This window comes from Onychostruthus taczanowskii, unplaced genomic scaffold (assembly GCF_017590055.1).
Source record: "Onychostruthus taczanowskii isolate IOZ18803 unplaced genomic scaffold, ASM1759005v1 scaffold17, whole genome shotgun sequence".
NCBI classification, from domain to species: Eukaryota; Metazoa; Chordata; class Aves; order Passeriformes; family Passeridae; genus Onychostruthus; species Onychostruthus taczanowskii.
The window spans coordinates 3,213,392-3,284,045 of NW_024498906.1; the positions used below are offsets into that span (position 1 = coordinate 3,213,392).

Below are 70,654 nucleotides of genomic sequence, written 5' to 3' on the forward strand. Positions count from 1 at the left end.
TTAATCTTAATAATCACAGAAACAACATATAAAAAGCTTGAAATATTTTAAATAAGGCAGAGGATAATTTCATTTAATTTCTTTAATCAAAAGATTTTCCAAATGTGTCCATTTAAAAGAAACATTTCCACTGCAAATACTTGAAAAATAAAATGCATTACATAGAATGATTTCAGGTTCTGACATTTTATTTCCATATCTGATTTATTTTATGGGAGTATTCTCTTCATTTTGCTTTATTCTATGAAGTTTTTAGAATGAATTAACTTTATTCCCAGATCAAACCACCTCCCTAATAAGTTCATTTATCCTTTTGGATGCAGCACTGAAGTAAGCACACCCAAGCCAGACACAAATGAAGATTGCTCTGAGTGGAACTCACTTATGTCCCTAAGGCAAACTTCTCACAGTTTGCAGGTTGATAAATCTGGAATCACAGACACTTCCTGGGAGGTAAGCTGTCTGAAAGTTGCATGGGACTTTGGTTTTTCAAAAGGACAAAAAGCAAAGCCACACAAGGAGCACAGTTTGATTCGTGAGAGAGAAACCCTTTCAGGAGCCTTCTTCCCCTGCAGGGGACCTGGGCTCTGTTCTCTGCACCAGCTGCCACAAGAAGGTCCCAGCCACTCATTAAAAATGTATTCTAGGTCCACAAAGTCATAGATTGGCTGAGTTTGGAAGGCAGATCATCCAGTCCTGACCTGTGCTCAGAGCAGAGTCAAAAAAAGACAGTTGCTCAGGGCTGTGTCCAATCAGGTTTTGAACATTTCCAAGGGGTTTTGCCTCAGGGCACTTTTTCCTTTATATTCAACAATAGAAGAACTGGTGCACTCTACAACCTGAATGAACAAAATTTGATAAAAGCAACCATCTCTCCCTAAAACTTCACATCTCTTATTAGACCAGAACGGTCTTTTCTACTACTGCTGCTACTGCTACCATAAAATTTCAATTTTCTTTTTTGGGCTTTAAGAGTAGGTTTTGTAGATTCTTCACAAGTAATTAAAATCTCCTGACTCTTACGTCTGCATATTTGAACAGATTGCCTCATATATTCTCTAAAACTACTATTAATCACATCTATTACCTGAAGATTTAAGCCTTCATTTGAGAGATCCATGTAGAGAGTAAGGAGGTACTTTTGGAGAGGAACATTTCTGAGCTACTATGGAAGCTACTTAATCAAGGCACCAAAGGAAGGATCTCCCCCAATACAGCTACACCAGTTCTCAGCAGGCAACAATCTCCCTTTAACATCTATAAAGCATTTCTTATTTAATAATACCAGCTAATTAAATAATCAGAGAAGCATATGTCTATGGAGAATCAGAGAAGTATATGCCTATGAAGACTGTTCAGTCCCAGGCACAAGTGTGAGAATGTGTTTTTTTCTTCTCATAAGTATTGAAGCTAATTTCTTCCTTAGCTCTTCATCTTGCTGCTCATTTGAATTTCTCAGAAGTATTCATTTTGACTCTAAGAAAAGCTGTGATTCAAATCCTTGCAGCTTTGCTGATGCTCAGATTAGATCTCCTCGTGGAGCAAAGTGTTCCCCAGGACAGCTCTGCTTAGCAGGATTCGGTATTTGTGTGAATCAATCCAGACCATTTCAGGGTCACTTTTAGCAAAGGAAAGCCTGCCTGTTAAGACCAGATAAGAGTGAGGTCATTGATTTATTTTTCCCTCATTATCTGGCAAGGTTTCAGTTGAAGCCTAAACTCATTATCTCTGTGGAAATACAAACACAACTTGGTCCCTTGAAGCAAGTTAATTTAGTTTGAAAACAGTTAGGGAGTTACCCTCTGAATTCAATTAGCTAATAACTCCTGATGGGTAAAGGTCACAGAAGAGCAAGGCACTGTGCTGGTTCAAGTTAAATGCAATTCTAGGTAATATCAGAGCAGCACTTTTCCCCTTCTTACTGAGTCATGGCTGCAGCTTCTGGCCATCACCAAATTCTCTGTCAATAAGAGAGACAAATTTATGCCAGAATGGATCACCTTCAGGGATGAGAACAGCAGCAGTACCTTTGAGCCACAGCTCCTTCAGTGTCTTCCCTTCATATTGGAAATAAATCAGCATGGGAAGATATTTCCCCTTTCAACCACACTGAATTAAGCCCCTCTACTCACCCATGTTAATCAAAATAATCTGTACATTAAAATCCAGATCCTTCTCTGCAGCAAGATGCAGGATTCACCTTCTATTCCCAGCTGTAGAGATGGTTCCTGTAAGGACTGATGCTGTAGGAGAGCCTGTGTTCCTGCTAAAGACATGACACTTGAGCATCACCCACAGACCACCAGCTGCAAGAGGCTGTTTCAGGCTGGGCTGGGAAAACATTTCCAGCTAAACATCCAAGTTAGAAAATAATACTATGATAGAAACCCTGACAGGCTTGATCACAGTATAATAACTGTTCGTATTACTACTATAACGGAGGGGAAGTGAATGGTGGAAGGGCGGCACATTTTAATTGTTCTCGCAAGGAAACACCGGGCTCTGAACTACCACAGGCAATCACCAGCTACTAGCAGTTCCCTCTTAGAGAAACAATTTTTCATTTTATAATGTGAAAGCAAATTTCTTGCCAGTATTACCTCAGGTCATTAGCTATATTGTAATTCTTGTGTTTTTCCAAACTGATTTCCCCCTTAATTTGATTTTGAGCAGCTGATTAAATTTACCCTCCTTGAAGAAACAGACATTCAATTTAACTCTAGTTCGACATTCTCCTGGTATCAAAATGCAGTTCTCATGGTCACACTTCTAGCTACAGAATAATTTTGTCACTGCTTTAAAGGGGCATTCTGTAACCAATGACAATATGATGGCTTCCTCCTGCACATCCATGTTATACACAAGCTCAGAAAGCAGAACAATAAACTGTACAATGCAAAAGGTACTCTTCAGACAACTAGAAATCGTTGAATTACAGGATGAAGGAAAATGCAGCACTGGTATTCATTTTACTTACTTATCCCACAAGGAACCAAATTCCATACCCAGAGGCACAGGTGCCTCTGGTTCATTACCGCAGTCCCCAGGGCTCTCACTTTCTCAGGCGGCTGGATCAATGAGACCTTCCAAACACGTTCTCTTTCAAGACTCCGAGTGGACACCCAGGATGGGTCTAAATCATTTAAGCAGGGATCAAACCTTGGGATCCTGAAGGTCTTTGAGCTATTTCATATGCAAAACATAAAAAAGTATTAAACAGAAACATTATGCAGAGGAATTCTACTGGATCAGATCAAAGGTCCACTTAGTCCAGTATTCCATAACTAATAGGAACCAGCAGCAGACACCAAGGCAAACAATTTTAAAAGGGGTAACCATGCAGTCCTTTTCTATACTCTCTCCTCCCCACATCCAGAGCCTGCCACACAAGCAGCTCCTCAGGCACAAATGTCATCTTCTCACCTATTAGTCCCTAATATATTTTCTTTTTCTGTTAATTTCTCTCATTGGTTTTGAGCCCATCTAACCTCTTGACACCCAGCAGATACTGTAAGACTGGGTCCACTTTAATCACACACCACAAGGACCAAATTTGCTGTTGTTTGCTTAAGCCACTACCCACTAATTCCATCTGATGTCCCTTGTTCTTGTTCTGAGAGAAACGCAAACAATCATTTGCTCCTTATTTTCTCCGTGCCACTCATGATTTTAAACACCGCTATCGCATGCCTTTCCACCTTCCCTTTCCCAGTCTAAAGAGTCTATCTAATCAATCTCAATTCAGAAGCTGTTCTTTCTTTGTGAAAACACTTGTCAGGTTTCTCTGTCCCCTTTGAACACTGGCATGCCTTTTCTTAGACGTGGAGACCAGCACAGCGCACAGCAATCAAGAGGTGAATAGACAGCAAAATAATTATTTTGTTTGCTGTGTCTTCCCTAGCAATTCCTGACAATCCATTTGCTTTTGAGCATTGCTCTGCCCTCAGCCAATGTTTCTTAGAATTACTGACAGCTAATTTGAGCTATGTTCCCTGAGTCACAATAGGTAGTTTAAAGCCCATTCAGCATCGTTCAGTCAGGTTTATTTTTTCCCATGTGCGTTATCTTGTGGTTATTGGCACCAAATGCAGGCTGCCATTCTACTGCAACGCCACTCACCACGTTTTTAAAAGTAGATTTTTATTTCTCCTACCCTGAATAACTCCATCAAAGAAGCATCCAGCACTATTTAGGACATTTTCCAGACCACTTATGAATATGCCAGACATCATAGAACTCAGTGCAGATCCCCCGTGGGATTCCACTTGTTATCTCCCATTGAAATACCTGACTGTTTATTCCTACTCCTCACATCATTCCCAGCAAGGAACTTTCCTTTCATCTTGCTACTGTTTTGCTTCTTTAGGATCTTCCGACTGAGGAGCTTATCAAAAGCTTTAGGAAAATCTGAGCACACTGTACCAACCGAATCACCCTAATCCACACTCATGTCAGTGCTGCAGACAAAGAGCAGTGGATTTCTCAGACACGATTTCTCTTGACAAAAGCCATATTGACATATTTCCAAAGTCCTTTTTAAACAGAGGTGACAAATTGCTATTTTCCCTTTCTGTGGTGCAGTGGATGTGTGGGGCAGAGGTGCAGGAGTTCCTGCTCCGCTACGGAAAGCTGGCTGAACCTGAGTGTGCAGCAGCTGCAATGACCAAAAGTCCCTCCAGCCCCAACCATGCAAACAAGGCCCTGCTTGCCCTTCTGAGCCATGCCAAGCACTGCTTCGTCCCCAGGGATTCCCCTTCAGTGCCCCTGCCTTTCTCCCCCACCTTCAGCCATCCCTGAAGAACATGACATGACAGAGCTATCTTTTAAGAAGGTTTAACTAAACTCTGAATTAAAATTCATGTGGGTTGCCCAGTGAGGAAAATTTTGAAGCCACAGAACTATACCGGTGCTTCCTTTTACAATCAGAGAGTAATCATCTTAGTGTTATGGCTACTCATGTAAAGCCTGAGGCATTAATTAAATTAATGTGACAGAGTTTCCCTAATAGCATCCAGCTATTTGACAACATATCTGGTAGTTATTTCAAGTTGTTGTGGTTATTCCAAATAAAATTTAACTATGCAAACACACTTGGTTTCTAATTTTACCTGATTTTATGTTAATAGGCTTATTCTTAGCCTATTCTTATCCCTTTTCAGATTTTTAATTTAATGCTTTGCAAAACATAAATGTGCACATTTCAGTGGCAACTTAGCTTTTCAGAATATATCACAAGTTCTTAGAGATGTATACATAAAATCAGTAAAAAATCCACCAGGATCTTAGGCACTGATTTGCATGTATGAGGTGCTATCTGTAAAAGAATTCAATCAGAAAATTCATTACAAAATGTGAGAAATGGCCCAGAACCTTCAGTCTAGTGTATGCTGAAATTTATGAAGTGGTGTTCAGGGAAAATTGTTTCCAGAAGGCATCGGATAAGATAGCAAAGATAAAAACTTCCAAATAAGGAACTGGAAAACAGACACACACAGTGATGCCCAAAATATGCCATTTTAATTCCAGGTACCAATGCTCTAGTTAACAGGTAGATCTGTTTCACTCATGTGAAGCAAAACCAGGGATTAAAAATGTTCCTGTCCCTGAAAACAGGTATTATAAAGTATATCAATTGTAATGGAGTATTCTCAACTGAGGAGGTGAAACTTTTCAGTAGAAGAGAAATACTTAATTTGAGTTTTTTCACTGCCACACTTCGCTGTCTGTGTGCATACCGCACATACACGGAGCATTGTGAAAACACAGGCCCTGAGTTTCTCAGTCTTTTTAATATTGAAAGATGAAGCAGCTAAGGTGGCACTACTTTCCTGCTGTGAAAATGTTTCCTTTCACATGAATTGTTTTTTTTTAGCTGGACCACTTAAATCCCTGGGGCTACAGTAAGTACCACTAGGCAGTAAATGGTATAATTTACTGCAAAATTTGTGTACAAAAAATCTCCCTCCACAGCATCCCACAAGCCAGAAGGACACACGCACAAGGAATATTTCACGACTTAGAACTCATAAAGAAAGGAAAATTCAGAAACTATAGATCCCAAACCCAACCACATTAGGACAATCACTGCACAGAAACTGAGCTTGAATGAACAGTTTCCAACTAATTAAAATGTAATAACCATAGCAATGTTTCCAGCTCTGCATGCTTCACTAAACATTTCATTTTTTCTACTAACTTTCATTTCATATATTTTAGCAATATTTGTGTCTCTTGATGCATTGCTGATGCTCAGATTCATTTCAGTTTTCCCAAGCCTTTATTCCACACTAATTTCCTCAGGTGCCTGAGTCAACCTTTCAGAGGCGATGTTCCTCCAAACCCAAGCCTGGTCCAGCGGTTTTGGGATATTTAACCAGGGCAGCAGCGTTCTCTGGGCCGAGTGGGAGCAGGGTAATGCCAGGCTCCTCCTGGTGATGCCTGTAACCTCTTCTCCAGCCAGGCTCTGAAAGCAGCCCTGACCCTGCTGCATCTCTCAGCAGCAGTGTTCTGCCGGGCAAGGGAGGGTGGAAGGAGCTGCTGGCCTCTCCCTCAGCCAGGAGAAGCCTGCAGGCATGGCAGGGCAGCTGCTCAGACCCCACACACTCTGCCCTTGCACAAACCTCGTGTAAGAGCCACAACCAATCTGACCCTTGGCAAAAGGCTCCTCCTCACTCTTCTGCTTTCAGCCACCCAAAGGCACAGTGGTTCAGGAACATCACAGTATTTGCTTGTTTGCCCAAAATCTTTTCTTCAAACGTCTCACAATTACGCTCTTCTGCTTTCAGCCACCCAAAGGCTGGGCACAGTGGTTCAGGAACATCACAGTATTTGCTTGTTTGCCCAAAATCTTTTCTTCAAACGTCTCACAATTACACGGAAGCTCATCTTTCATTTAAAACAAGGCCTCCATGGAAACCCAGACACGTGAATCCTACATGCACACCAGGAACCAGAGAGGTCCAAAGATCTCCAGCCCTCTTACTGCTGCTGCTTTCCATCTTCCAACCTCTCAGCATCTGGATTTAGCAACACTGCACAAAAGCTCAAGGCACAGGAGCCATTTCTTCCTTCCAGGCTTGGGGCTGTTATCTGGCTCACTGTGGGGAGTGAGGAAAGAGGGAGCATTTTGGCTGGTGTGCTGGGAAGCAATCACTGCTGCCCAGCAGAGCTCACACTCTTCCATTGTGGAAGCACTGCTGCCACCAACAGCAGGTTTCACACCACAAATGTTCAGGCAAAAATCAAAACCTTTACAGCTTCTGAAAAACAGACAGCCCCTGTAGCTCCAGAAGGACAGACTTCTGTTTTCTTTGAGTGGGTGCAGAAGGATTTAGTACATTTACTGACCACGCTATACCTTCTGTCATCTGGAGCCTTCTGCCTGCTCTTTATTTGCAATTTTTCAAAGAAAGTCCTCTGTGAGGAGTGACAGTCTGTCCCTCCCTCCACAGTAACAACCCTGCAGCAGCTCTCCTGCCTTTATCAGAAGCACCCAGGAGCAGCAAGACAGGAGCAGGAATGCACTGAAGCACAAAGTGGCTTGGGATTCTAATGAACTACTGACCCTTAACAAACAATTTGGTAAATATAAACAGTGGATGCTGTGTGACCTACTCAAGTATGTCCAGGCAGCAGGCACAGCAAGCAGGTGACTCTCAAGGTGCACTGCTGCTGCCTGGGGAGGAGCAGAGCACAAAGCTCATGGCCCAGCCAAGCCTTTCAGTATCAATGCCTATTGCCAAAACAGTTTCTAGACAGCCTTCTAGTAAGAAAATGGAACAAATGGGTAACAAAAATGAAATTAACAAGGAGATTATGTCAGGTATTTTTAATGAGGTATTTTTTAAATTAATTATTTCTTGCTAAACACTAAGAGGATCCAGTCTGTTGGTAATGTGGTTGCAGACTCACCAGGACAAAAAGCATCATGTCAGGCCTCAGAAATGGCAGCAAATGTTGCAAACAACCTTGAAGACTGCTTTCCTACAGGATCATCAGGAGATACAGAAATCTGACTTCTTTGGTTGGTTTTGGTTTTTTTGGTTTTTTTTAATGCTGCTTGTTTAATTTCCATTAAAAATACCATCTGGCAGAAAACTTATCTCAGAAATCAACACCCAGGTCTAAGAGAGGAACTCTGCTCCATGAACTATTCTGTGTTATCAGCTTTCTTAACTGGCAACCTCAGTTCACTCAATAGTTGCTCACAGCAACTATTTCAAAGCGTAGGCTTGAGCAATAATCCCTTGCAACAGCTATTTGTACAGAAGGTCACCTCATCATTTTATATATCTCAGCAACATTTACCATCTTCAAAATCTTAGAAAGTTTTAAAATGTTTTTTAAAACAGGGGGAATTATTCGGCAGCACCTCCCACACAGTGAATGACAGAGATGACACAAATTTTGACAAGACAGCTGCAGTTGTAGGGTGGTTCAGATATAGCCATCCCTGTGTCCAGGGACAGACTTTGGGTCATGCCTGGAGTGGCACAGGGAGCATTAACTGTGCTCATGCAGAAGTGTTATTTTATTTTCTGATTACATGATGGTGTGAACCAACCCATTCCCCTTTTCATCACTTTAGACTCCATACTGAGGAAAACAAACAATCAGAGTATACTGGTTCTCATTCTTGTCTTATGATTTAAGTGTGCAAGTTGCACACTGTGCTTTATTTTAGGCATCAAGAGCAGCAGAAAAAAAGAAAAGCAGCTGCACCCAAATGTAGCAAGTATCAGTATTTTCTAAATATATTTTGATTCTGTAATGGTGAATATGATTGTAGGGTATAATGCTCTTCACACAGAGCATTACTTCAAGTGTACTGCTTATAGTATCTTGAAATCCTTATGCTTTCACTTAAGAATTTGTAAACTTCCAAACTTGTCCAAACTTCTAAAAATGATGCCTTTTTTAAAAATAAGTAAACATATTTATATTTAAACATAATAAAACTAATATCTATATACCACAGGCTTTTTGTTCTTTAATCATGGGGAAAAAACAGCACTGGATTTCAAGTTTAGTTGTGGTTGATCAAATATTTACTCTTGCACAGAGGCATGGCTTCCCAAGGCTACTTGGAAAGTTGACAAATCAAAGAAGAGAAAGAGCTTTGACTCTAACAGGAGTTATTTTAGCATTAATGCAAAGTAATTTATAGTTCACTACACAACTTACATGCTAAATTAGACTATTGGATTTATCCGAAGGAGACTTAAGTTATATACCTATGGTCCAAGGAACACAAATATTGGGTTCATTTCACTTCCAATTACTATGAAATTTTGATTTGTAAGGAAATCTTTAGGTCCTTGCATTAGACCAAGCAGGCAAGCTGAAGTAGTTGAACCTCTGAAATATTTGCAAAATTGAACTGGAATAGGTAAGGATGACACCATAAAAAGGTAAAGTCGTCATTTATTTACAGCAATTCTAAATGGAGCACAGAGATTTCTGAAAGAGCAGAGAAGAACCAGGGCATGTGCACTCCACTCCAATTAAAGTAGAGATGATAGCTTCCTGGACTGCTTCCTAATCTCCCAGAAACTGTGCATAGCTAGCAAAAAAAGGAAGCAGAAACAAAATCAAGTATTGATTTCAGTACTCCATAGTGAGCAGGTTAAAACTCATTTTCTCTTACACATCTTCACCTCTTTCACCAGAACTTTAATGGGTTTTTTTTTTTATTTTTTCTTCCTTTCTGAGAGATTTCAGTAGCATCATCAGCATCTTCACTCTCAGAGTTTATTCAATAGAGCAAACTTTTTACTGAAAAATTATATAAGCTTGATTGCTGTAACAAGTTCACAGGAACTGGGATTGTTTGTGAGGACTGAATATAGATTTCAATTTGCATTTCCTACACCTGTGGACCTCGTATTTTAGAGAAGAAAATACCGTATCCCAGATTTCAGGGAATTTCAGACTCTTGGAGAATAGCAGTTTTGTCCATCGGTATAACAAGCATCGTACTGCCATCTAGTGAGCAATGTAAAAGCAACTGACACATCAAGGCGCATATATATTTCTCATTACAAGCCATTTTTCTCTTTCATAATTACAAATAGAAAAGAAAAGCAAATTTAGGTATGGAACTATATTTCTCATTACAAGACATTTTTCTTTCATAAGTACAAATAGAAAAGAAAAGCAAATTTAGGTATGGAACACTGCTAGAAAATAGATAATAAGAAAAGCTTTGCAAGATGAAAGTGAAGAGGCACAGGCACAGGCCAGCATAACAAGAGAAGTTGGGAGTTCTTTACGACCACGTTTCCCACCATCCTGGGAATGGAGCCTTCTCTCCTACATAGATCAAGGGATCACCCATGCTTCAGACAGTAGGGTCCATTTTTTGACAATAGCTAAATATTCAATTTTCCTTCACTGCCCAAATGCAAGGCATGTAGCACACCCATAAGCTGGAGTAAGGCTTTAGTGGCTACCCAAAGAAGAGGCATCCCCCAGGTGCCACCAATAAACATTAGCAACATCTGTTCCCATTCTGGTTTAAGAGAATAGGAAATTAGGTTGCCCCAGGGCTTCTCTCCATCCATGAGACTGTGGTTCAGGCACCTGCAAGGACAAAACGCAGCTTTGCTTTGTCTGAGCAGAGAGGTGCCAAATTTTCCACCTTTTCCCAAAGGCTGACTGAGCTCAAGGCTTGGACCAGAGTGCTCTAGGCTCAGTTCAGATCTGAGAAGGCAGAACCAAGGATGGGACAGAGAGGGCAGGAGCCTGAATCCCTGTGAATGTCACTGATGGGATCACTACCCTTGCCACAGTGGGGTTACTTCTCTGTGGGTGAAGGTCTGTCTTGGTCAGCACCACCAGACAAAGCCAGCAAGGTGATTCTGGCTAGCAAGCTCCAGGCTGTGGTGGCCTCAGGGCACAGCAGCAGCACACTGCCAATAGCAAGTCCAGACATCCAGCACTGGCTTCCCAGTGCAATTCCTCAACTGTCCTTCACAGTTCACTGACTTGCAGAGAACAGCATACGTCTAACAGGTGCTGTTCAGTACTGACTTTCTCTGTCCTCATCAGTACAGCTGGCCAAAAAATTGTGCTAGTGCACAGAGGTGTTTTGGGCACTTTCTTTGAATACAGTCTTGTTAAAGGAAGAAAAAATGAGACAGAGCATAAACACACTTGTAACCCACCCCCAGGTGACAGCCAGAGGAAAACTGATGAGGTCCTGCAAGGACCACATGATTTGTTAACTCAGGAAGGTGGTTTCACAATGTTTGTTTTTATTCACAAACTTGCAGATTCTGTCAGCACTTACAGAGGCAGAAGAAAGCTTGGAAAAGAGGTGCTTTAGAAACCATGCTCCCCCCTCACCCAGTGACTAGCAGCACCAACCACCCTTTGTTGCCATGCTCAGTCAAACACATCAGTACCCTGCTCTGCCCTGCTCCTATCCCACAGGCCCTGCAGGGCTTCTGACACCAATGACATAGGAAGCAGAGCTGGCTGGAGGAGAAGGAAATGAAGCAGAACTTTTCTATGGCAGGTGTGTTTGCAGAGGAAAAACATAAATTCATCTCTAAACACTAATGCATTCCCCAAAGGCAGGCTGCAGGAATAAACACATCTATGATGCTTCTATAGTACAAAGTGGCAGGTTTTACAAAGCGTATGTTTATGTTTACTCAGTCACACTGCTTCCACTAGCTGACAACACAAACAGCAGTCAGAAGTCAGCAGGATGCAGCTCTGTTAAAGCAAATGGCAGCACCCAACACTTCTCAGCTTGATACACTTTTTCTTCAAGGCCCCTTCACAGCCAGCACACACACAGCTGACCCCACCAGTCTGGCCTCAGCGAGAGCCAAAGAGAAGTCTTCTCTAACTGTTAATATTAATTATGGTCATTCTGTTCCAATCCCTCTCACACAAAGAAGTTTTCTACCCTCCTTTCTCCAGCAAAGTTTCCTATGCTATAGATTTTTTTTGTCATGCATGATGAGCAATGCAATATATTTGTTAAAATGTCCCTGTAAACCATGAGGAGGATAAAACCAACTGCTAGTTTCACCAGTACAATATTGAACATCTGCTCCATCTGGTCCAGGAAATGGTGATGGGTATCTTGCTACAATATATTACACTAATTTTTCCAAGATATTTTTATGTTTGGTTATTTAAATTGCAGTGAGGTATTTTATTACCACACAGAACTTCCATAACCACTTCTAAACTGCTTCAGTAACATAAATCATAAAACAAGTTATGTTTACATAACTTCAGTGCCACTGTGGCAATGACATCCTGCCACTATCAAGCCCTTTCCCAAAACTGAACGTTGCTCATGGGCCTGGACAGAGCATGACAGGAGGAACACTGCCTGAGTGCAGAGGGGGAAAGGAAGGATTTAAGAGATTTCCCTTTACACGTGCTGAGCCTTCCCAGCTTCAGAAGAGCTGTGTAACAGCATGAAGGTAGCAGTGTTTCTCTTATCACATTTTAACAGCATCACTTAATATCACCAATTCAAACACAACAATCAGCATTCAGTCAAGTATTTAATCACTGGGGAAAGAAAGACTGCTGCCCATCTTCTCCATTTAGACTCTGAAGAGTGATATATATTTGCATTTCATCATGGATTCCATTTATGAATTGTTTTCATTTTTTAATCGCTTGCGGAAATCTTGAGAGTATAGCATCAGCCAGAAAGTCTTTCTTGTTGCTCTTTTGAACTCTGTTCCATGACCATATATACTTAATCACATATAAACCTCAAATTAGTGCTATTAAACTAACATTATATTCTGCAGATAAAACCCATTTTTGTCCTTCAAAATTTTCTCCACCCACCAGAGGTCTGCTTTTTTTCTATTTTTACTGCATTGATTTTACTGGTTTTCTCTCACATTTAGAAATACATGGCAATATCTTTCAACTGTAGGATGTTAATATTATGCAAAGTCCGTATCTTGCAAATGCCCTTTTTTTTTTTCAACCTTACTGTATGTCTACCTTTCTAATCATGCCATTTCCTACAGCTCAAAACAGCAGCACAAAGAAAAGAGCAGGGCCAACCTCTGTGAACTCACAGAGCCCGTGAGTGCCACTTTTCTTATGAGCACTGAGATTGATGGAAGCTTGATATTAAATTCAGTTAGATCATGTAAGACAGTAATCTATCAACACATTTTAGCAAGCTTAAATGCAAAGCTCATCTGATTCTGATGATCTGAGATCAGTGGGAATACACAGATTCTTTAAGTGCTTTTTTCCACCACAGCCAGAGTGCTTAACATGAGCAAACGGGTTTTCTTCATCCTCCTTTTAATGACATGATCTTGATACGGGAGGGGTGTCATACTTAAACAGCAGCACTGAAAAGAACATGTTTTATTCTGCTTTCAACACTTGGGGAAGTATAAACAGAGAATGGCTACCACCAACTCCCTGTGAAAAAACCAGGACAAGGGGATCTCGTGTGCCATCAAGTCCATTTCCCCTTTAGGCAGACATTTAATACCATTTTTTCATAATCCCACACATGCTGATCAAGCCTGGTAAATATGCAGGTGTTTTGCTCCTGTACTCATGAGAGGGCTGTCCCAGAGCCTTACACTTCTGACCCTCAGTAATCTTCAATTCCTTCAATCCACTGCCTTCAGGTGGGCCCAAGAAGACATTACTGTGGCAGTAAGGATATGAGTGCCATGACCCTAACTTGTAAAACCTAGACTGGAACTTAAAGGCAAATACCACAAGAGATGGGAAGGAAAAGGAGACCTTTCTGGAGAGAAGTCCAAGCTTTGGGAGAAAGGAACACTAAATGCACAGGTTAAGTCCAAGCATGCCTGCAAGATCTTGTTTCTCCCACTCCTGTGAATTTAATTTTGTATCCTCCTAAAGAGAGAAATCTGTTACAGGAAACCACAAAAATATTAGGATTTTTTCAAGACACAACATATAATCATAGGTGCCTTGCTAATCCTTTTCTTTTTTTACTAAGCTTTTATTCTTTGAAAATGGCTCTCAGCATATTCTTTTGCCTCTGCTCTGTTCTGTATCATTTGAGGGGGAAAAAAAAAAAGAGAGAAATTGTACTGTCCATTCTGTGTCCTATGGCACAGGTACCACAGCATCCTGAAGCATTTATCACACATCATCTGCAGAAACAGGCTGCAGTGCAGATGTTCCTGACATCGTCAGTCTGGAGAACTTCTACTGGACCACCAGTTTTCCCAGAGGATGGCATCCACAGTGCTCAAAGCACAGAAGGTCAACACTTTTGATAAGGGACAGCTCCAGCTCTTTCACACCCTTATTTTTAAGGACCCTGGGTACAATTTAATTTATACACTTGACAGATGACCTGACCTGTCCCTGTCCAATAGGTATGCCTAGTTCAACCAGAAATTGTGCTGCAAAGCCTTACCAACTGCTTGTCAAAGCCTACTTACAATCTTCAAAATTTTGTTATTTAGTGGACTGTGGAATTACATTCTATCCATGTTTATCTGCGACATATGTGATCATTTTGTGATATGAACCACAATCCACTCAGCACTGAGAAAAATTACTGTCACAGACATATTTTGTGAAAAATCCTTTTGCCAGGATCTTTTCTCCTGAGAAGCTGGGAAGCTTCAGCTTCTCCATGTTTTGCTGCGTTGGAACATGATTTGGAGAATTGTTTACCCAGTATGTGAAATTGTTTTTACTTGATGACCAATGACAGCCACCTGTGTCAAGGCTGTGAGCAATCACAAGATTTTGTTATTCATTCCATTCCTTTCTTTTCCAGCTTTCTGATGGATCCTTTCTCTCTATTCTTTTTAGTATAGTTTTAGTATAGCATTTTAATATAATGTAATATCATATCATAATATAATAAATCAGCCTTCTGAAATACGGAGTCAAGATTCTCATCTCTTCCCTCGTCCTGGGACCCTTGAACACAACCATAAATGACCTCTCACAAGGCAAACTTGAACCAAGGCATCTGAGTCACAGAGATGATCACAGTGCTGGAGCATCTCCTCTGCAAATGTTGAGGTTGTTCAGCCTGGAGAAGAGAAACCTCCATGGAGACCTTGAGCAGCCTTCCAGTACCTAAAGGGGCTTTATAAGAAAGATGGGGACAGACCTTTTAGCAGGGCCTATTGTGAGAGGACGAGGAGCAATGGTTTCAAATTACAAAACACTGAACACAGGCTGACCAGAGGTGGATGCCCCAGTCCTGGAAACATTCAAGGTCAGGCTGGACAGGCTCTGAGCAACCTGATCTAGCTGAAAATGGCCCTGCCATTGGAGGGGTATTAGAACAGATTATCTTTAAAGGTCCCTTCCAACCCAAACCATTTCGTGTTTCTGTGAATTAAGGCACTTAGTTTCTGTCTAAGGACACTGTTACACAGTCACCACGTGCACTACATGGTGCCCATTCAGGAGCCGCTACCCAGCTGGACACAATGCAAGGTTTGGGGCCTGAGGCAATACTCCTTCTCTGCATTTCCTGAATTCACGAGGTCAGAATGCACAATCTGCATTTGGCACAGCTGGATATTGACCGCGAGCGCCGCCGTGCCCACAGAACCCACGCAGCCACAGATGAGAGATGATAGCAGATGGGGAGCCTCTCACAATCAGTTTCCTTCTGCGGTCACTCCCGATACGCGCGCTCTCTGCGCACACACGCGTTCTTTCCCCTCTCTCTACACACGTACTTCATTCCCCGTTCCTCCGAGGCCGGAGCACGGGTCCGCAGCCCGGCCAGCACTGCCCGCGCTCGGCGCCCGGCCCCACGGACGGGGCAGGGCCCGGGGCGGCTGTGCCGGGATGGGGCTCCTGTGCCCTTTTGGGGCTCCTGTGCCGGGAAGGGCCTCCTGCGCCGGTTTTGGGGTTCCTGTGCCGGTTTTGGGGTTCAGCATCCTTTCTAGAGTTGGCTGCGCAGAGGTCCGGGCTGGCACAGCCCCAGCCCCTCAGGCTCCCGCCCGCCCCCCTCAGCCCCAGCCCGGCCCGGCCAGGCCATGCGGCGGGAGGGAGTGCGGCCAAGCTCCTCCCCGCCGCCGCCGCCCCTCGCCGCGCCGCGGGGACGTGCAGTCGCTCGGCGGGACATGGAGGCGGGCGGCGCGGCCGGGGCCCGGCGCCCCGCGCTGCTGCTGCTCCTGCTGGCGGCGGCGCTGGGAGGCGAAGCGGAGGCGGAGGAGCCGCGCCCGGCGCGGCAGCGCGGGGACGAGCAGTGCCATTACTACGCGGGCGGGCAGGTGTACCCCGGGGAGGCGGCCCGGCTGCCCGTCTCCGACCACTCGCTGCACCTCAGCCAGGCCAAGAGTAGGTGCCGGGCGCGGCCGGGGCTGCGGGAGCGGCGGGGCCGGGGCGGGGATGTGCCCGCAGTGCGCCTCGGCGCCGCGGAGCGGGGCGGCGGCAGCGCCACGTCAGGCGAGCGCGGGGCTCCCGAGCCCTTCCCGTCCCCACGGCGGCTCTGCCTGCGGCCTCCGGGGCGGCCCCGGCAGGCGGGGAGAGGGAAGGAGCGGGAGGGCGGACCGGCTCCTTGCCGAGCTGCATTCGCATCGTGGTCACCGCCGCCGTCTCACCGGCGTCCAGCGAGGTCCGTGGTTCCAGAAATGGCGAACGAGTCCAAGGAAGCGCTTCAGGGGATCCACAGGAATGTTTTGTGCTCACACTGGATGAGAAACAATGAACGGGCCCCGTCGTGACCCGCCGCTGGCTTTGGCGCTGCTTTTGTGCCTGTGCTCCGGTGCGGTTTAAAAGCGTTACGGGACAGACGCGGGCACAAACACCGTGAAGCGCATCGCTGTGAGCTCTTCAGGGACATCTGCTCAAAGTCCCGTCCTGCAGGACACAGAGCACAGAGAGATCTCACAGATAGTATCTTCAGTTTGAAATCCTTTTCCTTTACTGAGCCAGGGTGTACGTTCGGTTTTAAACGTCTGCAAGCAGATGCTACCAAAAAAAAGCCCAAAAAAAGGAGAAGGAGCCAAGATATTTGTAACCGATGCCGTTTGGGTTTTTCTCCCTTTGCGGTTTAAGTTATTACAGATGTTTATAACTGCAAAAACAACTACCTTAATTTAGAAAGGGGTCAAGATATGCAGTGTTTCATTTAATATCTTTTTCTTCTCCCTCCTAATATGAAGGTCCTTGTTATACATCCTTGCTAACTGTATTCTGCAGCTGTGGGTTGTCCTAAGGAAAGGAGAGCCAAACAATTCAGGCACCGTCCAGATAATATTTAAGATTCCATATGTTTCTCTCAGAAGCTTTTCCCTAATTTGTTGGATATGTATGTCAATGTCCTTGACATGGCAAGTGTATTCAGACCACCTTTTAATTCCAGCATACCCTATCCTTTGTCTCAGAATTCATAGTTGTATGAAAATAGTACCTGACAGATTAATTTTTAGTATTTTAAATTCAAGGTTAATCCCTTCTGATAGGAATAGTAAATATATTTCATGCTTCTCAACTGCATATTTTTTAAAAACACAGCTGTCTTCAAGTTAAAATTTGCTTAGGAGTTGTAATTTAATAAACATATGTTGCATTTTTAGACATTTGTCTTTAACCATGTTGTGGCATATATTTTTTGTGGACCAGAATTCCAGACAGGTTTCCATGGCTAAAAAGTAGCAAAGTGAATTTGAACTATTTTGTGCTTCTGGCTCCCAACAGCTATTTTTAACAGAACAATGAGAGTACCTGAAGTATGAAAGAGCTTTCCCCTTCAGTCTAGCAGGTGCCTTGCTGGCAGTACACACAGGGTTTTTTCAGTCAGCCCAGATAAGGTTTGTGTGGCCTTGATTATCAGTGATCAGCAGCACTCATGTATGAGCACACGTTGGTCAAATTATTTACTTTATATGTGTACTAAAGCCTTCATTTCTTCATCATTCTGTACCTCCTGTTTAGAACTGGAAAGCAGTTTCATCTTGGACCTGTGCTGCAGGTTGTTTTTCAAGCAAAAGGAAGAACAGCTGTCCTTGGACAGCTTGGTTTGAACACAGGTGTTATACTCTGACTTCTAATTCAACATTCTTTGCATTTCAGTCTCCAAGCCAGCGCCTTACTGGGAGGGAACAGCAGTCATTAATGGAGAGTTTAAAGAGCTGAAGCTAACAGATTATGAAGGAAAATATCTTGTCTTCTTCTTTTATCCTCTTGACTTGTAAGTAAGAACACTGTAGGCATACCACTGAGTGCAGCTACAATTAGATTAATAATTAATTAAATTTTTTTTGAGGTCTTGTATTTTTTGTTTGGTAAGAATTTGGGAGAGAAGAAAGGAGTGACAGAAGAAAATATATTCTTTGCATTTGTTTTCTCATCATGCATTGGTAAAATTGCAACAGTCTTTGTCCTAGAACCGTGTCCACTAATTTGTGTCTCCACACAAAACAAACAACTTTGTAGTTACCCAGTTAGGCCATACTCTGTGTTCTGTTTCATGCTGTAAATCAGTGCTGCAAGTAGAAAGCATCCTTTCTAGAGTGTATATAGTATATCCAGGAGGTGGCATTTTCCCGTTAAACTCATCCCATAGCATCCTATGGGCACTTAGCATTGACATCCTTTATTTAGAATGCAGTAACTTCACTGGTTGAGTGAAAACATCTCTGCTTTTTAAAGGACAATCCCATTCTTTTCCACAAAATGAAGATAAGAGGACAGAGATGCATAACTGCTTTTAATATTATATCATCATTAGCTTTACTACTTTAGTTCTTCTGTAATAGAAAAAGTCGAAGACAAATTAGTTAAAAGTTGCAGATTTGCACAGTAACAACAAATTATAGTATGATCCTGTGGAAAAATTGGCTGATAGTGCTTAAATTCAGCCACATTTGTAAAGTCTAAAAAAAAGTAACAGTAAAAGCTCTGAATACAGATTGTAAAATAACTGTGGATTTATAGTCTTCAGAAATAATCCATTTGTAACTAAGCTGGAGTCTAGGGGTGGAGGATTTGTCAAGCAGCATTTTGGTTAAATACTTGAAAGAGCAATAAAAATAAGCAAAAGCTAAAATAATTTATGATAAATACACCATTTTTAGTTAGGCAGAGAATTTACTGGCTTTCTCATGAAATTTTGTCTTGTTATCTTGTCTTCAATCATCTAGTACATTTGTCTGTCCAACTGAGATAATTGCCTTCAGTGACCGAATTGAAGAATTCAGAGCAATAAATACTGAAGTAGTAGCATGTTCTGTGGACTCAAAATTCACTCACTTAGCATGGTATGTATCTTTCTCTTGTCTTTCACTAAACATTACTCATAGTTCCAACTTAGCAAAAGAACAGTAATCCCCATATTTTTAGCCTGTGGAGGTATATCATAGTGTGTGAGAGTGATGCTATTGACACAAATGTTTAAGGTAAATTTTAACCTTAGTATGTGAAAGTGCCTTTATTTTTTAAGCTTGTTTAATGTGTATTGCTTGCAATATGTCGTGTTTCAGTCCAAAAAGTACCACTAATACAAAAAGAAAATATTAATGAAAATATCAGTAAAAGCTTGACTTGTTCCAGGTCATGAGCACATTGGTATAAAGCAAATGCAACTGATAAGAAAAAGGTCATTGTTAACAGGTGTGGCCAAAACTGCAAAAGATGTACTGAACATTTTGTTCAAGCCACAAATACTGTTCATCTCCTTTGTGTGCAGAACAGAAAAAATGTCACTTGCACTAAATCCTTCTGTCCATACTGATGTAGTTTGTGATTTCTGACTTGTGTAGGGAATATAAATCTGTATGAGAAATACATCTATATTTCCTTTCCTTTGAAGGATTAATACTCCTCGTAAACAAGGAGGACTTGGACCAATGAAGATTCCCCTTCTTTCTGATCTGACACACCAGATTTCAAAGGATTATGGAGTGTATCTGGAAGATCAAGGACATACACTTAGGTATTTCACTGGGTTGCAGTTTGGTTGGGTTTTTTGCTGGGGTAATAGTTACTGCTTTATATTTAAAGAAGCATTTGAATTTTTTTCTTTTCGAGCAGCTTTTACTTGGGGATTCATGGCAAGTAGCAAATATTGAAGAACACCAAAAATGTAGTCATAATGAGTCAGAAGAGGGATCAAGGTTAATATCCTGTTTAACAGCAGGCTTCAGTAGATACCTAGGGCAGTGCAATGTGCAGGATTCCCCAGAATGCAGTTGCTCAGGGACCTCCCAAGTCCAGGTGGAGTCAAGACTAAGATTACCTGAAGAGATAGATTTGCCTAAAACTGAATAGTTTCTTTTGGGATTCCTGTAATGTCCTAGCATCTGCAGCATCCCCTGGCATGGCCTGTCAGAGCTTAGTTCTATGTTCTGCAAAGTATATTTTTTTGGTTTTAACCGGAGCTCAGCTCAAGTCCTCTGATACCCAGGTAAAGAATAGTAGGTTACTGGTGGTGAGTGTTACATGGTGTTTGCAAAGATCAAATTCCTCTCATCCAGCAGACATAAAATAGTGCATGAAAACACCACTATTATTAATTCTGTTTCCTAACACACACACACTTTTTTTACCTACAGAGGCCTTTTCATTATTGACAATAAGAGAATCCTTCGACAGATCACAATGAATGACCTTCCTGTTGGGAGATCCGTGGATGAAACACTTCGTTTAGTACAAGCATTCCAGTACACAGACAAACATGGAGAAGGTGCTCTTTTAAGTATTGCCATATTGAAGATTGTTTTACTTAGCCTGGAATCTGTATTAGCTTTTTGGAGGAAAGATGTTCAGTAGCATTAATGAGTGGCCTCATACAGTGACTGAAGTGGTTTGATTGCCCTGCTTGATTCCGTGGTCCCAGGTCCTTAGGTTGTTTCTAGAATAGTAATTTACATTTTGCTTCACATCCATGAGAATTAGAGCATAAACATTCCTCTAGTCAGAATTTTGGCATTATGTACCATGTGTCACAAGCATAGCATAAATTGTACTAAATATGAGGCTGTGAAGAATGAGGCCTAATATTTCAGTACATTTTTGCATACTAAAATAATGGACATGCAGGCCATCTTTGTCCTGTGTCATTCAGTGAGGACCTGTGACAAGTAATGAGTGTTTCATGTCAAGATACATAGTGATACTGTGGAAATTATAGCACCTTTACTTATGTTTTCTGTATAACTGCTGTGTGATCATCTTTCCCCAACAAAGCAATTTTACTGTCTTCAGACAGTAAAGACTTTGTATCAAGAATTCTTATTCCTCCAGTTCAAGCATGGGGTGAACTTTTTCACATTTCTTTAAATAACTTAATTTGAAGATTTGTTTAGATTTGAATACACATTTAGCAACTTAACTTCAACTCAATGTCTCCAAGCATTTGAAAGTACCTTTATATGAAAGTACCAATCATTATTCTGCTGTGCTGTACAGACTTGAAAAAATAGATGCTGATACTTAGGCTATGCACATCTGACTAAGGAAATTTACCCACATTTAGTTGTAAAGCCAGCTAACAGAATGTTGATTTGCAGTGTTTACAGAATACCACTTTTTTTCCCAGCTTTTATGTGAATGTTGAGGAGAGCTTCTGTAGACACCTCCTTGGTTTCCTTGCACAGAATAACAGTTCTCCACGATTCCTACTAGCATGTGGGGTATTTTTTCTGCCAGCCTGTCTTAAAGCAGTGTAATGTGACATAACTGCTTGGGCTGAAGCCTCAGAGGGAGAGCTCTGAATAGATGAGCGCTTTACTCCAGAATATGCAGCTGCTCAGATGGTCCCAGCCACACTGTGGTAAGCACATGCTTTGCTCCTAAGCAAGGTTACAAATAAAATTAGTCTCTTGTGAAATCTTTGAACAGATCCCTTTGCTAAAAAATGCTCCTAGTTTTGGTTTTAAAGAAAGAAAGGTAGGTCTCTATGTAGTCACCTGAATTCTATTGCAAAACTTCTGTTTTACTAGAATAGGTGTTCATTCCCAGATACTGCTTTGACAGTACTTACTGTAGAAGGGCACAAGACTCAAACTAAGGCGTAGGCATCCATCCAGAGATCTGCAGTTTTCAGGTCACTGAAGTGGTGGGTGGTGTCAGGTGTAAACTGCTAGGTCACCATCCCATGTGTAAAGAAAACTGCACATTTAATAGTTTCAGATATTGACATGTGACACTTCATGGTGTTTTACTTTAAGGTCAGAAAGAGCATATTAAGCACACAAAAGTCTGTGTGTGTAAAAATACTTGAGCTAACTTTGTCCCTTTTTTTTTTCAGTTTGCCCTGCTGGTTGGAAACCTGGCAGTGAAACAGTAAGTCACTGTTTATATTAATATGCATGTAGTACTAACAAGCACTCAGTTACCATTTCTATTAGAGCCAAATACAAAATCTCAGCAACTTTCAGTGAGAAGGTATGAGTAAAGTCACATTATTAAACTTACACCATTTGCATTCTATTGATTTCATTAGGGGATTGTTTCCCTCCCACTAGACATCTCCCAATTGTTTCAAACTCCTTGTGGAATTTGGAAACAAAATTCACTTGATCAGCAGTGAGTTTGTGATCAAGAATTTTTTCCTGTTAACACCTGATGAGGGAAAGTTCAAAACTCTTGAGTTTGTTGTATCTTCTTGGTTATTTGTCCATACAAATTCTTGGTGGTTCTTACTGCACATTCTGGGCACTACCTAAAAAAAGACAGACAGAAGTTCCCAGGCTGCTGTGGTGTGTGCCAGAGCCAGTGCCACTGTCAGCACTCCAGCAGGGAGCACTGCTTTGCAGTGCAATTGCCCTCCCTTCTTTGCTACTCCTGGGCTCCATGTGACTGGAGGCAGAGGAGCCAGAGTTCACATAAACACTCACTGAACTTGTTTGTGTTCCCTGGCTCAGAGTGAGCCTCAGCAGAATAATGAAACTTTCACTGAGCTGCCTCGTTCAGATGAGATCACTGTCACTTGACCATGTGGCTTCCTTCTGAACCATCTGGTGATGACAGAGCACTGTTGTTAAAGAGCTGGCTCAACCAAAACCAGGTCCCAGTAGCCTCTAAGCAGAGTTAGTGGGCACTGTACTTCATAGTAAAACCAGTGGAATGTTAAACCGTGTTTCTTTGCTGGATGGGAGAGTTTCCTAGGATGACTTGAGGCTGGGACTCAATTTTTGCGAGCTAGCAGAGGAGTGTCATAATGGGGGAAGCTGGATATTAAGACTGTAAAAATGAAAGAGGGCTGGCTGGCCCAACATTCGTATTTTGGCACTGAAAACTTCTGCCCTCCATAACTAGGATCACCTAGATAACATGACATTGATATTTTTTCTAACAAACAATCTTACAATGCTGATACTAACAGCATTGCCAATTTAGTAATGTGAAACAGTACATAAGCATTCTTCACCTGCTCTGTGCAAAAGATACAGACAATAGCAGAGTAGTTGAAAAAGCCTTTCTCAAAGATGTAGTCATGCCTTCTAAATGTGTTTGATTTAATTAGATCAAACCAGAGGAAGCCATGAGAGTGTGGTGGCCAAGGGAAGAACTGTAAGTAAATTCTGAGCCTCTAGATTACAGATACTACTTTACCAAAATATCTTGCTTTTGGGGCAAGCTGTCAAAATCCTTCCTTTGGTAGGCTGCACTCTCTCATGCCTCAGTTGGTTGAATCTCTCTGCTACTGCTGTTAGGTACCTTTAGAGATGAACAGTAATCTAGTACCAAATCAAGTGATAAATTGCTCTTGAATGTTGCAAGTGAGTTGGCAGTAGCATCTTACTGTGAAATACTGTGCTGTTCTGGCTTTACAGTTTGCTATGTTTTTGTGGCTTTGGTTTTTGACTAATATTTTCATTTTCTTTCTTGCACAGATAATTCCAGATCCAGCTGGAAAACTGAAGTATTTTGATAAACTAAACTGAGGCTCGCTTCTGTTGAATTCAATAGGTCACATTCAACTTGATTTTTGCCAATAAAATTTCATTAATTTTGGTACTTTTGTGAGTTTGATTAACATGTAACAGTAGTAAAACATCAAATGGCTCATTTTTTAAACAGAAGTCTAACCTGTGTGAAGCACAGGTACCTCATTAGTTATCAGAGAATATTCTTATGAAATACATGTTTTCTCTTTAGGTGGTATTTAAATGCTCAGTCTTCCCCAAATCCACTTAGCATCTTGAGCTTAGATTCATTACTTTTGCTATAAATAGATTTCTTAATTTCTGCAAAAATCTTCTGTGTTTGGTCACATTCTAGAAACTACAGCTAGAAAAAAGCCACTTGGTTATGGTGCATTTGTCTGTAGTCCAATAGCAATAGCAGCTAACTTAAAACCCAGGAAAAAGTTATCGTTGCTGAATTGAATTTTGAGTCTGTGTAAAGCTTGAAAACATTTTTCAACTACTAAGAACATACCCTACACTAGATAAATCATTACATCTGCACTGAAAAAACCACACCTGTACCAGTTAATGTGATTCAAGGGCTGAACCAGTAAATTTTTCTATGCTTAAATTTGTAGTGTATTTGCCGATAAGATTGATTCTATTTCACATTTTCTGAGTTTTGTCCCTGTCCCTGCTCTGTTAACAGATGGATGTGGGGGCTGGTGTCCTATGCCAATCCACTCCCTAAATGTGGCTCCTAGGTTGAAGGGAGTAGTTGTAGTCTTTCCAAGATAAGTACTGACATGTGATCATCAGAAACTCCTGTGGCTGATGACAAGAATTTCTTCTTTCAAGTGAAAAGAACATGTAAGGCATACTTGTGTGCACTGGAGAACCCTTTCCTGAGGATGTCATCTTGCTTCTTCCCACCTCTTCCTGTTTTTGACATAGTATTCTAAAGTCTGTGCAACTGGAAAAACAGCAACTGAAATGTGTGTCAGCTTTGCACCGGGGTCATCCTTGAAAAGTCAACAGGCATCTTCCATCTCCAATCTGCACCACTACATTATTACTCTTGGTTGGATCCCACATGCCTGAGAACTCACTTCTTCCCTCACCAGACCATACAATTCCCTGCCCCAGACAAAGACTCTTCACTACACTTCTGCAGAACCAGCCAGGACTTGCATTTGCCCTGTGAAGTTACATGATTCTGTGGTCTTGGGTGGGTTTTGAGCAGCTCTCCCTGTTAGTCACTGCAGACACAGAGCAGGAACAGCTGCTTCCTTCACTTCAGCTCTGATACAAATAACACCTACGCACATGCCACAGGCAGAGGGAACCACAGCCAGGGCCAGCAGAGCTTCACTGAGCCTCAGCCTGCCTGTGAGGTCTGGGGAAAGGAGTCCCTCATCCCATCTGGAGGGTAACAGAACGGGATCAATGTTGAACCCCAAAGGCTCCTAATGTGCTGCTCCAGCCTGTGATAGCAAAGACCAGAGGGCAGCTTGTAGAGAGAGGTGCCTTCTCACATGACTAGGATGTAAATCACCTTGAATTTTACTCTGGATTCTGTTTACATCAACCCTGAAGCACTAAGAACAACACAATTTTCTAATAACTCCAAGCCACTGCAGCGTGAGAAATGCGGGCCCAGCTCTCACAAGGATATTCAGCAGCAGCCCAAGGCACAAAATGAACACAGTGCTTGTGCCCCCTTTAGAGCTGGTGCCCTGCTCCTGAGAGGCCTTGCCCACCTCTCCAGCCAGCTGGCTCTCAGTCACACCTAACGCTCTCCCAGCTGCAGGAACCTCTGGCACCAAGCCAGCCAGTGACACCTGATAAAGACAGAGATGAGTTGTCTGCCATGTGTTGAACACACTCCACCCAGCTCATGGCTCCTTGCAGAGCCTGGTGAGCAGCGAGTCACAGCAGCACAGCCACAGGGTGTATCTCTGTAGCAGCCAGCACCAGCACACGTCAAAAGCTGTGCACAGCCTGAGTCAAGAACAGAAAATTCTGCTGAGAACACTTAGTGACTGAAGAAAACTGGGGCCATCTGCATGCTTTGACCATTGCAAATTTAAGTCACAGCAGCACAGCTGAGTAAACGTTCAAGGTTTTTATAAATGCACGTTTACATTTTAAACATGTAAGGGATGGCATAGGGCTGTTGTTTTTTTTTTTTTTAATGCAGTTCAATGGGAATAAAAAGTATTAGGGAAATAGGGATGTAGTCCTTAAGCAAAGACTTGAATTGAGTGTGATCATACATGTTTGAAATGAACAAATGACAAAGCAGTCTGTTCTTCCAGTACTCCAACTGAGGTTTGAAATAGTGGAAAACTTAAATTTCATACATCTCTGCTTTTCCAAACCCCAGGATATATTCAGGGGCCTCTCTTAGAAGTGCATAAAATGCAGATGCCATTGTGAGCTTGTCTTCTACAGAAAAAGCAAAAATGCTCCTGCAAGGCAAGTAATGACTAATAATGAGACACAGTCTTCAACTTCCTCTGCTATTTTGGGCAAGCATCTCACACCCCTCTACTGCCCCCTCAGCTGTTAATCTATTTATGGTGGTGAGGTCTGCAGATGAAAGCCACCTCTCCAAGCAGGATGGATCTAGCTGAGACCTGGATGTCACTTCCAGAAGTATCGAAGAAGCATCAATTCAGATAATAATGGCACAGACTTTTGATGTTATTGGCCCTCTGCAGCTTTCCTGGGTTATGCCCATTCCTTGCCCACAGAAACCTCTTCCTCTGCAAACTCAAATATATCTAAAAAATAAACACGTTGCTGGGAGCCTGTACTCAATGAGTTGGACTCAACGGTCTTACAGGTATTTTCCAACCTGCCAATGCCCAGCAGTGTGTCCAGCCTCATGGACAGGAGCCCTGCAGGGATGAGGATCTCTGCTGGCCGAGAAGTGCTCCAGTGTATTTTCTGTGCAGCTCTGGTCATCCAACTACACCTTCCACAAAAGGAGTCCCCAGTTTCTCTCTCATGAAAGCTGAGTATTTACCCTTTTATTTTCCTGTTAACCTGTGACTAGCCCATGAAGAAATGATCTGACCTCTCCCATGCCTAGTTAAGAATGCATTCAGAGCAGGATCAGCAATTAAACCAGTGTCACTAAAGGCTGGACTGGACGTGCAGTAAAACCAATTGAGCATGCAGTGAGTTTGGAGCAGGTTTCTGAACTAAAACTTGCTCTATGGCCCACATTAGACCAGCTCCTGCAAAATTCTTTCCAGAGTGCTGTGCAATGTGACATGGCTGCAAAATCTGACAGGGCTGCAAGGGAATGGTCCCTATTTGAAAAAGGGCTATCAATCAGAAGCTGTTACATGAAGTTTGAGTAATTTTAGTACTTTTTTAACCACATACAAATAAAAACATTTGAAACAAGGCATTCCTTTGGGCACTGAGTTCAGCCAATCCCACAGAAATCTCCTTTTATATCACTATTATGTGAAAGAGTAAGGGGAGGCAATCCTGCTCCTCCTCCTCACTGTATTCCAAGAAACGATGGGCACAGACATTGCTTCCTGCTAGAAAGCCACAGTCAATTAATTATACAGTTAAGCTTACTATAAATAAAAATATTTTCTAGCAATTCCTTTAGGCTTCTGTGGTAATGGTTAGTCATCTATAGCAGTGACAGGCTGGATATAAGTTGCAACATAAACACAATATGAATTACTATGTTGAAGTATTTTAATTCCAAATGTGAGAGCTGAGAACATTTTTGTCACATACACAGAGAGGCACAAAGCAGCATGCACACCCTTGAACAAAGATACCAGAGAGGGTGACAGCTTGGAGCTACCATCTCAGAGTAAAAAATACACGAGTACATATATATAGCAATAAACAGAAAAGGATGTATCTTTTACATATGTGCATATATACACACACACTCATTCTGTATGGCTGCACATACATTCTGAAACTATTGTCATTGTGGTATGTGATTAAGTTATCAGGAACTTTGAGAACACATCAATTCTTCTATGTATCTTCATTTGTGGCAATCATTTTCTTCACTGTGTCCAGAGGTTGTGATGTCACATCTTCCTCTGTACTCTATTACCTCTTCTTCTCTCCAACCCCTTCCCAAAGGCTGAATTTAGAAATTATGATAAATTCATCTTTAAATACAGCTGAAAAGTCAGTAGAGGATGAATTTGGTATCCCCTTAACTTATATGCATTATAAAAAAGTGATCTGGGTAGGATCACTGGGTCAGTGATAAAAACTTGCAGGTACTCAGGAGTAAAACATAGTTCTGAAATAGATCCTTTCACTTCCTGCCTTCCGATTTATTTTTTAACAGTCAACATTGATCCCTGCAACAAGGGGGAAGAAGCTGAGATACAATTTCAGTGCTTTATTTGTGTGGTCAGTCTAACAGAGTCAGTTTTAAAAAGGAAAAAACCAGAAAATACAATTTATCTCCACAGCACCATAACCATTAAAATTTTAATGTCATAGAGCTGAGTCAGGAATGGAGTGTGACTGAAGAGAGAAACTCTATGGAAGGAACAGAGTTTACCATCAGAGCAGTGCAAGAATCTGTTCTGGATCAGGTCACACCCCTGTACCTACTCTGGAAAGCAATCTAACTTACCAATGCAGCAGCTGAATCTTAAGAAGGAAAGGCTGATGTCTAACATGCTGATTATTACAATGCTCAATTACAATTCCTCACAGGAATAGCAAAGAGCTGCTAGGGGTCATGAACTTCATGCCATCCTAGCACCAAAGGAAACTGCTCCTAATTGTGACTATCTCAGGCTTTCTTACTCAGAAATAAAAGCTCAACATGCTACTTTATTTTACCAACATGGTTCATGCATCTGTGCTGATTGACATAATTACTATTTGCTGCATCCTCTTTTCAAAAGATCTTAAACCTCACGGGGAAGCCAGAATCCATTCTTGTGTATCGTAAGACATCACATTTCATCTGTTTAACCCCTGAGCCCAACTCCTCTTTGGGTGTCCTGATCAGTTAGGGTATCAATCTTGATGTGAATGTACCAGAGAACCACTTTCATGCTTGTGACATACTCACTGCTAAAAGTTGATGCCTTCCATCCACTCAGCTTCCTGATTTCAAGAAACTGGGCTTTATGTGCCAGAAATTGGAAACTTTCTCCATTACATCAGAAGCACTTCAGTACCAAGTACTCTGTTCCTGTTATTTATTTGCCACAGTTAGACCACCATGGTGTCCCCTCTGTGTTGGAGAAGTTCTCTATCCTCCACAGGTAAACTTGACAACTTTTAGAGCTGTGCAATACTCATACTGCACTACAGTCCACCAAGGGAACAGATAAATAATCCAGCTCAGGAGGAGACTGTCCTCTAGCTGTACCACCCCTCAGTGGGATAAAGATCCCATCATTCAGCAGCTGACCTGGGAGCTGCTCAACACAGATTCTCAGGACCCCTAACTGCAGCACCAAACATCACCATTACCATTTGGGCAGCATTTTACCTTTTTTGTTCCCAGTCCTTAATAAACCAAAATGTTCTGTTCTACAATGCCATTTCCCAGTCCCACCCAGTCTCACCAGTCAGACCTCTAGTCTACAAGCCATGAGAAATAATTCACTAAGGAACTCACAGTTATATACTAAAACAAACAAACAAAAAATTAGAAGAGGCTGGCAAGGACACAGAGTGCCAAAAAATACCATCTAGCCACCTCATTTCATTGCAAAAATCAGTTCCCACCAAGGGAACATGAAAAGCATCCAAACAGAAGCTGCAATAACCTTGTAAAATCCCCAGTGATGGGAAACACCTGCTTTCCATTGTGCACACACTACTAACTTCTGAGCCTCTGCTGCTGCTTAGATGCATATGTCCTTGTTCAAAAAAGAATTATGACCCTTCACCTAATTTACATAAGAATGGAGGTCAAATTGCCTCACCTGTGTGTATCTACTTATTGCACACCTCTTTATGACAGAACTTCTATCCCTTAAAAGGGAAACACAAAGGAGAGCTACCAAGGGAAAGGCAGCAGATGGTGACAAGACAGCAAAGATTGCAATGAGATCTCTCAAAGTAGACAAAGAGAGTCTATCCAAAGCCTAAGACTGCATTTTTTCAGCCTCTTTTCCTAGCACTGGCATGTAAAAGATTTCAATAAATTCTAGCAGTAAAGAATAAAAAATCCAAATATATGCAAATACATGAAGAGTACTGAAAATGCAGGTTTTGGTGTGGAGTTTGGGTTTGGTTGGTTTGGGTTTGGGCGGTTGTTGGGTTTTTCTTTGAGCATTACAAGCACCTGTCCATTAGCCACCTCTGGTGACAGCCCTTGCCAAGACAGCATGCTGCTGCACTGCTGCTGCAGCACCCAGTGCCTGTCAGATTTCTTTCATGACTGCAGTAAAGTGTCGTTTCCCATCTAAATACAACATGGACTCTGAAATAAAGTAGAGAAAAGAGAAAACTACATTAGTACCTTAGTATCAATACTGGACAACTACAACTAAACAGACTGACAAAAGGAAGAAGTAATCCACACTGTCATCAAAGCATAAAATCTGTGTGGTTTGCCATGAAATTCTGTTGAATTATTTAAATGCCAATAGTTCAGTTATTAAAATGGCCAGTGTTCCAAGAGAAACAAATTAATCTTTTCCACAGAATTATGATGCCAACATATTAATGGGATACTTGCCTCCATATGTCTTAGGTACAACTTGTGGGACCTCATTTTCTGATATAAATGTAAAATGGAAAATATTGGTAGTATGGTGCTCCCTGGTATTTGCATTGTAAACTTCACTGTGTACTCGAATTTGGATGTAGTTTTTTTCTGTATAACAGACCTACACAGTTAAAACAAGAGTTAGAGCTTGTAATTCATCACCAGTGCTGAAAACAGATTTCATTACACTGTTAAACAAGAAAAGTTACACACTCTCATAACACATTGTTCATTATCAGTGAGTAACACTGGTGACAGCAAAGACAAGGTCTGCTCCTTTTCATAAGGAAATCAACTCCTACCTGTCCAGAAAGCAGTAGTAAGGATCCAACTTCTACTGGCTTCTGAAACATGATATCATCAACAGATACGATAAAGGGTCTGGAACCCCTGAGGAAACAAAAGAGAAATTTCTTCTCAAGAATAAAAGGGATGTTTGCAAAAATTTAAAATATCTACTTGTCAGCATTTTAATGAAGGTTACTAGAGAATAAATCTCTTCCTAAACAGAGGCTACAGGAAATGTAAGGAGTTATGTCATCACCGGAGGAAATCTCTCACACCAATGAAGTACACACTTTCTAAGGATACATTATTGCTCCATTATTGTATCTTATGACTTACACTTGCTAGACAATCTTCATGGCAACATTGCTCAGGCATAAGTTTTTCAAGCACTGACACAAAACACTTTATGTCAGGCTTTGCATACCCCATTAAACTTATACATAGACCTTCACTGGGTGATGACTTCAGTCACACTTCCTAAGCTCAATCAGTTAGCAGAAGAAGTTTAGAACCCATTCCCCTTGTGTACTGAATGCAAAGATGTAATATTTCTTTGACATAATGAATACGTTATATAGTTAAAAAGTCCGTCCCAATAGCTTGGTAAGATAAAAGAAAACAGAAAATGGATGTATCTTTTATCTTGACAAGTAATGCTTAAAACCCAAGCTCCAAGGAGCAAGATGCCAATCTCTTTGTAAATATGATAGATGCTCCAAGTAAAGCAGCACTGCACACTAATAAGCGCACGATTCCACCACACACCTACGTTTTTTCAGCTCAGATTGTCATTAGGTTGGTTAGCTTGGGCTCCCAACCTCTGTGTATGAGGAAAATGCTCTGGATTATATAAACACTGCAGGTCCACAACTCACCCATAGCTGCAAGCAGTTGCCCATCCCAGTTCAAATGCCTTTCTCATGAGAAAACCCCCAAAGATCCTATTGAAGATGTTCCGTTCCTGTAAATAGAAACAAATACCAAATTCTTTTCAAAGCCTTGTGTTGAAGTCTGCACTTCACACTATTTAACAGAGGTCCCAACACTTGAATATATAAAAGCACTACTGAAATATGTGTGTAAAATTCAAAATGCCCAAAGCAACTTTATTTAATAGGAGCTTATCTGACTAATTTGACAGCATAAGGTAACAATTCAAAATTGTATCAGCAACCAAAGGCCGAACTTTTTGCAAACACTTTGCAAAGGAATTTATTTACACAGAATGAACAGGCTGGTAAGAAAACAAAGTCATTAAAAATTATCCATTTTGCAGTGGTAATCCAAACAAATAACAAAAAATTGGCAAAAGAAACTAGCTCTAAATTGCAAGGACTGTAGAAGCCAAACAAAATAATGGTTTAATTAATCTTAGGCAAAAATTCATAGTCATGGAATGGTTTGGGTTGGAAGGGATCTTAAAGACATCCAGTTCCAACCTCCCTGCCATAAGCAGGGACACCTTGCACTAGACCAGGTTGCTCCACCCAGTCTGGCTCTGAATGTTTCCAGAGATGGGGCATCCACAACTTCTCTGGGCAACCTGTTCCAGAGCCTTACCACAATCACAGTAAAAAATTTCTTCCTAACTCGTATTCTAAACCTCTTCTCTTTCAGTTTAAAGCCATTACCCCTTGTTCTGTCACTATGTGTCCCTGTAAAAATTCCCTCTCAAAGTTACTTCTTAAGGACCTTTCTGTAATTCATTAATATTTTTCCAAATACCTCAGGATGGCAAATCTGCAGGCCTTTTAGCTTTGCATCTTCCATCCACACTGAATTGGGTGGTAATTTACGACTCCGGAAACTCACTGTCCTTTGGAAGAGACAATAAACTTTACAGTCCACAGAACTGGCAAAATTCAGCACACCAAAAAAGCAGAAATAGCAAATGCAGACACGTACTAAAAAAGAGCCATAAAAATATAGAACACCAAAATAAACCTAAAACAGGAATGGTATCACTAAACACTGTTCCAGCTGACCTTGAAGCCTTATCTAAAGCTGTCCTTTGATTTGTTACTGCAATAAACTTATGCTCCTGATCTTTCAAAAACTTCTGCTAATGTGCAAGTTTATGTGAATGAAGAGGCTTGAGAAAGGTACATGAAAGAAAAGATGAATCACAACCACAAAGTGCACACTTTGTCAGAAAAGCCTTGCTCTGTTTTTTAAGTCATAATAGGAAATAAAAACACACATGAGCTAATAGAATAATTCAACATCAAACACACAGACAGTTTTTGAAGTTTTTAAACCCAGACACAAGTACAACAGCTGATTTTAAGAGAAAGCAGCCTTTGGTAAACAGCTTTAAAAATAACAACTGTATAGGCTAATAAGTTAAAGAAATTGCAAATTATCATAAATACAACACTGCACTAATGTAATTAAACATTGTTCAATCACTGTTGGCATCAGATGGCTTCACACAAATCTCAAGCATAAGAAAAGCACGTTAACAATTCCCTCAAATAATGTTGTCAGGTACTGTATTTAAAACACATTGCAAGGTTATTTGGTTAAAAGGTGACCAGTTCCTGCCCTCATATCATGGCGGAAAACTGATTGTACAAGTCACGAGTGCAAAACCATTCCTTTCTTTTATCTGGTTAAACATTATTAACATTTTTCCTCAAAATTATTCCTAACAGCTTGTTTAGAACAACAGATTGTTCTAAGAGCTGCAGGTGTCATATTATAATTTGTACCTGCATTTCAAATAAACTGCCACAGAATTCAAATGTGCATTTATTCCAGACTACTCTTTTATGAGCACCCACTCAAAAGACAATTTTCTCTTTCACAAGATGTCAGTTCTCCTTCACCCCTCCCTTCTTGCCTTGTGTCCAGTGTATTAAGGAATATGTCATGCACAATGTTTCTTTCTTCTGCCGTGGGAGCCATTTTCAGTAAGGAAGCAGTGCTGAATTCAATCCTCTTCGACTTGTTCACTGAATATTATTTAAAAAAAAAAAACCACAATAGTATTAAAGTTCCAAGAAAAAACAAATAATGGCTCTGAAGATTTTAACCTGAAATCAACCATCTTTCCATTCATTTTTCCTTTTCTCCCGTAAGTTAAAAGCTAAAAACTGTAACTTCATGGTGCTATAGATCCAAAGAGAAATTCGGCTTTTATAATTGACTGCAGTGAAATAAAAATAAAGCAGAAGTTCACTAGTACCTCACCAATGTGATGAAGAACTTCTACACATATTTTATGACACCCACACACTGTTCCTGCAGAAAACTTGAGTACTGCCCTCAAAGTACAGAACATAACTAACAAGAAACCCTACAGAACAATCAGCTTCAGGTTGTGCCAATAGCACAAAATGAAAGTTTATGACAGAACCCATTAGTATAGGTTTCAGTGACTGAAATTTTAGCTTAAAAGGTCTTCTGTCTAGTTTATTCAGTCTTGACTGTTTTTCTAATTCTCCACTTTAAAACTCCAGCTTGAAACAAATGAGGATGGAGCTACATGCTCCTTCCCCTGCTCTCCCACTTTTCCTGAGTTTCTTTCTAAAAGGAACATGGGGACCCAAACAGGTCCCCATCACAGACAGAGCTGTGATGTCCTGCAGGCCCACCACGGGGTAATCACTTGGCCAGAGTATTAGGAGCCCCTGCCAGAGTATTAGGAGCCCCTGTGCTGCACTCAGATCCAAAGCAGAGGGAGCATCTTGCCAAGGAGAAGTCCAGAATGTGTGCAGAGCACATCAGGAGCGTCTGTCAATTTAGCCAAAGAGTTTCCAAGCATGTGGTAGCAGGCTTTTCAACTCTCTTACTCTACTGACACAAATGAGACAGAACAAAAATCTGATTTTAAACAAATTAGGAACATTGCTAAGTAGCAGAACTCCTGAACTTTGCTTCCTCCCAGCTATTAAGTTGAAACTGAGGCAGATGTGCATACTACCAGGAAATATGACATACATTCCCCTTGCTTGAAGATTTCCTCCTCCTCAGGGCTCTCAGGAATGAGTGGATTAACAAATGCTGGCCTATGGACAGGAAGGTTTTTTAAGTTTAAATTTTACAAGAATTTGTCCCATAAATACATTGAAACAGTCTTCCATTTCTGCTTGCATACACAGTACAAGATAAAATGACATACTTCAGGTTATATGATAAAAATAAATACGGCTGCCCACAGAATATCACATTAGCTTTAACTCTGAAGAGGCAGTTAAGTGATCCAACCACTACCTAGTGCAATCAGGAAAGAGAAAGTGACACATCTATGGTTCTTAAGAAGCTAAAATTGTACTCATAAATTATAATGAAATTGTTCAAGAATAAAGGTGTTCAGAAACTCAGGAAATGAAAACAAGATGATCTAGGATAGTCTAAACCAAAACTTGACTGGTACCATTCCTCCTGAAATAGAAGAAGCACAGTGCTGTAGCCAGCAAGTGTTTTTATAATCCACATGCTCCCTTGACAGCTTTATCAACAGCCAAAAGCTGTTTACCACGTGTACCACTTATCAAAGATTATGACATGCCTTGAGCACAACATTTCTATGTTTATTCTACTGCACAAACAAGTTTACTTTAACCTAATTATAGAACATTTAATTATTTCACAAGTAAAGGCAAACACTTATTTTCAAGAGCTGTTCTTCCCCATAGTTTCTAATTATTATATTTTAACTTTCAACATTTATACAAATGCTGAGAACCACATACATATAGATACATGCACACACACACACAGACCTGCTGAGCAATTCACCCCTACTCCAAGCCTTTACTTGGGCTGGCAACAAGAAGAAGAGAGGTGCTTTTTTCTTAGAACAAATTGATCTTTCCTGGTTTACTAAACCACTGGATTTTGGACATCCACCAGCTCCTTCTCCATCACAGAGCTCATTTCCCCTTAGCTCAGCACACATCTACATCAGCTGTCCTGGCCAAGCCCCAAGCTGCTGAGATACAAGTTTCCCAAAGCCACACAACGCTGTTTCTGTGGGGCTACAGCCAACCAAACATATCCTGTACCTCTCTGAAGGGTTTTGACCTCACATAAATACCTTCCTTAAATGAACAGAATGCTTCCAAAACATAGCTGGCCTGTGGCCAGCTAGCTTGTACAAGAGCCATGGAAGATTATATCTATCTGCACAAGTAGGCTTGTCCTCAATCAATCTGCTACTGTGTAATTATATCAGACTTGATGTCATTATTTTGAAAAATTAGTCTTTAAAATGGGAACCATAATATAATTTGTTTTCTTAATGTATAGCATATTCACTGTTTCTAGGTTTTGTCCTTCAAATCTGAAGAAAAAAAACCCCTAGAAACTACTTCTAATGTTATCAGGATCACATAATTATATCAAAAAAAAACCCCTTCATTAAAAACCCCTTCATTAAAAAGTAAAACCCCTTCATTAAAAACACATCTTTGTTAAATACAAGCAATTATTCAAGCTAATTAGAAACAGATAAATGTTTATTACTTGGGTAGGTGCAGTACTGCATTTTATTTAATGCAATATGCTCTGTCTCACCCCTCTAAAATGTATGGTATATTCTAAGCCTGTGGTCCTGCCCTGAACCATCCTGTATCTGTAATCCCATTGGCCCAAGTCTGATTCCACGCCCAATTTCATTCTCCCTCTTAAACCGTGCAAGCGAGACCAGTCACCCTCTTATCCTTTCTCCTCTCTTCGCCTTCCCCCCCTCTTGCCCCTTCCCAACAGGCAGGCTATATAGGAAAGAGGTAAGAATTACAGCAAATTTTTTCTGATGCTGGAGTCATAAACCTAAATGGCAACTAAGCAGCCCTTTATTCTAATAGCTAAGGAATTATAGAGAAAGTAAAATGAGAAAAATTACAAAATAAATGTCTCGGGTTTTTTATGTTCTGTGGGAATACTTACCAGTTTCATTTTAGTTACACAAGCAAGTTTTAACCTGAATTATTCTGATGACACCTATTAAGTGTCTATTTGGGAATTAATGGTATTAATCACTCAAAAACTATTTAACCACTGAAACTCAATCATTAATTCAAACAACTACTAGAATGCAGGTGGGCTTCTGGCAGACTCACTCACTTCTGTGTTCTTTCAGACCAGTCACTCAAACACACAGAAAATCTGTTTTTAAAAAAAGGGTCAGATCCCAAGACTACCAGCAGTTCCTGGTATCATGACTGCTAAAGTCTAAAGTTTGTCATGGGAAAGTTAACACTTGCCAGCAGAAAGAATCAACTATGTGGTTTATTTACCACCTACTTTATATGATTTCTACACATACAGAGCAAGCTGCCATGTTTGCTATTTTGAGCACAGCAGAAGTCAGGAAACTTTTCCTGTCCTACAAATTACCGTTTATTCTCTGGGTCCCGGGCCACCATGACAAAGGTTGCATCTAACACAGGGCTGTAATCACCATCATGTAGCTAAAAGAGACAGGACAAAATACATTACTGAACTCTAAAATTGGAAATGTTTTAGCAAGCTATTTAGTTGACATAAACTATTCAATCATACTGTTAATTCTGCTTACTTTCACATTCTGTCATTCCTTCCAACACCTCTCACAACTGGTCAAAGATAAGGAAAAATCAAAACTTTCATTTCAGGAATTCTGCAATGTAAACATTTACCAGGGGATGCTTATTAAAAACGTTGAGCAGGGAGGGGAGGAAATCAACAGTCATTGTAAAAGCACCCACTTAACCTTTACTCTGAGAAGTGCCATAGTTTTTTCTTTCATATATACCACTAATTGCCACTAAAGCCAGCACTGTAAGGAGTTCAGAACAAAAAGGTGTAACATTAATTTCTACATCAGAGACTTTACTTAAGGAGAACAATTGAATTTTAAAAATGTACCTGTTTACCTGACTTATCATAGAATCACAGAATGATTTGGGTTTGAAGGAACCTTAAAGACATCCTCTTCCAATCCCCCTGCCATGGGCAGGGACACCTTCCAAGATCAGGTGGCTCAAAGCCCCATCCAACCCAGCCTAGAACACTTACAGGCATGGGGCATCTCTGCTTCTCTGGGCAACCTGCTCCAGTACCTCACTGTCTTCACAGTAAATAATTTCTTCCCACTATCTCATCTAAACCCCTCAGTCTGAAGCCATCCCCCCTTGTCCTGTCACAATATGCTCTTGTAAATCCCCCCTGAAGCACCTCATGCCTGTCATAAGATGGAGAGAAGTCACAGGAACTAACCTGCAGCATGTGCATCCTCACTTCCATGGAGGTCTTCCCAACCCAAGAAACATTGCCTGTGAATTTGATGTCACAGTCTGGCTGTATAATCTTCTGGCACAAATCTACAAGACAAACATTAGGGATTACTGGAGACAGCTCACTCACAATGAATACTAGACAGGCCAGATTTCCTAGGACCTTTATGTGATCTGAAAGTGGCAACACACACAAAGACAACCCAGAAGGGTTGCTGTTGCAAGGGACCACACTGCTTGTCTGCAGGTTCTGCCTCTGCAGACGTTTGAAGACAGAACAGGAGTAGGAAGCAGGCACAGAGGTGGACAGCAGACCTAAGGGAGTGTTCAGCAGAACAGGCAACACAAGCAAGGTCCAACTCACCAGAACAAATACTGTTCAGTAATGAAGCTAAGAATCTGTATGCCAAAATAAAACTAAACACAAAAGTGCAGGAACCATGTAATACATGAATGGTTCATAAATTACATGAAATGCTGAAAAGCATCTACAGAAGCCTCTTCCCACCTCTTGTCAACAAAAGCCAGCAAACTTCAAAGCTAAAACAAGATGAAGAGAACTAAACAGGAGTGAAAAAGGTAACCTCAATAACAACCATGGGAAGGCAGTAGCTGATGAAAGAGTAAAACAAGCAGATGAAACAACTTTATTTACTAAATTGCCACTTACTGATTTTATCCACCAGAGCTGTAACTATGGATAAAGGAGACCTTTGCTGCTTCTCCTGCTTGGTGTGAGTGTAGCAAATAAGAACTGTGAAGAGATCAAAAATGGAACCAGCTCTTTAACAAAAACATAAGTGGAGCAGATCAAAGTCATCTTTGCAAAGCATAAGAGGTACCTGGAAAACACAAACTAAAGTATCCTGCTATAGGAGAGCAGAGTTTCCACATCTTCATGTATGTAACACATGGGACTGCTATAAAGAAAACAGCAGCAGCTATCTCAGTTTTATGCATATTTACTTACTACAAAGACAAATTTAACCAAGCATTTTAAACCAGCTCATCACTTGACTTCCAATCCCACATAATCTCTTCGCTCTGCTTCTGCAGCTCCCTGTCTGAGACTCCCCTAGCTTCTATTTTGATTTCATGAAGGCTGTCCAAGGACATATGCTATCTAAGGACTTTTTAAATATGGATTCCTTTAAAGAGGTAGAAATTAAATAAACTGTGCCTTACAGGCATAAAACCATAGTCAGAGGTATTTATCACACCACAGTTACTACTAGCCAAACCACTATTTAAACTAATTAGCTTTGTTCATAAGAGCACATCCAAGTAAACAGACTCCTTGGAGTAATTCAAGGCTGCAAAGATATGGTTTTTTCTAGTGTTCATGTAATTTTCACTCAACACATCTTCATCATCAAAAGTATCTGTCTTACTGAGATAAGAGAGAAGGAATCCCCATATGGACCATACACTTCAGAGTTGGATTTAAGGATCCTTGTGGGGCCCTTCCAAGCCAGAATATTCTGTGATCTGTGATCTGGAAGATCTTTATCCTTCCAAGTAATCTAAGATTTTTTTTCCCTATGTTCACTGAAGTAACAATTCTAAAACCTGATAAGCCTATCAACTTATTGTATCAATATGACCACCCTGAACATTACTACACTGGGACAGAATCTTGATTAACCCAAAACAATACATCCCCAGCGGAACTGACTGAAGCCATGTATGACTGCAAACAAAGTAAAGACATTCTGCACTGTCACAGGAAAAAAATTTGATCTTCACAGACTGCTGGGGAAATTAAACAAGGCACAGAATGAAAAACAAGCACATCTCATCTAACAATGCAAGGTAGCCAACAGTTTGAAGTCTCCTTTTCTAACTCAGGACAGATGTTGAAACCAGTATCTTCCACCTTCCAGGAAGAAATATCATTCATGCAGCTATTTTGTCTATCTTCAATATACATGCATTCATTCATTCATTTCTTTCTCTGCCTTCCTCAATTTTGTCCATCTGGACTCTCAGAAGGAACAGAAAAACGATGTCTATTCACAACTTCCCCTTAATACGTACTTAATTCTTTGTCAACTACCTCCATCAAAAAGTTCCCAAATAGCTATGGAACTAGGATGAAGGAGGAAGTCACCTGATGATATTTTAAGAAAAAGTATCTCCCAGTTCTATTAACAACCTCACACTTTTTACACAAAAGAAAAAGATGGTGAACTTCAAGACCACAAATAAATAAAAAAGAGGAAAAAAAATAAGAATGCTAACTCATTAAATAAGTTAATTTGAGTTGGTTTACCCTTAACAACAATTTGCAGGACCCAAGAACATACATCAACCGTTTTTAATTTGTTCTCAATGGATACATTACATGCTTTCCAGATTATACTCTCTTCTCCCCAAAAGGAAGATAAAAATATTTGCATCTCATCAACTGTTGGTGTTTGTAGCAGTTTTGGTTGGGATTTTTTTTACAATCAAAAAAAAAATCGTAAGTTTTCATTTTCAATATGCACTCCGCAAATTTTCTCTGAGTTCACACTCAATACAAATTCATAATCTAGGATCAATTTTCAGTAAATTATTTTTGTATCTGGTCCTTTAAAAATCTGACAGAGGCAGGAAGCTGAACAATTTTGCTTCCATCTGTTCTTTATCATCCTTCCTCCTCTTTCAGGCAGAATTACGGGTTTCCCTCCAAGCCCTACTGTGTCACACCACCCAGTGCTCAGCAGTAATCAAACTCACTTTGTGCAGCCTTTACAAGGGCATAGGTACATACCTCCTAAACTGTCAAGATCTTCAAGTATCCTTCCAAACCTGCAATACAGGAGGTTGACAATTAAATACTTACATACATGGCAAACAGAAGTTAACAGTTTCCTGTAGGTGTAACACGGTTGCTTTGTTACCTTACGCTGTTGTGTACATTCAGATATTTTTCTCTTATTTCAGGCTGACTTCCTAGAGGCAGAATAACTTCCAAGTAGCTATCCTTCATTCTCCTCGGAGGGAGATCTTCCTGCCGTTTTGCCAGTAAAGTATGGAGAGCTTTTCTTTCTTGCATTGCTTGCACATGATCCCTGGTAAGAAAAAAACCCTTATTCTGAAGTACAACAAGAGAACTGAAACCCTAACTAAAAGATGTCACATCAACGATTATTGAAGTTAAAACCAAAAAATAGCAAGACACAGTGAGAGTGCCTTGAAAAGAAAGTGAAATGCACAAAATGAGATATGCTAAGCAAGACTACTACAGAAATGTTTTAAATAGTTTGTGTACAAGTGGCAAGCACATACTTCACACTGAGATGAACAAAATGCATCTAATTCTGAGTGCTACCAACATCATTCCCCTTGAAAAGAACAGATCGCACATAATTTCAAAGTGGCAAGCACATACTTCACACTAATGAGATGAACAAAATGCATCTGAGTGCTACCAACATCATTCCCCTTGAAAAGAACAGATCGCACATAATTTCACCTATGAGGTTTTGTGTATATTCACGTCTTCCAGAGCTACAGTGCCACACATCTTCCACACTGCCAGTTTTAAAGGACCGACCATCAACTGACTATCTCTCCCAAGAGGTAAGGTAGATGCAGTGTTGGCTAGCACTAATGACAAGTGAACTAATCTGCTAAGACTTGCCATCATCCACAGGTGAGTTCCCCCTTTGCAGCATCAGTTCTAAGAGCAAGCTAAAAGACAAAGAAAACTAACCTACTTTTCTTTCTCTCTTCCTACACAGACATCTTAAAATTATAGAAAGTTACAGAAAGTAACAACACGGAAAAGGGAGAACAATTCCTTCAGAGTTGCTTTTCCAGCACCACCAAATCAGAGGGGCTGCAACTCTCACAATGGAGAAGGGGCCAGCTTACTCTCCCTTCTTTCCAATCTACCACACTGATTCCTTACACAGGTATCTACAAGATGTAACAGTCTTGCCCAACACGCTCTCTTACCTGTTCCAAAGTTCCCTCCCCTTAAAAGTGCAACCTGACTGAATAAAGCAAATAATTCATAACATCCCTAGAATCAATACCCATCTATTAAAAACCTAAGGGTTAAACATGCAACAGTTCTGGTATAAAGCCAAGCAGTAAGCAAAAATATGGATCCATTTCATAGAGCAAGGGAATGCACAAAACACTAAGCAACCAAACTTTATGGTAAATTTCTGGATGTGTGCCATTCCTTCAAGTTGTGCTTGCTGCATTGCTGAGATTTCAGTGACATTGTGTTTAACAAAACCAATTAAAAAAAAAAAAAAAAAAAAAAAAAAAAAAAAAAAAAAAAAAAAAAAAAAAGAAGATTAAGAAGAAATAAAGAAAACAACAGAAAACCTTTTCACCAAAAAGAAATTTGTTTTAAGTATTGACACTTTGGATGAATTCTGGGTATTAGTCACTTAATATGAAGGCTTACTTGGCTGAGTATTACTTCAGAAAGTCAAGCTTCAACATATTTATATTACCTCTTTTCTGTTTAATAAGCTTCGGGGAAATGCAAATAATCCATGATCAAAGAGAGTGAAAGTCAAGCAAAAAACTTCAGTTAGTTTCATTTGTTTGTTTGTTTTAAACATGAGATGTGGTTTACCTCATCTGGGAAACATGATTACCATGCAGTTTAGAGGAAAGAGAAAGATAACAGCCTTCTACAGAGGGTTAATGTTTAAAGTTATGCCATTAATAGAAATGGAATATTACTGGATGACTAAAGAAAGATGCAAGGTCTGAAATGATGCATCTTAATACTTTTCAAGAAAGTTTTTACCAAGTTCTTTCAGTGAAAGGCTTAAAAGAAATTAATCAGAAAGTAAATCAGAAATTTATCTACAAACTTAAAGAAACCTAACAATAAAAATTTAACTATATTCTGTTTTCACCAGCTCCATCCTGGCTCCTCTGAGGTCAGCAGCAGAATTCTTCTTGACTTCCACTTCAGAATGTGTTCTTCAATATGCAGTAGTATTAGGCTCAAAGCAGTAACTTTTTTCAACAGACAAATACACTGCAGTACTACTCATACAGTAACAATAATTCATCTAAATATTAACTAGCACCTGCCCTAAACATCCTGAGTAATGTTTATATATTTCTGAAATAGCCACAACTCCATCTAGACTATATTTAACAATGAACAGATTCATAGTTTTAACTACAAGCACAAAAACAGAATAAACACATAAGCAAGATATTTCTTTTTCATAACAAATACAAAAAGCCACTGGCCTTTACAAGAGAAATCACAAAAAGTGCTAAAATTCTCCTTTTAGCAAAATCAATGGTTAAAGATGTTCCTCCAACATGCATTCCAGATATGTGTACATCAGTCCTTCCCCAGCTTCCTTTTCAGGACTCCTGTCAAGCTGTTCCTCAGATTTGTCCACTTTAGTCATTCTGTGGCCTAACTCAACTAAATTCCTAGCTGTTCAGTCTCCACATGTATCAACTCTTTTGTCACTCTATTTTTAAAGTGGGCTCTCAAAGGCTACACAATCCATGTCCACCAAGCCTCTCTGAATTTAACCTGTCATTCTCAAGCACTCCCATCTGTGGTCTCCCTGGCTTTACATCTTCACGGTAGCTAAAAGATTCATTAATTTGCAAACCATTTCTGCTGCAATTTGTACAGCATGAGAGAAGTACCTGTCTAAGAAAAACACTGCTGTGGTGATCCTGGCCTCAGTCTGCTCTCCCTCCAGGATGGGAGCAGTGGGGGAAAAAAATAGATGGGAGATCAGACTTGATCAGAGCCCTCTAAAATTTCAATTTTCAAATGGTGTTTCCATATGGCATTGTTCCTCCTCAGCCATTCAGGGATGTGGGAAAGGCTTTTGCAAAAACAGTTTCTAGGGCCCTTTCTAGCTGACTTGATGAAAAGTTCAAGCCCCCTCATGCTTAGATACTAGTCTTACTAAGCAAAATCAGGTTCCCAGATTCAGGCATTTTTGTTAGAATGACTGAAGTTGTGTTTAGATAAACTGAGTCAGAAGGCCTGGATACATCATACACTTCACCCAGGCACACCTCTCTTCATTTCCTTATCACTGCACAAAGTGGGAAAAAAGAGCTCAGCAAACACAGCCAAAATTAACAAAAAACATGGGACCAACCAAACTGCAATGCAAACTCCAGAATGCTAAAATGACTTTTCCAGACTGTAACAGCGAGGGTTACAGTCAACTCTGGCTTATTCAATGTAATGGAGGGGGAGGAAAGTAACTTGAATAAAGCCAAACCAGCAATTATTTAAAGTATATGTAAATTAATAAAAAAAATGAGGTTAGGGCAGACAAAGGAAACGCTCAAGATGCTCCTGATTAAGGAGACCCAGATCTCAAGCTGATAATTTTCCAAAGAGACACAGGTGCCATTCAAAACACAGCCTGTACACAGAACACTGTGTACTGTTCACAAGTGAACAAGCTCAGCTACCTCTGAATCCAGTGCAGGATAAATCCACCATGTAGGCACCTACATCCACCTAGAGATAACTCAGGAGATAACAGCAACACAGCATTGACAGCCCGACTCCATAGCTCCTAGCTCCCACTGGATTTAAAGCTAGTAGGACCATCTTGTAAGCACCAAGATCAGGTATTTTGTTTCTGCCAGAGAAATCTTAGAAATTTGTGATCCACAAAGTATCAATTCAGAAGCTTTGTTTCAATTACCTTTTAGTGGGATCTTTGACTTCCCTGACAGCGAGCTATTGCTAACTTCCACTACCACAACCCTGAGCTCCACCTTGGTTTCACAAATGAAGTAAAATACATGTAATGCACACTGTACCTCCAGTTGGTAGATGCTCCCACTATATCCCTCAATTTGCTCCGCACTGGAAAAAAAAAATCAAAGCAAATCAAGCTTACTTTGCAAGTGATAAACATGAAGTTGCCTGGTGTTAAAGACACAACCCTCATCCCAGGACAGGAAAATTAAATTCATGCAAATAGCAGACCAGAAATGAAAGTTTGGCCAAATTCACTGCTGCTGTTAGTAGGCATATCACAGTAATGGGCTGAGTAACATGATGCCATAGTTTATTGCATATAGTCAACAAAGAGTGGTTGTTAGTGCAGTCACCTCCAGTGCTAATTAACAGCTGAAAGACAGCATGGATCAAGAGTAGATTGGGAATTTTGATGTGAAAATATGAAGCCTAAACACAAACTGTGGAGATAACACAAATCAGAAAGTCATAAAAGAACATAAAAGGGAACAGTGCAGCTGGGAAATGGAATGAGGAGAATACCAATTAAATAATCCCACTCATGAAGACAGGCAGTATCAGCAGACTGATTCTTGCCAGCAGGGTTTCATAGCCCAACTCTTTAGCAGTCTGAAAGAACACAGTGTTAAGACACTGAAGAGAGGCCTGTACAATTTATTCTCGCCCTGTCTGCAGTTTCAGAGTTAATAGTAGGTCTGCACAAGTTTTTCCTAAATGTCAAGAATAATCTACATAAGCCTCTTCTCTACTCTTTCTCAGATGAGATTATTAAGTGCGCTAAGGTCCCATCAAATTTACCAAACTACTCCATGGCTGGTGAACGTTGGCTATTTGGAAACATCTGACAACAATCAACAACAATTCCCAAGCTCAGAATAGAAGCTGAGAATTGTACAGAAGAGATCCCTTGGTTATATACAAAGATCTTTTATACCAGGAGGTTCAAATGTTAGGGACACATCAAGGAAGGGCAACCAAATAATATCTAGAATTTCATGGTGAAATTGAAAGAGGCTGCTGGTGAGTCACAAGCTGATTCTTTATCAGGCTTGGCATTTCTCAAACTAAATGCCTGGTCAGAGTATTCACAGTGATCAGCAAGCTGGCCTATAAACCCTGGAGGAGCCTAGCTGAATTCCTAGGATTTAAATCACATTCCACTCGCTCAGCCAGATCGGCTCAGCTCTGCTCCCCTCCTCCTCAGTCACTTCAGCTTCTGCTCAAGTCCCCCCACACCACCACTACTGCTGTACCCCAAACCTCCCCTTCCCTGCTCCTTCCCCTGCAGCACCCTCAGCCACTGCCCTACACTCCCAGCCTGTTTCTGCTCTGCCTGCCTGCTAGAGAAGCACCAGCCTGAGCTAGAGGCAAGGGAATGACTGCAGCCAGCACACGGACCCAGTGACTCACCAACAGCCAGCAAACACCAGCGTCCACACCTGACCCCAGCACCAGCTCTGGCACCCTACCTAATCTCTGATTTGGAAGCAAATTTGCACAAAATTTGTGGAAATATGTTTGTCTTTGAGACTGGTGGCTCATCTGTTTTGGCTGACATCAACAAAAGGTTCTGGAATATGAGAAAGACAAGAAGATAGGCAGAAAAAGACAAAAAAAGATTGCTTAGGCCTAATTTCTTTACAAAATTAGGCTAAAAACATGTTTTGAAATTAGAAGACTTCTACTACTAATTCTAAGAACAAAAAAATTTCAAGGAAAGAACCTGATTGAAAATCTTGAGAGCTGATTTCTTTTGGAAACAGGGAAGGTCTGATTCCTTTTTCCTTAAGCAGCAGCAGGCTTGCTTACAGCATAGGTATTACTTTCTTGTTACTCATACTCCACCTGTGAAGCTGCCATAGCATGCATTTGATCAATACAGCATTAGCAGAAACACTGTTGCAGCTTCCAGAACACAAAACCTCAATTTTTCAAAAGTGCAGACTGTGCTGGGATGAACAGGGAATAAACAGCACTTTCTTTTTGTTTAGACTAAATTCATCTTCCTTTTCATCTCAAAAGAGGCAAAAAGCTCTGAAAAAAAAATCTCAGGTCCAAACCTGCAAAAATGTATACAAGCTGTTAGTCCCATTTTAAAAATCAGATTTCAGTTTTAGGCATAAAAATAAATATTTTCCAGGCTGAGAACACATTGAATTTTTTATCTTAGCATTAAAGGGGACAAAGTGTAAAGTGTTTCTAAGTGTTGTCAAGTCAAATCTAGTCCATTTTACTGCTCATAAGTACATGGTCTTTAATTTTTTCCTTTTTTTCCTCCTGGGAAGACTATCCTGCTCTTCTAAATATTAGAAATTTAAGTAAGTAACAACAGAAATTTAAGTAAGAAAATTAAGCACAAAAATCTATAAGCTATCTATAGATAATCTATAATCTTTTCTTATCTGCCAAATGTCTTAAGTGTGTAAAACAGTTATAGCAAATGAGACCTCTCCATCATGCTCACGTAGCATATTGCACAGCATCTCCTAAACTGGCATCAGTGGATCATGAATGCCAGAGCAGCAGAGGCTGAGTTTATTTGCACTGTGCTGTGGAAAAGGACATGAGGAAGGCAGCTGGGCAAGACCACTGCAGTCATCTCTACCAGTGAGATCCATGCCCCTCGTGCTGATGCCTCCCCAGCTGCATCCAGGCTCAGGAAGACCAAGCTTTGGTAGAGAGCTTGCTCTGGACTTGGGTGAAGGACACAGATTCAAATGTCTAAAATGAAGCCAAGTACTGCAGGAGCTGCTGCCATGAGGGATTTTGTATCCCTCAAGCCTCTTAGAAACGTTTTATCCAGCACTGTAGACAGAGTGTGCTGACAGAGATTTAGTGCAATGCTGCCACGATTAAGACCAGGGCCATTCAACAAAGGCAAAGGGGCTTCAAGCAAGGCAACAGAGAAGAACAACGGCACTTCACTTTTCATCAGTGCTAAAGTAAGGAAAAACAGTAGCTGAGTAAGTTTAGTGTTATAGCAAATATTTTAATATGTACAAATTACCACAACACACCATTATTCACATGAATGGGTGACTGTCCTGTGGAGTACAAAACACAGGTTAGATTAGCAATGAAAAGAAACAATGCAATTTACATCTACTAAGGAGTTACTTGATTATTCTACCTGCTTCAGTTCTGTTTAGGCAGATGATTCTTAATTTTAGTAACTGCAGACAATCTATCTTTGCCTGATTTACAGTCAGTGTCCTTTTGTTTTCAACTTAATCTGTCCTTTCCTTTCAAGCCAGCTTTCCAGTTCCCTGTCCACTGACTCTGTGTGGTAACTGCTTGCAGTGTAATCCCAAACAATTCTTCAAACTCAGGGCTACCATGTACTGTTGACAAACAGTGTTAACTTTGGAAAGACTATCTGTAGCATTTTTCAGGAAGTGGGATGTGAGTTTTTTCAGAGGAAAATTCCAAAGGCCTGTTTTGTGTAGCCTTTGGGAGAGCCATGGAAAAAGTGAGGCCATTCACAACAGGAACCCAAAACTATGAAAAGGAAGCATGTGAAAAAATAGTAAGAAAAAGTATTTGGTGTTTTGTGAAAGCATGGATACCAAATTGAAGGTATAGTTTACATAAAAGTAGATTAGTTTACACATCAGCAAAATTTGAATTTGAACAATTTTGAAACAGAATCTCAAATGTTTACAGTTATTGTAGTCCACAAAATATGAGTACCACTTGCAGTACCAGGATGACCTCACTGTTTCCCTGTTTTTACTAGCCTTCTAGAAAACATAATTTTCAAATATTCAAATAAACAACCAGAGCAAGCTGCAAGGATGCAACATCATGTATCCTTGCGTCACTCCTTTAACCTCCTAAATTACCATTTATTAACAACAATGAAAATAAGTTCTCTAACAACAAATAACTCTCATTTTCTCTTTTACTGGATAATCAGTAATTGTTGGTGTCTTCTGTTTAGAAAACAAAGGAAAAAATAAGATCTCAGAAATAAGCAGAACTCCATGAAGGAATTATTTCTATCAGGCTCCAGCCTTTTTCCTCCTGCCCTTTTCTCAGCACAAGGGATTAGAATGCAAGAAAACCTTTTTAAAAGGTTCTGAAACAGGAGCATTATGGTTCATTACTATTAGAGCACTGAAACAAACTTTCAACACAAAGCTCTATTGAAAGAGCAATTTCACGAGGCAATGCTGCTGATCCGATTAAAAGATTTCTACAAGTTTGCGAAATTAACAGGATTGACAGATTAGAAGTTCTGTACAGCATTATTTCCACTCAATTCCCCATTTCTTGGCCATTCTCTCCAGTCTCATTGTACCTATCTGCACTACATGGACTTTCTATCAAGACTCAAGCTGAGCAGCAGTTATCCTGCCAGAAAAGAACCAAGCTCTGGCTGAAGAACCAGAGGAGCCTCTAAATCTGCAGTTCCAATGATGATGGATATTTGTGCCATTCACCTCCAAATACACAGTGATTTTCTGCTGCTTCCTGAACACTTCTACCATGAGCTGAGAGACAAGGGCCTGTTCATTATCCAAACCACACTAATACAGCAAGGGACACCACCTGAAAAAATAAACTCCTCAGTAACATCATTCCAGAGCACAACCATCTACCTTACCTTCAGACATGTCAGGAAGCCCTGGGGAGGCACTGGTCCCAGAAGTGAGTGTCCTAGCCAGAACAGAAGGAAGCTTCCTCATGATGCACAACCTATAGGCAGAGCAGAAGAATTAATGGCATTAAAAATAATCCCATGAAAATAATTTAGGATTTAATTTTGGAATTATGCTGGTGACTTCAGAAACACCAGTCCTTATTTTTTGCTTGATTTTTAGAACTAGATACCATCAGTGCAACAGTTCCAAGACAGTTGAAATTCCAACTGACACCTTTTTGTTATCTAAAAACAAGAAAGAAGAATGCTTCACTGGCAGTAATTGTTCTCTTCACTGACTATGCAGATGCCCTGAGACAACCAACTTAGACTCAACACCAGCATCTACCCTGTAGCATCTTAACACAGATGGGGTCCATGTGCCTCCAGGAAATCATCCATGACCCTAACCATGCACTTCTCCTGCACTTGACTGGTGTGCATAGCAGTGGAAGGAGGAATATACCAAAAAGGATTTCACAAGGTCTCACAAGCAGTCCCATTCAGCTAATCCTGGTTTTCTCCTCCATGGCTTAGTGCTGCAGCAACTCAAAAAAGCCTGAAGCGCAGGATATAAACCTCTTAGCCATTAAGCAAGAAGGAACAACCATGAAACCCTTCAGAGAATGTAATCCACCCACAATTCACTAAGTGTTCTACAAGGTAACTAGCCGGCACTGCTCCTCCTCTAGGCAAGCATAACTGTGGTAACAAAAAAACCACAGAGGGTGTGTAAATCCCCCTGTGATACTTCACAGCATCATCCTGACAAGGAATATGGATTGCTGGTCCTTTCATTTTCTTCCTTTGGGACTGAGATTCCACCTCAGAAAAGGAGAGGTGGCAGGTCCTCAGGCACCAACAGAAAAGCAAGGCCATTTACACATCTCTCTCTCTCTCTGTCTCTCTCCTCTTAAAATATATCTACACTATCTGAACATATGTATCATGTACACACAAGTCTTCACTGTCTGCAGATACTCATGAAGGACTTAAAAGAGTAAACGGGAACACAAACACACACAAATAAAATAAAAAAAAAAAAAAATTAAAATTTAAAAAAAAAAAAAAAAAAAAACCACCAACAAACACTCTGAAGGCAGTGGAGTCCCGTATGCAGCAGGAATGACGTGAATGGCGATGGTGAAACGCCTCTGTGAGTGCTGCAGCCTCTGGGCTCGGTGTGTCACGGCACGGCCAGCAAGCGCCGTCCCGGCACACCCCGCAGGGCCCCCTCACGCCCGGTGCCCCAGCCCGGCCCAGACGCCGCGCCCGAGGCCGCGCTGCCCGCGGCGCTGCTCAAGTTTCGGGGTGCCCCGCCCTGGCCGCGCCCCGAGCCCTTCATGGCGGAGCGTGGTCCGGCCGCGGAGCGAGAGTCGGGGCACAGCACGGCCTCCCTGCCTAGACCCGGGCCTGCCGGGGGCACCATCTCCCCCGACCGCCATTCCCCACCCGCGCCGGAGGACGCGGGGGCCGCCTTACCGGGTGGGCAGCATGGTGCTCGCCGGGGCCGTCACCGCGGGGCCGCGCCTGCCCGAGCCACACGGTCCTCCCGCACCAGCGACTGGCGGCTCGCCGCGCACAGAAAGGGCTCCGGGCCGCCCGCAGCTGGAAGTCCTCACTCCACCGGGATCCCCGGGTGGCACCGCCCGGCCTTGGCCTGCCCCGTGTCCCTGTGGCAGCGCGGCCGCTCCCCGGGGCGGAGGTTGGGGCAGGACACCGTTAGTCGTCGGGCGGGCCCGGCAGAGCGGGCGGGCCCTGCCGGGACTTGCTCTTAATAAACATCGTTATTTTTTCTTTTTAATGCTCCGTTTTCTCATGTGCCGTGAGGAAGGCGGGCTGGCGGCGCTCAGCTGGGCGCTGTGCCCGGAGCCTGAGGCGCGCCCAGAGGCGTCACACGGCCGTTACGGCCGGGGCCGCCTGCCCCGGCCCGTCACTTGGTGGCACTGCTAGGGAAGGTAACAGAGCATCGGAATTTTCTAAGAAGAGGCTTAAAATCTTGAAGAGTGACTTGAAGAGTGACTCTTGAAGAGTTATCACCCTGTACCATTCCCTGAAAGGAGGGTGTAGCCAGGTCGGGGTTAGCCTTTTCTCCCAGGCAACCAGCGACAGGACGAGAGGACAGTCTTACATCTGTGGCAGGCAAGATTTAGGTTGGACATTAGGTAGAGCTATTTCTTCATGGAAGGGGTGTTTGGACATTGGAATGGACTGCCCAAGTTTGTTGCTGGAGTCACCGTCCCTAGAAGTGCTTAAGGAAAAACTGGGTGTGGCACTCAGTGCCGTGGTCTGGTTGACATGTTGGTGTTTGGTCACAGGTTGGACTTGATAATCCCTGGTCTTTTCCAACCTAATTGATTTTGTGAAAATACAGCTGTGTTAAATAAGCTGTGTGGTTTGCACAGGCAAATAATCAACAAGTTCAATTGATCAGATTTTTTTTTTATTCGTGGGAGCTGGACAAACTTAGAGCAGCGATGACATGGGGCCTGCACTGGGGTGTGTGGCAGAGGGCCAGCCCTGGCTCTGCACCAAGACACCACAGAGCCCACAAGGACCAGAGCACTTGCCAAAATCGTGTCTGCACCGACCGGGGACTGGGATATATACACGTGCCCAGGTGCAGCCTGTGGCTTCCACACCAACCACAATGTTTGTGGCTCTCTCTGGCCACTTCAGCTTGCCAGGAAAACAGTGTAAACAGGAGGTACAAGTTAGCAATGAAGTTGCTAAGCACGCCTTGATGAAGTCTGAGCAAATGACCAGCAAGATTGGATGATATGAGAAAACATGTTCTGGCAAACACAGAGTATTCATTACATGAAAACTAGGTGGTCTTTAAAGTCCCTTCCAACTGAAACCATTGGTGATTCCGTGAAAAAGCTGAGGGCGCTGTTGCAAAGCTTCTCGCTCTCTGGTCGTGGGAAAAAAAAATGTGGAAGCCTGGTATGCATGTGTGCTGAAAGTTCAAAAATCAAGGTGCCATGAAAAGAATCACCTCTAGGCAGTGCAGAAGACTGTGCAAAAGACAAAACTGTGACTGTGATACATAATAAAAACACCTACTCATTGTGCAAACCCCACTTAGTTATAAGGAAAAATTTAGATTTCATAGGTTTCTTTTTAAGGCCTGAGATGTTTCCCCCTGATTTAAGTACACTGCAGCATCAGAGCCAAAGGGACTTCTATTGTATCCAGATATAATACTTTTACTCTATCCAAAACTGAGGCCTGTCTGGATTCTTTCCCAACATTTATTTCTATAACTTTTCTACCCCAAATCATTTGCACACATGATATAGATGATTTTTGGATTCAGGCAGATAATTAGTTATGTCTAAATCCCAAATTCATGAAACTGCATAATTACAAATTGCAGATAGATGTATTAGCCTACAGGAATAGGGTTCTAATGATCTAAAATATGTTTTCAAAGATAATAAAGGAAAATTATGGTACTTTTGTTGCCAGCATATGGCAATTCATGTAGTTTTATCACATGAAACTGTTAATTTTGCATTTGCCCTGAATTCTGAGCATTGCTCATGCAGTATTTTAGCGTTTGTACTATTCTGACAGAGATTAATACTTTTTTCTATGTACAGCCTAGTGCTGATAAACTCTAATTCTAAATGACTTAAATAAAACATCAGAAGCAACTGTGAACTCATAAATATCAACACAAGGTCTAAGGACTAGGAAGAAAACAATCCGTTGAAAACAATAAGAAAATCCCAAATGTCCAAAATCATGAAAAATTACAGGTCAATACTGAATATTAATTGCATTTTCCATAATTTGCTTCACAGATTTGACAGACATAAAACTTTGATTGAAATACTTGGAAAAATTTATCAGCACAATCAAATATCATTACCTCACTACATTTTAATGTGGGATAAGGAGTTTTTCTTCTTCTCCTCTTATTTATTACAGAGAACCTCTGAGGCATGAGAGAGGCATTCATACAGGAATGCAAGGAATCTTCCTAGTGAAGGAGGAAATCAAAAATTAAAACAGGGGAAGAGACTTTGATTAGTTGAACAGTAAAGAAAGAAAGTTGGTGCCCACTTTGAGCCTTTCTGTCCATCCTCCAAGGAAAGAGAACATAAAAAAATTTAGATGCAAATAAAAACATGCTTTTGATACAAGTGCAGTGGGGTCCCATAACTCCCTGAATAAATTGTTCAGTTGCATTGCCATGAAATGATCTGGGGGAACTGGCTTGGAAGTTTCCTGTATCTTCAGACTAGAGAAGCCCTCCATCTCTGGGCAGGATGTGGGGAAAACTTGCCTCAGTTACTACATAATGCTCCACGTGCTTTTATTAGCAGCTGTTTATAAAAGTCCCTGTTGTATGCTAAAAAAGAAAGTGCCACTTGCTACTTTGCACCAATTTTTCTGTTTCGCTTAGGAGTAATATTTAGTGAAAAGATACAGTAAGAATAATAAGAATTATGCACATTATAGATAGTTCTAACCATTTTACCTTCTCAAACACCAAAGTCCAGCCCTCTTGGAAATGCAGATGGATTCACAGACAGCAGGTTCTGCATGGAAGAAGCTGCTGGCTGGTACAGAAGAGCTAATCCAGATTCAGTGCATATTTCATTATAACAGATTATTTCAGCATTGGTTTACCTTAAACACATTTGCTAGTCACCTGCCAGCACACATATTTGCACAATTAAAAAAAAATGTGGATCCTTTTCAGAAGACTTGCCACTACTCATTCCTTGGAAAGAAGGACAGATCAACAGGCTGTGACAACTGAAGGATAAAATCCAAGCCCTGTGCAGGTCATTAAAGATTTCATCATTGGCCTCAGCTATGTCAAGATGACATGAAACCTGCTCAAAGACAAACAGACCAGAGACAAAAGGAAGAAGTCATAAAACATGTGCCCAGTCAGTCTGATTAATTCACAGACTGACTTATTTTGGAACCTTTTTGTAAAATATTCTTACCATTCTTTTAAACTTACTTATTCTGGGAAAATTCCCCTAATAATAGGGGAAGTAAAAACTTCCCCTAAAACTAAGTAATTGTACTATAGTCTCTGAGATCTAGATATCTTAATTAGCTATTTTTAATTTTCCTTTTTTTCACTAAATTCTATGCATTTCGTATTGTTTCATTAAACTTTTTGACACATCATGAAATTTTTAAAATATTTTTTTCCTTCTGCCTTGTGAATTTGAAAGCGAAATCAAGTTAACAGTATAATCTTGAGCAACACAATAGCAGCATATTTCTGAGCAAACTAAAGCAGGACTTTCAAAAACAGTCAAGGGAGAAAATATTTGGGTCTTTTTTTGCTGAGACTTCAACTTGTAAATCATGTGACTTTTCTGACTTGAGAAGAAAGAAACCAGGCGCTTTGTGCTCTTACACAGCAGTAGGTTTCCTGATAGTGTGACTTCCTCATTGTGAAATGCAAAACAAAGAGAGTTGAGACAACACAAAGGCTGTTGTCTCTCACAGAGACAGTATTTCCCATTTCTGATCCCAGTCTAATAATTTCCAGGGAATGAAAATATCTGTATTCATTAAAGCTCTGTTGTTAAGCTGAGTCTGTTCTTTGGTAGTTTATTCAGAATCAGTCTCCCTACTAAACACCCTGTCCTGAGGGATTTCCAGACTCACAACCCATGAAATAAATTTTAACTTTTCTACTACTAGCCACTGGCAGTTGCTTAGTTATATGGAAATGCTTCTGTTCTTTGGGCATCTCTGTTCTTGCTCCAGTAGAGGGTAAAGTGAGCCAGTTAGGGTGTTTGCATAAATCCCAAATTACTCTCACAGGCCTTCAGGCACTTTCCACTAACTGTGTGCTAACACCAGCCACCCAAATACACACTTTATACACACTTCTTTATACAATCCTCTTGTTCTGTGCTGGTCCCTCTGAGAGTGAAGGCCAACCTTGTAGCTTGTTGAAAAAATGGGGGTGTGTTGTGAGAGTCAGCAGCATGACTTAGTGTCTTCCCATATCCCAAATTCAGCTAAATGAAAGATAAAGAGCTGCTTTACAATATCTAAGAATGTACATGACAGTGGCACAGAAGAAGAGGGTGAAACAAAACCACATATATGGCAAAGAGTTGCACTTCTCTGGGTGGCCCAGCTGTAGATCCGTAGACCACACGGCCATTGAGATCATGATCCAGCTCATTCCTCAGCATCCAGCAGTATCTCTAGGTAATATCAGAGGAAGCACAGGATTGAGGATAATTCCTCCATCCTTTCATACTCCAAAGTCATGTTGTTGAGTCTCCTGAGATGGAATTTTCCTCATCACGCCCACCTCTCTCCTCAGTGACATCCATACATCCATCGGGATGGTGTCGGAGCCTCCCTTACGGCAGATCCCCCTTCTTTAAACTCACTCCTTCGTGCTTCTCCCACACAACGCCTTCCCCTCCGGTCGGGCGGGTTACGATGCGTGTGCCAGCCTGGGAAACGTCCCATTCCCAAGGTTAAACTTCAGTGGTTCGAACCTTTCTCCGTAAGGACGCTGCTGCCCGGGGGCGTACCTGGGCGCTAGACACGCTCCCCGCGCCCGGGTGGATACGGATCACTGCTCCGCGTTTCCCGCAAACACCGAGGCTCTTTTTCCCTCTGTGCCCTCAGCGGTGCACGAACTGCCCCCACCGCCGCCCCGCACCCTGCGGCCAGGGCGGCGCCACGGCCCCTAACACGGCGCCCGCGCAGGGACAGCCCCGAGCTGAGCGCAATGTCGGGCTCGGTTCTCGGGGTCCCGCGGCAGCCGGTGCCGGGAGAAGCAGGGCCGGCGGTGCCGGGAGAAGCAGGGCCGGCGGTGCCGGGGTCCCTGAGGGCCGCTCCCGCCGCCCAGGCAGCGCTGCCGGGGTCTCGCCCTGCAGCGCCGCCCAGCCCCGCCAGGGGGCGCCGCGCGCGGATGGGGTGGGGGGGGGGGGGGGGGGGGTGCGGGCGAGTCACGAGACGGCCGCAGCTGTTGCTGCAGGCCCGGGCAGCATTCCGGGGAGGGGCGCGGCCATTGGCTGAGGGCGAGCACAGCGGGCGCTTCTATTGGCTGGTGGGCGGGGAAGGCGGGGCGAGGACGTCTTTAAATGTGGCGGCCGAGCGCGCAGCTTGTACTCTCCGAGGCGGGGAAGCAGCGGTAGCGAGCCGGGACCTCCAGCAGTCGAACGCCGCCGGGACATGCTCGCAGCCTGACTGACCGCAGGTGGCCGCCGCGCCCGGGACACGAATGAAGAAACAGCTGCTCCTCCTGTTCACACACCGGGGACTCGTCAGCCGAGGGGGCCGCAGGGGGAAGCGTCGCCGAAAATGGCCTCGTTCAGCATCCGCGCCGCGCGTCCCGAGGACTGTCCCGACCTGCTGCGACTGATCAAGGTGCGGGCGGGATGCGGGGCGGGGGGGCAGCGCTGCCCGGTGCCGGAGCAAAACAAGCTGTTGCGCAAGGGAGGGGGGGCGGGGAGAGGCCGCTCACATCCTCCTTCTCTTCCAGGAACTGGCGAAATACGAGGACATGGAGGACCAGGTGGTGCTAACTGAGAAAGGTACGGAGGGTGCAAGAGCTCACTCGGTTGGTGGCCGAGTGACAGCGCCTGTGGCTCAGGTGCGTGTGTATTCTGCTTTTCTAGAGCTGCTTGAGGATGGTTTTGGCGAGCACCCTTTCTACCACTGTCTGGTTGCAGAAGTGCCGAAAGACCAGTGGTCGTCTGAAGGTGAGGCTTCCTGATACTTAGTTTTGGACCCTAAATACACAGAAGCATCTTTGCTTAATGTTAATGATTGTAGATGAGGTTTCACCTGTGGACTGGGGTAGGAGGACTAGGTTAACTGGTGAAATTCAATAATGTATAGTGATACTCTGCTGAAGTGGTTGCTAATCCTGAAAGCATGGGAGATCAGGTATAACATAATGTGCTTGACTCCAATTATTAAATGGCTTTTCTTGTTTGACCCTGACTTAACTTTATGTAATTCTGTTGAATCACATTTTTTTCTTTAATTTGTCCCCAATCTTCAGGTTACAGTCTCTAGCTTCGCCATGTACATGGCCCTTCTGTGTACATGGATGGGCGGGGAGGTAACTAAAAGATCCGTTACACAATAAAGTAGATGATCATAATATGAGGTAAGGCCTACAGGGACAAGTGCTATTCCCAAACCTTTACCAAAGACACAGTAGATGGCAGAAACCTGTTTGCACGCTTCTCTTAGAGTATGTGCAGAGTGTTATGGCAGATGTAGTTAAAATACTCAGGGTTTATGTTCGAGTGGGCTGTTGTTGGAAGAGTTGGTTTCTCTCTTGAGCCACAGAATTAACAACTGAAGCTGCAGCTTTACTTATCTTGACTTCCTGGTGCTGAAGGTAAAGAAAACAGCATGATGCTCAGTGGAAGCATAAGTGAAAGTGCCTGAAATGCTGTTGTAAAGGTGGCCTGTAAATAGGCCTTCTGGCACAGTAGTTACTGAGGAATATACATGGAAAGATCAGGGTTTGACAGATTATTCCTAAGGAAGCAGAGCTGGGGCAATCATGTAGATTGTGAGCTGCTGTGTAAAGTACTTACTTGTCTTCCCGACTGAAAATGAATCAGCAGGGTGTGCATTATTTTGTAGAAAAAGGGCATGTTTGCCCTTACTATGACAGTGCTTTTGAGGATCTCAGGGTATGAACAGAGCAATCTTTTTTTTGTTAGGCTGATACAAATATGTCAGGACTTGTGTTTTCAATTGTGTGCTTATTTGCAAACTTCATTTTTAATTGTAATCTAGTATCAAATATCTGCATGTCTCAGAAAATCTGTATGTTTAAACATGCATGTAAAACTTAGTATTTTTACCTTGTAAATTCTGACTAGCTGAAGTTACACCCTTTGTTTCAGAAACATGCGTTGTGGGCTTTGCCATGTATTACTTCACTTACGATCCGTGGATTGGGAAACTGCTGTACCTTGAAGATTTTTATGTGATGGCTGAGTACAGAGGTACCTATTGCAGAATTAGATGAGTTGCTACCCCTAGGGCTTCTGTAGATTTAAAACTTAAGCTTCTTGTTTTTTGATTTTTCAGGACTTGGTATTGGGTCAGAAATTCTGAAGAACTTGAGTCAGGTATGTCTAAGTGCTAAGTCTAAACAAGAATTAAAGGAGGTGGCAGGACTCTAGACAGCTTAAACATTGCCTAGAGTCTGGTAAACTGAGAAATGCTGCAGTGGCTGCTGGAACGAACTCGGTGACTTGTGGTGGTGTGCAGTTGCTGGGTAATGTGGCTGGTTGGCACTGGGGCTGTCCCCGGGCACTGTGACCGTGTGGCATTGGCTTTGCAGGTGGCTGTGAAGTGCCGCTGCAGCAGCATGCACTTCCTCGTGGCGGAGTGGAACGAACCCTCCATCAGGTTCTACAAGAGAAGGGGCGCCTCGGATCTGTCCACCGAGGAGGGCTGGAGGCTCTTCAAGATTGACAAGAAGTATCTCTTGAAGATGGCAGCAGAGGAGTGAGAGATTATTCCAGCAAATAAATGTTTTCTGCGAATATATGTGCTCTCTGAATAAACTTCTTGCTTTCTGTGTATGTACAAGTTTGTAGTGGAATAAAGTAGTGTGGATGCTAATAATGGCAGTGCAGGTGTGGTTATAGAGTAATGGTACTGTGATCTGGAGCTGAGGCATCTGTGAAGTTCAGTATGTGCTTGTGTGTGCATCCTTTACCAGTGTGGGCTTGTAATCCCTGTATATGGAGACTTCATTCTTGTAAGTGTCATTCAAATGTGTACAATGTACACACTGGTAGGGTTTGTTTTAATTATTGCCTTTTATAAAAATAAAATAGTGTTTTCACTTCATGGCAGTAGTTTTGACTTCAATTCTCACATAAATTTTTCCATCAAATAACATGCAGGTTAATAAAAGACTGGATTGATGTCAGCCTTCTCACAAACTAAATGATTTACCAGGGTCCCAGTGGGATAAAAGGGTACTTGTGTGCCTGTGGGACCTGGTGGCAAGGTTCTGAGCACCTGACTGAAAGGGTTTGAGATCAACCCCTGCTGGTGCAGGGCATCCTCGCTTGTGACCTACATTTTTAGGTACAGTTGGAGTCCCCAAGCTAGGCTGCTGCTCTCTGGACAGCTAATCCAGAAAGTCCAGAGCTTGGGTCTTCCACTTACCTGCAGAGCACCTCAGCTGGAAGGGCATAGCCTCAAAGGGAAAGATGCATCCTGGTGTGGTTCCAAGGCCTGAGTAACAAAAAATTGAAAAAGTTGGTTATGACTGGTCACATGAAAGTATATTTGCAAACCACACAAAAAGCTCAATTGTGTGATTCCTAAACCACCAAACTCGAATGCTTCAGGTGGCATGTGTTTCTGATCATGATTTCAGATCAGGTTCTGCATTTCTGCTGAGCCTCAGTGCCTGTGCTGAGCTGTAAGTGCTAAGTGGTAGGAAATCAGCCCTCTGTTTTTTAGCCTTTGTATGGTAGCAGGTGAAAACAGTGCTGCTCATCAATTTTTAAATTGTCTTTGAAACAAATTAACAACTTTGCAGTACTGTGTTTGCACTTCTTGTAAGCTGATGGTGAAAGTGGATGTGTGCAAACTTTGTGCTGCTCTCCTCTTGCTCTCTGGTAACCCTGCAATAAAAGGCTTTTTTTGGCCAGCGTTGCTTTCAGTTCAAAGGAGGGAAGAGACTTAGCTGCCTTGTAGCATAAACAGGTTTAAATAAAACAAGGTTTTAAACCTGTTGGTCACTGCATAAATCATGTGTCACATGGAAGATGTTTCCTCCTCCTAGAGAGTAGTGGGCAGCAACTGTTTCAGCCATGGGAAATGCTGAACTAATTGTAAGAATAAGGTATCACTCTGCCCAGAGCCAACAGAGAGCTGTGCATGAAACTGTTCTTATTTTCTGTTTTGTTTTAGTTTTTAGCTGATGTGCAGTCAGCAGTGTGCCAGCTCTGCCCAGGAGTGAGGTTTGGCTGTCAGCTGTTGCTTCAAGAGTGAGGACAATAATAAAAAATACAGCAGCTCTTGGGGGAGAGCAGAAGGTAGCTCTTCCTTGGGGGCACTGGTGGACAAGAAGCTCAACATTGTCTTGGCAATGTGCACTTGCAGCCCAGAAACCAATGAAAGCCCATGTTCTGGGCTGCATCCAAAGCCCTGTGGGCAGCCAGTCAAGGGAGGGGGCTCTGTTCCTCTGCTCCCCTCTGGTGAGACCCACCCAGAGTGCTGCATCCAGCCCTGGTGTCCCCAACATCAGAAGGATGTGGACCTGCTGGAGTGAATCCAGAGGAGGCCATGATGATCAGAGGGCTGGAGCAACTCTCCCATGAACACAGACTGAAAGTCAGACCTGCTCAGCCTGGAGAAGAGAAGGCTCCAGGGAGACCCAGCAGCTTTTCAGCACCTAGAGAGGGACTTTTCACAGGGGCAAGAGGGCTGTAAGCTGTAGGAGGACAGGTTTAGACTAGCTAGTAAGAAGAAATTTTTACTGTGAGGGTGGTGAGGCACTGGAATGGGTTTCTAGAGTTGTGGATGTCTCATCCCTGGAAGCATTCAAGGCCAGGCTGGATTTGAGCAACCTGGTCTTGTGGGTGACATCCCTGACCATGGAAGAGCTTGGAAGGAGATGGCCTGTGAGGTCCCTTCCAACCCAAACCATTCTATGGTTCTGTGATATGGTTCCAGTGCTTATCTGGACTTACTCCAGCTGGACTGAGAGTGGAACCTGTCACAAAAATTACCTTGACTGAGCAAGGTTCTGGTTCTGCATAGGAAACATCCCTTTCCAGGACTGCCCCAGTCTGTGCAGCACCTCAGCTGCTGTGGCAGCATTCCTACCACACACAGCAGCCTGAGGCTCAATCCCTCTCCTACCCAAAGGGAGCAGAAATCTGTGTTTCTTGCTTGGCCAAAGATTAAATGCCAGGCTACAAACTTCCCTACCCTTGCTGAGCCTGTTCTCTTCTGGAATTCAGTAGGCCAAAAGAAGTGAGAACAGGCATAGCCAAGGAACCAGCCCAAGAGCTGGTGATGGAGGCACAATGGGAAAGAGGAGATGGTCTCCAGCAGTTCTCACTGAGCATCAGGGTGTTGTATCTTCTCCTTGGTGAAGATGTAGTAACTTCACTGGTTACTCTGTGAGCTACATTAACCTCATCTCATCTCCTGCATCTCATATCTACTGCATCTCAGTCCTAGTGCAATCTGTTTTGAAGTTATTTTAAGCTTGTGCTTCTGGCTCCATTTATCAGACCAGAAGGTGATTGGTAGTAGAGTAGTTTAAGAGTGGTTTTATTTTTAAATTAACAGTTCATTAGATATCTAGGGCAGGCCTGCTTAAATCTCAGGCCCCAGACTTCTGGAGCACAATAAAGCTATCAAAGCTGCATGACTGAATGGAACAAGCTAACTAATTAGGCATCATAATTAGAAAAGTAAGCAGCTTAGTTAAATTTTCAATCAATTTAAAATTGTTTATCATATCTTGTTCGTCTTCTGCCAATGTGGCTTACCATTGCATTTTCTAAATGAATTCTGATGGAATGGATTCTCAGGCAGTCACAGAAAACAAGTGAGGCAGTGCTAAATGAGAAGACCTTTTCTAGCCAGTGGGGATAATTTTAAACATTCACATGTGAAAGAAAATACAAGGACCAACCTTTCAGGTATGACTTTTGCTGAGATCCTAAGAGGCAGAACCAGCAGAAGTATTCTCACAGTTTTGGTAAGAGTCTCCAACAGTGATGTGGTAATGCCGTGGGTCAAGAACAGACCAATTTTAAATTCCCTCAATATCTTTTTCTTCAAGCTACGGGAGGACCAAAGTGCTTCTGGAAACTACAACTGAGACATACAGCACAATGTTTTCTGCGGCTTTAGGTGCTGGAGAAACCTCACCTGGTGTGACTATCCTCGGTTCCAGGACCACAATCACACCGCCAAGCTGAGAGCCAGCCTGTGGTGGGGGCTGAGCCATACCAGCTGGCTTTGAGCTGCTCGCCGGTGTCGCACCAGTGGAGCCCATGGCAGCAGAGGCACAGGGCTGCCGTGTGCCCTGCGGGGCAGCCAGCGCTGCGCGGCTCCCCGCCTGCAGCGAGCCTGCCTCCGGGGAGAGTTAGGGAGCGAGCGTGACCAGCGCTGATAACATCTCCAGGGAGCCGAGGCGCAAAGCTGCTCCTCGCTCTCCCTCTCAAACTCATGCCCCGGGAAGTTCTCCTCACGCTGAGCCAGCCAGCGGAACATTTCGCAATGGCAGAGTTTCCACATTCCCATCGGGTGGGGACAGAAGGGTGGCCTTGGACAGACTTACGGCCGGAGGATGCGTCAGGCCCGTGCAGAGGGAGCGCCGGGCTCGCCGCCCCCCTCCGCTTGGCCTTTTCCTGTTCACAGGCTCCTGCACAATGATCCGGGCCGTAGCCATAGCGACGACGTGGAAGGAGGCTTTTTTTTTTTTTTTTGTCTACATAAGTTAAAACAAAATACATGTGAGAAAAACAACCCTTCCCCCTCCTCTCTTCTTGTAAAGAGCCTTCGCTGTCGATGTAATTAAAAAAAGCCAATGCAACTTTTTCCTCCGAAAAAGCATATGGGGGTTTTACTGCATTCCTGCTCGGTGTTTTGTCTTGGGAGAGTCGCCGTCCTGGAGCCTGGCCCGGGGGAGCCGAGGTGTCAGCTCCGGGCAAACACCAGCTCCGTACGGAGCGGGACTCGGGAAAGCTCGGTCTAATTCCCCGCCAGGCAGCGCTGCCTCGGGCTGGAGGCCAGCCCAGCCCAAGGGTGTGTGTCGTGCCTCCCTTTCTTTGAGTTGACCAGAAGCTTTATTTCCTTCGGCTTGCTCAAGCTTCCTCCCCACAGCGCTCGCTCCCCCGCGCTCTCCCTCAGCGGCCCTCGGGGAGCGGAAGCTGAGCTGAGCTCGGGCCCTCACACGGACGGACGGATGGCAGCGCCGAGGGACCAAACCTGCGCGTTTAAATGATTCCCCTCACGCAACGGACTCGGCTGTGCCCGCTTGTTTTGCTGGCCTGGGCAGGCTGCTTTTTTTTTTTTTTTTTTTTTTTTTTAATCTCTGGTGTCAGAGAAGTGGCTTCAATTTAAAGGAAGGCCTCAGCTGCTGTCTGAAACAAGCAGCTAAGCAGCACCGAGCCTACTGCTAATGTTTAATCTTGATGCAAACTCAAAGCAGGCTCTAACTTCACTATCCAGGCAAGATTCCTTCCCAGGACTCTTCTTTCTCTCACCAAGTCCTGGCTAAAAACTTTTTTTGCTGTCCATATGTTTGTGGTTTTTTTGGGAAATACAACCTTGATGGAGGGCTTCAGAACCCATCAGGAGCTCAGACTTGTTCCCAGAGGGAGCTTGTGGAGGAGAAGGGTGTGAGGCTGAGGACGGTGGGTGCGGGCTCTGGGGCAGGAAACCAGCCCAACACAGTGCAGCTCTGGGAGATGCGCCTCTCCCCGCCCTCAGGCCTTGCCCTGCTGAGCTCTGACTTTTTCTGCTATCAGAAACACTCTGTAACAGAATAAAGCACAGGTAAACATCTCAACTGAAAATACTGAGTAAGGTGGAAGAAATTCCATCTTCAAACCAGTTTCGGTTTCATTTCATAGATTTACTCCGGGCTAAAGCAAGAGACAAAAAGCCCCAGGGGATAATTGGCTTGTGAGGAAGGAAAACAAACACCCTGTTCAGAAACTGCTCTCAGGTAAATAGTTCTGTTTATTTTGTTCTGAACTTTGCGTATTTCAATCGTTGATATAGCAGGTGTCAGATGGTCACATCCACTCAAAGCAAAAACGAACATCCGTTTTCTTGAACTATTTCCCTTTGCCACTAAAACAGACTAAAAATAACATGCTTTGGTAAGACAAAAGCAGGCACCCGTCCTCTCCTGAAAGTTTGTTGTACAGTATTCTAAGGTGGGTTTACATCTTCAGAATCACCTCCCAGGAGCCCACTGTGCAGGGATGAGACATGAATCCCTGAAATTCCTACTAGAAACTTTTCCTCCACACAGAAAAACGTGAGAGACACGAAAGCTTTCCACATGAAAGCCCATCAGTGTTTCCAAGTAACTGGATATTGCAGTGTTACTTTCAAAACACACTGATAAAACTGCAGGGTGAGACTTTGGAAAGCTGGTTACTATAACTAGACACCCAGATACCGCTGTGGAGGTACCTTTGAACAGATTTTCTTTATTGCTCTTCTGATGAGCAAACTCCAGTCGGGGCTCTCTGTGACCTCCCTGAACTTCCAGATTTGGCCCACTTGAGTCACCGACACACAAACAGCACCACACACCTTGTGCAGGAGGAAACAAGACTCGTAGTTTTGGTCTGTAGTCTCATGCCTTTTGTAATCAGTTCACATGATAGGATTGGGTTTCTCCCCCCAGCCAGCTTCCTGCCACGGTCTAGCACAAATGTACCAGAACGTTTCCAAGCACTGCCTCAGTGTGTTTTAGCTACAGTTGCAGGTACATGGGCCTTTTTCAGAGTTAATATAGAGAGATTGGTCAGACTCTGCACTCACCACTCCTAGAGGTCATAACCTCCATACAGAGGTGTAGCTTTGCCACTGGGGCAGAAAATGTAAATTAAAAAGGAGGCAGGAGAAGAGATCTGCAACACTGAAGGAGGCCAGGTGCAGGAGCTGACCACAGACTGCCGCAGGAAGTCACACACCCACCAGAGGAAGCAGCATCAAGGGAAACAGTTTAGGCTTTTTTCTTTCCAGATCATGTAATCAGAACAAACTGTAAGAATTATTTCACAAAATATGAAGTCTGAGAGGCATATTCTTGGGATACATTAATAATCTCTGGATTATTTTTACCTCCCACTGATGTCATTAGCCATAACAATGGATTAGTAAGTACTAATTTTGGATTTGGTGGTGTAGGAGCAGGAATTATTTGTTGCTGAAGAGCAACAGGCAGAACTGGCAGATGGAGACAGCAACAAGTGCTAGGATCAAAGAAATAACACTTTATTAATCCAGTTTTAAACAAAACCAAAACTAGCTGAAATTTTGAGGGATGGTGGCTATTCTTTAGCTAGGCAAGAAAGCACACCCATTTTATGTAACTACACATCTCTGAAAGCTGTAAAGCTGCCAGACTGTAAAATGGGGTGATAAACTAAAGTCCACTGCATTACAAAGTACAGCTGGTCCAAATGACAGTGAAGTCAGGACAAGGCTAAAGAATCCCAAAGGAAAACAAAAATAAATTACGTAAGCAAATGCTCAGGATTTATAGGCATGAGTTGATTACCTTCTCAGCACAAAGTAATAAAACTATGCTGTATTTGCATGCTGGGTTTGCCATCACCACAGTTTGAAATTTGATTACAGGAGTCCTGCAGGGACTCAGAACCCCAGAGCTCCTTGACTTGCCATTTGGGCTTGGTGTCAACAAGCTGTTTTCTGCTGTTAAAAGCCAAAGCACTTTTCACCCCCACAGCTCAATATACTCAGGCATCCTTGCTTCACTCCCAGGCAGGGCCAGGTTTGCTTCAATAGCCGTGTGCCTCTCCAGCAGTTTGGGCAGCTGGGGCTTCCCTTACACAGGCTTATATCTGGTTTCTCAGCTGGGGTATTTTCTGCAATAAGCACAGAACTGCAAAAGTGAAAGGTCCTTTTACACAGGTCTAAAAGCGAGTAGAGGTGTAGAGGAGGATCTGACATTATCTCCCATTTGTTCTTAAGGAAACTGTTGAGCCTTTTGGATCCAAGCAGTGACAGTGCTTTCATTTAAGTTCTAAATCATCAGGTGCTCCTGTTTACAGAAGTAAAGAATATAAATAAAATATAAATGCACCTCAGGTTCTTGCAGCTTGCAATGAAAGGTTTGGAAGCACCAGCATGCTGTGGGCTGTGCTGGGCCAGCCTTCATCCCTTCCCAGAGTGCAGACACAGCCCCTCAGCTGGCTGGGCTGCCCTCCACGTGCAAAACCCCAACACCATGGGGACAGTGGCACTTGCAGCTGGTCCTTCTCTTTCATTATCTTTTCCAAGCTCAACCATGGTGGCCTTACACATGGCCTTACACAGCTCGAAATAGCACCAAGCTCATCACAGGTGCTGCAGGATGTTTCAGAGGAGTTTCTGTGGGAGCTGGCACAGAACAGAGGGGCATGGAGGTGTCCCTGAGCTGCTGGAAGCTCTCAACCTCCTGGTGCCCAAGCACTTGCTCTGCACTGAAGGTCACACTGAGTACTCCACAGGAGATACACAAACAGTTCCATTGGCAAATCCTCCTAGTGTTGTTTCTGGTGAGACTGCAGCCAGCAAAACCTGCCTGGCTGCAGTGTAGGGGACACCTGCAGGCTCAGCTCCTGCCAACACACACACATGGGCACACCATGCCAGCCAATGCCAAGACTGCACCCTTTTCCAGGAAGGCTGAGCCCCAGCAGTCTCATGACATGGCAAACAGTGTTTGAGGAGAGCCTGGCTTTGTCTGAGGCTGCTTCTCTGCAGCAGGGCTGAGCTGGGGCAGTCAGGATTTAGTGCCTGCTGGGACACCACAGGCAGAGTCACAGCTGTGGCCTCAGTGGCCACATGGTGGGAGCACGATGGAGGAGAAACCCACTGAGGCAAACGCAGGCAGATGTGGGGGAAAGCGCGGGTTTGTCCTTCCCCAGGCTTTTGGGCATGCCAAGGGCAGAGCAGGGCTGGCAATGGCTCTGCTCTGCTGCTGGGCCCCCTCAGCAGCTACTCTGCATCACAGGGAAAGGAAGCTCAAACTTCTCCTTCAGACAGGAAAGTGCCTGGTCTGAAGAGGCTTTCAGACTGGAACGTGAAGACCAAGGGTGTGTTACAGTGCTGTGGATGGCAGCACAGTTGGCTGCCTGTCTCACATGGGTAAAACATACACTGAGTTTTTTAAGTGAAGAAATACAGCACCCTGCAGTGAAGCAGCAAGTCTTCCCAAAAGCAGAAAGTCAGCTTTCTGCAATGCAGCTGGCATGAAACATCAATATTTTTTCCAGAGAGTCTCTTTTACCAAAACACTGCAAACTCAGCCACAACCCCAGGCCAGACAAGTGCAGCCAGGATGTCCAGGGCTGACTTTAAATCAGCTTTCCCTGTGACACCTGAGAACAACCTCCATGGGCATCCAGAAGAGCTGACACCATTAACTAAATCCCCTTTTTTTCAGGGTAGTTTATTTAATCACATAGTCTCAGAGTTATGTGTGACTCACATCACGTGTGAGTGAGTGCACATATGTGAGTTCCTCTTGTTCTGCCCCATTAAAGCCATAGTTAAAAGACTTTTCCCACAGACACAGAGTGGAGTTTGACTTCATTCACAGCAAATACACTTAGTACCTGGGTGATAATGTGCATAAATAGTACAAGAGTTGCACCTGATCATGATAAGTTTTTTTAGTAGTTTCCATTAAGGGTGTAGCAGTGAATTTATAATGCTTGGTTCAGCTGTGGGATGAGTGGGATTACAGTGGGCTGGGTGAAATCTGGCTGAAGGGCAGGGCTCAGAGGGTTGTAGTTAATGGGTCTACACGTAGCTGGTCACCAGTGGTGCTCCTCAGGGCTCAGTTCTAGGGCCAGTCCTGTTCAATGTTTGGATAAAAGGAGGCTGAAGGGCAACCTCATTGCTCTCTACAGCTTCCTGGGGAGGACAAGTGGAGAGGGAGGTGATGATCCCTTCTCCCTGGGATCCAGTGATGGGATGTGTGGGAATGGTTCAAAGCTGTATCATCAGGGGAGGTTTAGACTGGACATTAGGAACCTCTTTGGCAGGAGTGTGATTAAACACTGGAACCAGCTTCCTAGAGAGGTGGTCAGTGGCCCGAGACTGTCAGTGTTTAAGAGGCATTTGGACAATGCCCTTAACAATCTGCTTTGACTTTTGATCACCCTGAAGTGGTCAGGCTGTTGGACTAGATCTTCTTTGTAGGTCCTTTCAACTGGAATAGTTCTATTCTCTTCTGTATCACAGGGAAGTGAACAGAAAATGTGTTGAATACACTAAACATTGCATTTTTATATAAAATAATTTATTGCAAGTGTTTTATTCTTGAGACAACTGTATTACTAGAGAATTAAATAGGAGACTGTTACAACCACCAATAAGAAGTGTGTACTGCACCCTCTCTTTTGGAAATTGCTGCCCATTGCAGCCAAGTGCCATGTTTTGTGTCTTTGTTCAGCCGAAAAAGACGTGCTCCACTGGGAACCCCAATGTGTCCCTGGCTGTGTCCCAGCAGGGTAAGGACCTGGTCCCCACAGCAAGGACTGGCAGCCCAGATGGTACCTGCTGGCTGCCTCCCTGGAGGTGTTACAGGGAGTTTGCCATGGCAGGAGAGCCCACATCCCACAGAGTCCTGTGGTGGGGCTGACTAATGGCTGAGCCACATCTCCAGTGCAATAGGCCTGTCTCCTCTCTTTTCCTGGAGGGCAGTGGCTGGGTGCCATTTGGGCTTTTTCCCATGCCTTTTACTTTGTGAAAAAGGCAGGAGGTCCTGTGGTCCTCTGGGCTGCCCATGTCACCTGATGTGTGGGTGTGGGGGCTCAGCATCATCTTGAGACCAGCCTCCTTGGGCCACCTCCTTCCAAGGCTCAGTGCAGCCTGGCCCTGTGAGCTCACACCAGCACTGCTGGCAACACCTCCTGCAAATGAGCCCTGAAAGTTCTGGTCAGGCACCCAGCACCTGCCAGTTTCTTTTTAGTCAGAGGCTCTGCAACACTTGGTTTTATCTGTCCTTCCCTGCCCTGTGACAACCCCTCATCCCACTGACTCATCTGAAGGTAAATAGTGCCCAGGGAACTTGGCACTTGGCAGGAAACCCTCACCTCTGCTGAGCCTGATCAAAGGTAACCTTCAAGAATGCCCCAGGAGAAACATTTGGTGCACTTCTCCAGCAAAATGTTTAATAATATTTGTCAATCCAAACCCATCACTGCACTGGGATTATCATATAACATATTGGTTGTGTCTACTTATGTTTTCAGTAAGATAATGGTGGTTCAGGCTTCTTAATCTATAAAGAGAATTAGGGCACTGTAGTGGCACAGGCATGCTTGGAAAGGCCCTGATAACATCCTTCTTATAAATACAATTTTGCTTGTCTCTTTCTTTCCTTTTTTTAGGACAAATGAAATAGATCAACTGAATAAATCTGTGCCTAAATCTCCATCCCAGAAGCAAGGACCCCTTTTGATTGCCTTGCTACAAGTAAGTTGTTCTCTATGAAATTTATTTAACATTTTCCTGAAGTTTAAATGTTTAAACATCAAAATGTTTAAAGAATATATCACTAGTCAAAACAAAACTCATTATGAAATACAATAACAAGACTTTCATGTTATTGTAGCACCTTGAGTGAAATCAGGGCTTGGAGGGTGGCTGTGCTACTGGGTGCCTTCCCACCTCCAGCTTTGTGCATCCTGGAGAAAGAGATTTTCCTCTTACACAGCTGCAAGGCCCCCACAAAAATGTCCCTTAAGCTTTAACCTGGGGAGAAGTGAGTGGCTCCCTCCAACTGTACTGCTGAGCTGGGAGTAGGAAAGGGGAGAAAGGAGAAAGGGATTGGTAAGAAATCAATCCTTACTAGTACAGGGAGAAAATCAACAATGGAGAGGGTGCATAAAAAATCCACTGTACATTTTCACTGTGCCCTTTTCAAACCATAGTGCACATGTTTGCTCACTCTTGTTTTGATGTTTCTTTTCTTTTTTTTCTTGTCCCCATCCCACACTCAGTGTGGAGGGAAGGTCAGGTTTGAGGAGCTCACCTGGCCAAGGGTACCACAGTGTTCCCAGTCAGGACAGCTGTCTCCTGTAGCCGCCTTCACGTGAGCAGGAAACTGAATGTTAGAAAAACAATCACCATGCCAACCTCTTAATAAATAAACACTGATAACCTTGAATAGGTCTCTGTTATGCAAGGCACACCAACACCCTTTCGGGGTGCAGGGCACCAGAAGTGCTGCAAAGCTGCTGTTTCCAGGATTTTAGGGACAGCCACCTGGATCTGCAGCCTCTCCCAGAAGTGGGGGAGAGCACTGCTGTGCCAGAGTGGGGAGACAACCTGCAGGCACCTGTGCCAGCACTGGGTGATTTGGGACATCACCCATGGCCCCACACACCATATGTGTAGGAATAAGGGCTCCAGGAGCACCAGGAGTGCTCCAGACCTGCTGGTGCAGAGCTGTGGTCCCCTGCACTGGGTCAGATGCGGCCATGGGGTCAGCACAGCCATCAT

The 70,654-nt window shown here is 42.7% G+C and overlaps 3 protein-coding genes across 14 annotated transcripts; 2 read left to right on the plus strand and 1 right to left on the minus strand.

Annotated features, from left to right (window-relative positions):
* Positions 1–15,997: 15,997 nt before the first annotated feature.
* On the plus strand, positions 15,998–23,928 carry PRDX4 (peroxiredoxin 4). 4 transcript variants are annotated; one of them, XR_005952305.1, is made up of 9 exons: positions 15,998–16,302; positions 18,040–18,157; positions 19,110–19,226; positions 19,778–19,900; positions 20,520–20,650; positions 21,506–21,739; positions 22,217–22,251; positions 23,435–23,481; positions 23,805–23,928. XR_005952305.1 is itself a non-coding variant. In XM_041399971.1 (8 exons), the coding sequence occupies exons 1-8, from the start codon at positions 15,999–16,001 to the stop codon at positions 23,806–23,808; spliced, it is 879 nt and encodes a 292-aa protein (XP_041255905.1). In that variant the 5' UTR covers position 15,998; the 3' UTR covers positions 23,809–23,928. The 4 variants fall into 4 exon arrangements, 2 of the variants coding, with proteins under 2 accessions (XP_041255905.1, XP_041255904.1); XR_005952304.1 differs by lacking the exon at positions 23,435–23,481; XM_041399971.1 differs by lacking the exon at positions 21,506–21,739.
* A 3,599-nt stretch (positions 23,929–27,527) lies between these two features.
* Positions 27,528–51,316, minus strand: ACOT9 (acyl-CoA thioesterase 9). 8 transcript variants are annotated; one of them, XM_041399794.1, is made up of 16 exons: positions 50,912–51,313; positions 49,394–49,485; positions 47,805–47,831; positions 44,847–44,892; positions 40,952–41,122; positions 40,822–40,859; positions 38,737–38,820; positions 38,050–38,153; positions 37,189–37,262; positions 34,789–34,856; positions 33,689–33,800; positions 32,572–32,662; positions 31,722–31,807; positions 30,861–30,948; positions 30,529–30,679; positions 27,528–30,270 (listed from the first exon to the last, which is right to left on the minus strand). In XM_041399794.1, exons 1-16 carry the CDS (start codon positions 50,923–50,925, stop codon positions 30,212–30,214), a joined length of 1,305 nt encoding a protein of 434 aa, XP_041255728.1. In that variant the 5' UTR covers positions 50,926–51,313; the 3' UTR covers positions 27,528–30,211. The 8 variants fall into 8 exon arrangements, with proteins under 8 accessions (XP_041255728.1, XP_041255729.1, XP_041255733.1 ...); XM_041399795.1 differs by lacking the exon at positions 50,912–51,313 and adding an exon at positions 50,516–50,644; XM_041399799.1 differs by lacking the exon at positions 30,529–30,679 and having other exon boundaries at positions 50,912–51,316.
* A 5,222-nt stretch (positions 51,317–56,538) lies between these two features.
* SAT1 (spermidine/spermine N1-acetyltransferase 1) lies at positions 56,539–59,266 on the plus strand. 2 transcript variants are annotated; one of them, XM_041399884.1, is made up of 6 exons: positions 56,542–56,806; positions 56,922–56,973; positions 57,058–57,141; positions 58,309–58,410; positions 58,496–58,536; positions 58,752–59,266. In XM_041399884.1, exons 1-6 carry the CDS (start codon positions 56,741–56,743, stop codon positions 58,920–58,922), a joined length of 516 nt encoding a protein of 171 aa, XP_041255818.1. In that variant the 5' UTR covers positions 56,542–56,740; the 3' UTR covers positions 58,923–59,266. The 2 variants fall into 2 exon arrangements, with proteins under 2 accessions (XP_041255817.1, XP_041255818.1); XM_041399883.1 differs by having other exon boundaries at positions 56,539–56,806; positions 56,922–57,141.
* The last annotated feature ends 11,388 nt before the right edge of the window (positions 59,267–70,654 follow it).

What these genes read in the sequence shown, in the direction of transcription:
- PRDX4 (XM_041399971.1), top strand. Translation starts at nt 15,999, where the DNA reads ATGCGGCGGGAGGGAGTGCGGCCAAGCTCCTCCCCGCCGCCGCCGCCC. An exon ending in GCACCTCAGCCAGGCCAAGA is followed by an intron (nt 16,303 to 18,039) that starts GTAGGTGCCGGG and finishes TTTGCATTTCAG; the next exon opens with TCTCCAAGCCAGCGCCTTAC. An exon ending in GGAAACCTGGCAGTGAAACA is followed by an intron (nt 22,252 to 23,434) that starts GTAAGTCACTGT and finishes TGATTTAATTAG; the next exon opens with ATCAAACCAGAGGAAGCCAT.
- SAT1 (XM_041399883.1), top strand. Translation starts at nt 56,741, where the DNA reads ATGGCCTCGTTCAGCATCCGCGCCGCGCGTCCCGAGGACTGTCCCGAC. An exon ending in TGTGATGGCTGAGTACAGAG is followed by an intron (nt 58,411 to 58,495) that starts GTACCTATTGCA and finishes TTGATTTTTCAG; the next exon opens with GACTTGGTATTGGGTCAGAA. An exon ending in TTCTGAAGAACTTGAGTCAG is followed by an intron (nt 58,537 to 58,751) that starts GTATGTCTAAGT and finishes TTGGCTTTGCAG; the next exon opens with GTGGCTGTGAAGTGCCGCTG.
- ACOT9 (XM_041399794.1), bottom strand. An exon ending in TGAGGATGCACATGCTGCAG is followed by an intron (nt 37,263 to 38,049) that starts GTTAGTTCCTGT and finishes TGTCTCTTTTAG; the next exon opens with CTACATGATGGTGATTACAG. An exon ending in CTTAATACACTGGACACAAG is followed by an intron (nt 32,663 to 33,688) that starts GCAAGAAGGGAG and finishes TCTCTTCCAAAG; the next exon opens with GACAGTGAGTTTCCGGAGTC.